This window comes from Haemaphysalis longicornis, unplaced genomic scaffold (genome assembly GCF_048455015.1).
Source record: "Haemaphysalis longicornis isolate Haplotype H1 unplaced genomic scaffold, Haemaphysalis longicornis Haplotype H1 scaffold_4, whole genome shotgun sequence".
Classification (NCBI taxonomy): domain Eukaryota; kingdom Metazoa; phylum Arthropoda; class Arachnida; order Ixodida; family Ixodidae; genus Haemaphysalis; species Haemaphysalis longicornis.
This window is the reverse complement of record NW_027526361.1, coordinates 171,245,541-171,317,629: the sequence shown is the minus strand read 5'-3', so window position 1 is coordinate 171,317,629 and position 72,089 is coordinate 171,245,541.

The window sequence follows — 72,089 nt, the reverse complement described above, 5'->3', positions numbered from 1 at the left end:
CCTCCACTCTATTTGCTCCCTCCACTCGGATTACGAGAGGATTACGGCAATTCCTATGCATGGGGAAATCGATTTCAATGCTCTCAGTATACCAGGCTAAGTGTGGAACCGTTACTAGTGTCGACCATGCACTCAGTAACTGCTGCTTGTTTGATACTAAGATTCGCTGACAGAAACCAAATTCTAAGAATTATTGAACGTAATAACTTCAGCACGTTTCCCTCTCCAACTCACGAATTAAAGTTTTTGCAAATCCGCATGCTGACTTGTAAGCGCTCGCATTAAATGAATAATTCTAAAATTACCGCTAAAATATTTGATTTTTGCGGCAAGCCCACGAAATCAATCAAATGACTTTCCGCTGCTGGCTATAAAAGCTAGAAGCGCAGATGTATTTCTAAGGTAACTAAGTTGTACTCACTCTCCTCATACGTCCCATTGTTTTTCTTGCTCAATTCATTTGTTGGTTATCTACGTGTGATATGTGCCTGATCAATGTGTCTATGTAAGATGTTACAACAAGCTGGACACTCAGTCGATACAAATTGTCGCGCGTAGCTTTTTACTGGGTTATGCATGGCCAGTTAGTAAAATCCCCTAAGTACCTCATTTATACCGCCACAAGTAACTGGTTTGTGTTCTGTTAGTAAGTGCCACGACGTTTTTTTAAAGAGTGCGATGGCACATTTGCGGCCTGAAGCGCGAGACACATGCACGAATACAGCATGCGCATCACATGCGAATGATCCCTGCGACGGTCACCGAGACTAGTCGTACGCGTGAATTTGAGACACATGCTCGAAAGTGCGCTTCGGTGCGTCGGTGGCATCGCTCCGCACTTTGTTTTCGCTCCAGTGTTGCGTCCTTGCTTTGGCGCACTCCGGCCTATGTCGTAATGTGCAAGGGACATCCGAGCAGGAAAAGAAAACATTTATCAACTTCAAGTAAACATGAATAGTGCTATTAAGTCATACATTGTATTTTATATGTTCAACAAAGCGATGTGAGCACGTTAAGCGCCTATGAATCTGCTCCTTCTTGCTGTTAGTACTGCTGGAAACATGTGTCTACCAGGTGTGTGGATCTTCGGCAGAAAACGCGCGGGTACCCGGAGGCCTTGCGAGCGCGCAGCGCTCCGCTCCCTTCAAAATACTACCCGCCACGGTGGCTCAGTGGCTAAAGCATCGGGATGCTGAGTCGAAGGAGGTGGGTTTGATCCCCGGCCGAAGCGGTCGCTGTTCTGATTGAGGCGTACAGTAAAAACGCCAGTGTGTACGAGACTTCAGTGCACGTAAAAATCCCCAGGTGGTGAAAATGAAACCGGAGCCCTCCACTGCGGCGCGCCTCATCGCCTGCGTTGCGTCGGCGCGTTCAATTCTACAATCGATCAACGAGTCAATGAATTAACCGTTCCTAATACTCGGAACTGCCACTATAGCCTGATCGAAGCTTTGACAGAACTTTTTCAGTGGCGTCATTGTGATGACACCTTCGAGCTCTCTTTGGCTGCGGCGTCAGAATGGTCGCAACGACTGTACGATTGCGTCTGGCTCGCCAGTCGCACGTCGTGAGCTTCCCACGACGAGCGTGCAACTCCAACACCGTTCCTAATTATCATCCGTTACCATCAGTAGCATGCCCATCGCATGCACTAGTGGTGCATGTGTCTCGCCCTTAATGGGACGATTGCACCATCGTTGGCGCACGTTCTTCTCGCTTCCTGATGAACACTTACGCGGACTGTTTTGTTTGGTATTTTTCGGCTTTGTGCTTATCGTTTATACACGATGAGACTAGCTGCTTGCGAACGGCGTCACCCAATGAAGCGAGTACGAAACAATGACGGGGGGCCGCGCTATCGACAACGAAAAATGCCAGCGAGATGAATCGGCAGCCATTATTCATCTTGTTTATTTTGCATTCTACTTTACCACTAAACTTATCTTTCACCTCCCTTTCCACATTCGATAAAGTAGGCGATTTACAAGTTTTGTAAAAAAATTATCTCGTGTTTTGCTGTCTACGTCCTTTTTTAAAAATGGTGGAAAGGTATAGTCATAAATTGTCCCCTCTGCGCGTCCGCATTCGTCAAAATGGCACCTCGAGTTCGCATCGAAGAACGCTGTAAAATAATTCCCTATTTTTAGAAGGCATTTCTTTAGCGGAAAGCAGCCGGATTAGTAATAGGTCGAGAGATGCCGTTAGCAGAGCCATGCCAGCCTACGTGGATGAAGAAAGCCGCCTTGCGGATGCCCAGCAGTGCGGAAGGACAATGTCCGCAACGGAAGAGGAAAATAAACTGATTGTTGCTGGAGTGGTTGAAGACCCATTCCATAATGCCAAGAAAATTTGGGCAGCCCTTCAGCTCAACGTCTCCGCAAAGCCCACACAAAGAAGACTTCAGAAAGCAGGTGTTCGGAGCCGGATGCCGGCACAGAAGCCGCACCTCACAGACAGACAGCGCAAAATAAAGTTGCACTTCGCCCAGCTGTCCATCTGTGGTCGGTGCAAGACTTGAGTGAGGTCATCTTTACCGATGAGTCCACCTTCAGCACCCGCTGGGATCAGCAGCGACGTGTCTGGTGTCCTGTGACTTGCCGGTACGAAGGCCTGTTTTCACCGCCACTACGCAGAACCCGCTTCGGTGAATAATTGTTTTTATTTATTTATTTATTTATTTATTTATTTACAGATACTGCCAATCCCATTTGGGATTTTAGCAGGAAAGGCATTTCATAGAAGGTGAACAATAATATTAAAAAAAACAAATCACTTGGGCTTTCAAGTTATAACACATACATTCACGAGGGGAATACATGTTGAGAGCTAGTCACTTTTAAGCACAGGGTAATTGTTTGAAAAAGGAGTGAACAGTAAAGGAGTAACATAATTTGCACCGCACCTAGTATGACGTAGCATGACAAAGAAGTCCCGCAGTAAATAGAATAAAACAACAATTAATGTTCGTACTTGTACCCATGACAACCTGACAACAACTACCTTCTTTTATTGAATTAACAAAAGCACAAAATTCGTACAGAACACGAGTAATTCAGAGAATCTGTAATGTATTCGGGTTATTCGTTGTCGCCTTGTAAATGCTCTTTTACTGCCGCGGTAAAATTATCCAGTGAAGTACAGTGTATTATAGAAGGGCTCAGCCGGTTCCATTCCCTTGTTGCCAATGGGAAGAATGAATATTTAAATGAATCTGTGTGAAATGAGCACTCGTTAAGCATTTCGGAATGTGTGTGACGTGTCAGTCTTGTTTGTGCAATAGAAATGTATATGGATTTATTAATCTTTATCTCTCCATGTATCAGTTGGTACATGAACCGTAGTCGTGCTAGTTTGCCTCTGTTTTGAAGAGTTAGGATTCCAACTTTTTTAATAAGTTCAGTGTCGGGTTGTTCTAACTTGTTAATTTTAGTGACAGAAAATGGGAACCAAACAATATTGGAATACTCTAACACAGGTCTGACGAAAGTTTTGTACGCAATTAGTTTTGTTTCTGCAGGAGCTAACCGAAGGCGTCGTCTAAGGAACATCAAGCGCCGTAACGCAGCTGAGGTTACTATGGATATGTGGGAGTCCCACCTGAGATCCTGGGTTATTGTTAGGCCGAGGTATTTATGTTCATAAACTCGTGGCAGGGGAATATTATTATTGGTGTAGGGGAAATTAAACCTGTTTTTTTTTCTAGTTATTGTCAGGAGAGCGGATTTTTTGGCGTTAATTGTCATTTGCCAATCAGCGCACCATTTTGACACGGTTTCTAGGGCATTGTTTAGCGCTATATGATCTTCGTGGGAGTTAATTTCATTGTACAGTATGCAATCGTCGGCGAAAAGCTTTACGGTAACAGGAATATTCAGGGGTAAGTCATTAATAAATATAAGAAACAGCAAAGGTGCTAGGACGCTGCCTTGAGGTACTCCGGAAGTTACTGTTGCTATAGAGGAAGTTTCATTATTTATCTCGACGTACTGTGTCCTATCAGATAGGTAATTTTTAATCCAGCGAACAACCGAGCAATTTCCTGTAGCTGACTGAAGTTTCTTAATTAATTTTTCGTGTGAGACACGATCGAAAGCTTTTGAAAACTCTAGTAGGATGAGGTCTACTTGTTTTTGGTTATCAATACTCGAAGACAAGTCATGTATCATTTCAGCTAGCTGAGTTACTGTCGATAGCCCTCGACGAAACCCATGTTGGGAAGGTGACAAAAAGCGTTTTTGCTCGAGGTAAGAGGTCAAATGTTTGAGAATTATGTGTTCCGAAATTTTGCATACTGTGCATGTTAAAGAAATTAGTCTGTAGTTTGATTCATCATTTGTGTTATCGCATTTAGGTATAGGGATTATTTTTGCCTTCCATTCTTTTGGAACAGTACCTGTCAGGAGGGATTTGTTGAAGATGACATATAAATACTTTGCTATCCATTGGGCATACCTTCTTAGGAATTAGTTTTTAATCTTGTCAGGGCAAGGGCTTTTTTTTATGTCAAGACTTAGCAAAAGGTTGAGTACGCCTGCTTCAATTACAGAGACTGGTTCGAGGTGATTTTCGTCACATGAGTCAATATGCGGTAGTTTACCATCATCGATAGTGAAAACAGATGTAAAGTACGTGTTTAAGGACTCTGGTGTTGTGCGGTTTGTTCCCGGGGTCGGTTTGTCAGTACGTTTTTTAGGGTTAAGATAATCCCAGAATTTTTTGGCGCGTTTTGAATAAAGCTCGGTAGAACGTTTTTAAAATAGTGACATTTTGCCATCTTAATTTTAGATTTCATTTCAACTATGGCAGTGCAAAGTGAATTCCTAGAAGGATTAGGTTTATGCTTCAGCGATTTCCTAAGTCTTTTAACCCTGCGTTTGGCATGAATAACGTCTCACGTTATCCATGGGTTATGCTTATTAGTTCTTTTTATTTTTACTGGTATGTAATTGTGAAGGCAGTGTAGTACAATGTTTTTAAATAATTGCCACACTGTATCTATACCGGCGGAGGGATGATCTGAAGCATTTACGAATGACTCTAACTGGAAGGAAAGATAATCAATTATAGTTGTATCGTCAGCGTTTTCGAAGTCCGCAAATGTGGTCCGTGATACTGAATCAGTTTTACTTCTTTGAATGTGGGAGGTACATAGAACTAGTTTGTGGTCTGATATACCGGTCATTATTTCAATTTTAGAGTCATGTGTTGGGAAATGGTTGCTTGTAAAAATCAGGTTAAGTATGTTTGATTTCGTTCTTCGAATAGTATTAAAGGTGGCTCATGCCACCTTTAATACTATTCATAACTGGGATATGTTTTCCATCTTACGTTGCACTTTCTTCTGAAGGAAGAGGGGGTGCTTCAACTGGACCCTTCAACTGACCTATCTACGAAGCAGTGTCAAGGTAAAACCGCATGCAGCAAAGCAACAAATCCATACCCTGGAACCATTGGACTTACCACCCGATGTTACTCGTGTGCTTTCCTTAGGGCCTAAGTTGGCTGTTCAACCAAAGCGCTCACCACCTGAGCTTCTCACGTTTGTGCACGATATTTCGCGGAATGCTCCAATCACTGAGCAAGAACTTTGTATTTCCGGAGGTGTCGACGTCCTGTCCCGCACTAAGCCTGCCCCATCCAATCTACCGATCAAGCCTCTCCGGACCTTCCTTGAAGAGCGTGACCTCACCGTGCTTCCTCCGGATAAAGAAGGTTGTTTTGCTATTCTGTCATCCAAGTTCTATAAATGTAAATCTGATCATGCTATCTCTTCCGTGTTTGCATGCCATGATGATGTAAACACAGCAAAAGTTAAGAGGCATGCGATGAAGTTATGTAAACAGAGTAACCTCAGTAATCTTTCTAAGGACATTTCTGATGCTAAAAAAGACTTTCTTCATGTTTTTTTCAGTGCGAAAACACACAAACCGGATAAACCTTTTATACCTATTGTGTCTGAACGTGGCACTTGGCAACGACAGGTTTCTCAGTTTCTGCAGAGTAAGCTTAGTATTCATAAGTTTGGGGACACTTAGTTGAAAACTCTAACGAGATGCTCGAGTTTGTACAATCTGGCAACAGTGATAACCTTCTTGCTTTCTCAGTAGATATAAAAGATCATTATTTTTCTCTGCCGCATGACATTTTACTGAAATCTGTAGAAGATTGCATTGACATGTTTGGTTGCGTGGCCTTTCAGAATTCTGTGGGTATGGCTGCTGATAGTTTTTTAGAACTTTTATCCTTTTATCTGAGGTCTACCTTTGTCTTGTGGAACGATAAACCCCATCTTCAAAAAGAGGGCATTTGTATCGGTTCGTGCGTTGCGCCAATCCTAAGTCACATTTTTTAAGCCAAACTGGACACGTCCGTTAAGGATACCCTAGATAAAATGGGGGTTGTGAGAGCGTTTAGATACGTCGATGACTTTTTGTTTTTTATTGATTGTGACCAGGCTTCCTTCGAATCCCAGACTTCTAGCATACTCAGTGTGCTCAGACAAAGGTTCAACCCGCTTGTTCTAACGCAAGAAATGCCTACTAACAATAAGTTAGATTTTTGAATATCACCCTCATCTTTCACCCAATGCACACTTGTTGGGTGTATGAACCTCGCAGCAATAAACCGCTTGTTTCCTTCAGTTCCGCCCACTCTAAGTTAGTCAAAAGAGCCATTGCCAACCTATGCTTTCTTAATGCCCTTCGTAAATGTTGTCCGCACTTGATGTGTGATAGTCTTCTACAACAGTGCAAAGGGCTTTCGCTCGTAGGATATCCCGGCCATCTTCAAGTCTCTGTTGCTGAAGCCTTGATAAGGAACCTAAAATCTGTAGACCATCCCTGGGTCGCTGATCCTGGTCAAAATAAGAAAAAAATGGTAGTGATGCCCTACCTACACACTGTGTCCCACAATTTAAAACGTATGCGGAAACGAATAGAAGTACCAGTTGTTTTTTCAGCCCCTGAGAAGTTGGATAGGCTTTGTAAGATAAATAAGGGTGATAGGCAAATATGTAATAATTGTAAAAGGAAACACCAAACTCCGTTCGTTGAATGTGTCGATAGTGTTGTCTACCAGATTCCCCTCTTTTGTTGTAAACAGTATGTTGGTCAAACCGGTCGTTGTCTAAATGATCGCCTTCGTGAGCACAATCGCAATGTAAACAACAAAAATGAACAAGATGGACTACTAGTTATGCACTGTAACGCATGTACAGATTGTAGACCATTGCTTGATAAATATTTTATTATTGGTAAGAGTAAGGACAAGTGCACACGTGAAATCATTGAGGCGGAAAAGATAACCAGGTTAGGAAGCTCTTGTGTAAGTTCAACTTCTCTCAAATTATCAGAGAAAGAGATTGCCTACTTGCGTTCGCGCTGATGTACGCATGTCTGTGACGTCACGGAATTCTTGCCTATGTATGTGTGATATCGTTTTCAATAAAGGAGTTGGAAGTTAGCGGCGTGTGTGTCTACTTGTCTGTGTCTCTCGTCTTTTGCCATATATGGTTGAAAGTTATGTACCATCAAGCCCAAGTTTCTACGCTACTTCGCAAAGCGTTTGACACAGTCCCTCACGAAGCCATCATTCAAGCACTGGAAGAAGCTCGTCCCGGCACACGAATCGTCAACATGGTAAAAGCGTTCTTGCATGACCGCACATTCGAAATATGTAGCGGGCGTAGCCAACCACGTCACTACACAAATAGGGTAGGAGTGCCCCAAGGGGCAATCCTCTCACCAACCCTATTGAACCTAGTGATGAGAGGGCTTACAAATTGCCTTCACGACCACGCTACGGGCATTGGTTTCACTATGTATGCCGATGATGTCACTATCTGGACTAAGCCAGGGCAGCATGACACAACAGAAAAAGCAGGAACTGCCGTTCACACTGCCCTGGATGCTTTATTCGCTTACCTTCCACAGAGTGGCATGCACCAATAGGCTGAGAAAACTCGGTACATTCTCCTAGGAGTGTCGCAGGAAGAAAGAGACAAAGTGAGTCTGAAGCTCGGGAATGAACTAATCTTCAGATCACCTACTCGCCAGGTTCGCATCTTGGGCGTACTGTTTCACGAGAACGGGGGTGCCTATGCATGCCTTAAAGAGCTAGCGCTTACATGAATGAAGATTCTGCACCTCATTAAGAGGATTTCCCATCGCAGTGGGGGTGCGGGCACGAAGGTCGCCCGCATGTTAGTAGTAGCACTAACGTGCCGCGCCTGCTACGGAGCCTCGTGTTTTGAGGTAACTCAGGCTCAAACCAAACAACTAGAGGTGTTGCACCGAGCATCCATGCGTGTGTTATTACGGGCCTTCCTCGGCACGTGCGGGTAGAAGAGCTCCATCGTTTCTCTCGTCTTCCTGCAATAGCTGCGACTATCGAAGAGTGGAGGCGTAATCTCTCAAGGCGCCGCACATGGACTCTTTCTGGTCAACGTTTACTATTGCTGGACTACCCCGTGCACTATACCAACTTGCCAAACATTCCTCCAAAGATTCCATCATGGGAGGATGAAAATGTCAGCCGGCTCAATCCTACTACTCGAAAGATTACCAAAGCGTCCCACACTTTCCAGCGATCCGCTCAGGCTGCTCGTGCCGATGCCGATCCTGGAGCCATTTTCACAGATGGCTCCTAGGATTCTACTACCCACCGCGCAGGCATTGCTTTCTACCACCCTCAATATGACGTGCACCGTGGCCAGGTGCTCCAGTAAAAGATCAGGAGTGCCCTACGTCTTGTGAAGGGGAGTTGCGCGCTATTCGCATGGCCCTGGACTTTTTATCGCAACAAGAGTCTCAAGGCGTCTTTCCCCCAGGAACGCGCCTCACCATTTACACAGATTCCCTTCAGGCCATCAAAAAACTACAGCAGATTCCAAGGCGCGGCTGCCTAACTGATCAAATTAGGAGCCGTTGCCGTGCACTTTCCGTACAAAACAATGTGAACGTACATGGGACCTGGTTTCCCGGACACGCGGGCGGCTTCGGAATTGAGGCCGCTCGCGCTTTGGCGAGCGCGCTTCTCAACTCCCGCTCGCCGTCGCTGGAACACGGGTTCACCACCGCCCGTCCACTCCAGGACCCCGACGACCAGCGTGACTTCCTGAAGCAACGCGGACGGCAAGTGCTCGTCGCATCGGCAAGTGCTCCTCTTGACCCCCATCCATTGCCGAGCGGACTGCCGCGTGCTGCCGAGGTTTTTATCCATAAGGCTCGAGCTGGAGCGGCACTCACCGATGACGTCATTGCTAAATGGCGAGCCTACATCCCTCGTCGTGGACGCCAGCAACCTGAAGACGCTGAGCCTTCCCATCCCGACGTCACCCGTCGAAAATGCGACCTGGGGTCCGCCCGACTATGCAGCATCTTGTATGGGGGTGTCCCGGACTTGAGGCTATTCGCGCGCGCCATCGCCACCAAGTTCCGACGTACCATTACTGGATCTCGCCACCACAGCACACGCACGCAGCCCGAGTCCTGCGTTCCCTCTGGGACTTCGTATGCGAGGCTGCCAATCTGAGCCGGAATTAATTTTACCCCCTCCTTTTCCGCCCTCCCATTCTTATAGGCGTCTGAGCCAGCCCTTTCCCTAATAAAGTTACATCTATCTGTCTATCTATTGACATAAGGATGGCGACTCGGCCTATGTGGGGAGCGGGTGGGGAGGGTGGTGTCAATTCGAGAAAACTTTACTATCTCAGATGGACGCCAGTGGCGAGAGCGTAGTACCACAAGGAGGCAAACAGCTGCCTGGCTGCGGCTGCGGGTGCGTAGAGCCAGTCCGTCAAACACGTCACGCTGCTGTGTTTGCAAGAGGTGCGCCATGCGTGCAGTCCTGGACACGTCCAAAAGAGATGTTCAATTGTCGGTGTGGCTCCTAAAGAGCACGTCACGTACGTGGGTGGTGTCTTGTCCGGTGGAGGTGAATTGCTTGCGGTAGTGCCTGGGAGAACGGGCGTCCACCATTTCTTTGGTATGTAAAACGCCACTTGAAAGGGCTGTCCTCTGTAACCGCCGGCCTAGCACGGGCGTTGTGGATCAGAACCTGAAGGCCACGTGGCAGTCCTGTAGGAAACGGGTAGTCATTGGCAGGTATGTGGCTGCAGAGTCGAGCTCTAGCACATGGCTGGTAGGTGGCACGGGCTATATTCAGCTCGAATAGACAAATAAATAAATAAATAAACAAATAAATAAATAAATAAATAAATAAATAAATAAATAAATAAATAAATAAATAAATAAATAAATAAATAAATAAATAAATATGTTGCTCAGATCAGAAATAACAGGCCAGAGGAAGGAATCGAGATTCAAGATGGAGCCGGTTTACTTTCGTGCATTGTTCGCTGACGATGCTGCAGGCTGACGCTCGCGTCCTCGTCGTAAACGCGGTTAGTTCACCTGGCAGTAGCGATGCCGCTTGTATAGCCACTGCTCATGGCGCACAGCCGTTCTGCTCTGACTACACTTTGTACACTGTTCGTCCTCATTTGAGTTGCCCAGGTTCGAATAGGCGCCATCCTGGTGACTCATGGGCACGACACAACGACGGATTCGTAGTAATGCTTCAGACGTTCTACGTTCTCTCGGCCACGGCGACGGTTGTCATAGGGAGGAGTCAGAGACTCTACCACATAATTCACGGATGAAGTGCGTTCGATAACGTGATAAGGGCCCTGGTACTTTGATCGTAGCTCGCTTGATAATTCCGGCGGTGTGGTTGGAACACAGATCCAAACGAGATCGTTCGGAAGGTTTTGATGCGTCGTGACGGAAATTGTGGCGTCCTTGTTCGAGGGACGTGAATGAGTGAGACAGTTGCCGACACTCTTCAGGACGTCGTGCGACGTCGGAAACCGAGGTGCATTCTGACGCGTCGGGAGTGTAAGGGAGGATCGTGTCCACTAGGCATGATGGTTCGCGTCCGTCATAGAGACGTAGAGAGGTCATAGGTCATAGAGACGTGTGGTAGCATGCATGGCGGTATTGTATGCATAGGACACGACAGGAAGGGCGGTTTCCCAATTGGAATGGTGGTATGTCACATACATGGCCAGCATGTCCCCTAATGTACGATTAAAACGTTCAGTAATTCATTTATCTGCAGTAGTCGTGCGGTGAATGATTCAGCATGCCTTGAGGATTTGTTCTATTACGTCAGAGAGAAATACACGCTTCCTCTCACTGAGCAGCTCACGTGGGGCTCCCTGACGGAGGATGACGCTATTAAGGGGAAACATTGCTACTATGTCAATAGTGCAGTAAAAAAAGGCAGCGGTTTCTGCGTACTGCGTCATACAGTCGACGGCTACAATGTTCCACTGATTTCCTGCCGCAGTGTAATTCCCGATTCCCGTAACAATCGATTCCCACGCGATCGAAAGGTCGAATCGCGCATGGCAAGGGCGGACTTTGACAAAAGCACGGTGAGGAGGCCGCTTGTGGCGTTGACAGTCCCAGCACAAGCGAACGTATCGCCGAACGAAGCCGTACATGCCTCTCCAGTAAAAGCGCAGTCGACGGCGTTGGTGCGTCTTTAGTACGCCGGCGAGAGCACACTGCGGTTCACGATGAAAATGGGCGCGCCTTTCGAAGTGCAGATGAAGGGGAATGATCAGCTGCCATTTGCGACCATCTGGCTGGTAATTGCGCCTACAAAGAAGGCCATAACAAATAACGAAGTGGCACGCCTGCGACCGCAGTGCCCGAGGGGCTGAAGTGTTCGATGCGTCTAATAGTTAGTCGGACAGGGACACAATACTCGGGACTTTTCGCTGCTCAGACGGCATCCTGTCGATGTCAAACGGCCATACAGATCAGCAGTCCAAGTTATATTTACTGTCCTCGTCAGACGACACCGGACACCGGGAGAAAACATCAACGTCATGATGCTCGCGGCCCGAGAGATACACGACGCAAATGTCTTAGTCATGAAGACGGAGCGCCTAGCGCGCCAGTCGGCCAGATTGGTGTCGCAAGGATGACAGGCAATAAAGCGGAAGGTGATCGGTGACAATGTCAGAAGGCTGGCCAAACAGGTAAGGACAAAACTTCGTAAGGAATCACACAATTGCTAATAATTTCCGTTCAGTGACAGAGTAATTAGTCTCCGCGGTCGTGAGTGTTCGGGTTGCATTTGCCACCACGCACTTGTCGTATCCGGGCCTTGTTTCAGCAAGAACGGCACGGAGGTTCACCCCGCTTGCATCGGTGTGGATTTCGGTCGGGCCGACGGATCGAAATGCGAAGCACAGGCGGGGACGGGAGCAGGTGGGGTAGCGTTGTAAATGCCTGGTCGAAATCATGCTGACCATGCCGAAATATCCGTATTGTTGCTAAGAAGCTGCGTCAGTGGAGCGATGACAGAGGCGAAGTTACGAACCAAGCGACGGAAATAGGAGCAGAGTCCAATAAAGCAACGAAGCCCTTTGATCGTTGTCGGCTTCTGGAATTCCGCTACAGCACGAAGCCTGGCTGGATCGGTGAGAACCCCTTCTTTGGACATGACGTGGCCGAGGAATGTCAGCTGGCGTGCTGCAAATCGGCATTTCTTTAAATTTAGTTGCAGCCCTGCGACCGTCAGGCAAGTTATAACTTGCTCAAGTCGGGGAAGATCTGTCAAAAATTCAGGTAAAAACCCGACGACGTCATCCCGGTAGCATCGGCAAAACTTCCACTTGAGACTCCGAAGAATGCCGTCCATCCTACGTTTGAACGTTGCAGGCGCGTTACACAGGCCGAATTCCAGGACATTAAATTCATACAAGCCGCCCGGAGTGACGAAAGCCATTGTCGGGCGATCTGCATCGTCTATCGGAACCTGCCAGTATCCCGACGCAGGTCTAGAGATGAAAAATATTCTGCTTCTTGAAGACAATTCCGCGCATAATGGATGCCGAGCGACGGATCGACATCCTTGCGGGTTATTTTGTTTAGGCGGCGGTAGTACACGAAAAAATTATTTTAACCGTCTTTTTTTTTGAACAAGTACAACCGTAGACGCCCAGGGACTGCTCGTGTGCCGAATGATGCCGCGCTGGAGAATGCCGTCCACTTGGTCGTAAATTACGCGCCTTTCGGAGGGCCGACGCGGTAAGGCCGCTGACTATAGGCGCATGAGAGCCGGTTTTGATTGGGTGGCTGAATGTCGAAGTAGGGCCAAGCGATGTCTCCGCACAGTCGAAGGACGCATAGAATCGATTAGGCAGTCGGAGAAGCTGGTCTCATTGGTTAGGCGGAAGGTCAGCGTCGATAGCATGACTAAAATTTCGGAAGACAGCGGAGATGGAGTGGCACGATGTGGGCAGAGTCCGTTCACTTAAAGTTGGGTACAATACTCTGAAACGTCGGCGGAAACAGTGAACTCTACGGACTCGACGTGTCCAAGGCATTCGCAGCAGAGCACGGAGCATGGCCCTGCCCCAAAATTACAAATAAACTTGGCAGCGTGACTATCGCGGATAGTAAGGGTGGCGTAGGGCAGAAATAGGCATCGACGTTCGCAAAACAAATGCGAAGGGGAGAAAACTGCATTGGCGCCAGAAGGGAAATGGAAGGATAAATAAATAAATAAATAAATAAATAAATAAATAAATAAATAAATAAATAAATAAATACAACGGAACGGAAGTGGAGCCCGCACTACAATCGCCCAGTGGCGCTTCTTGCTTAGGTCAGCGCCCACGAATCAAAGATACGAGGTTGCGTGACTTCATAGAGAAATCGCCCTAGAGTGACCCTGGAGTCGCCAGTGCTGCGCCCGCTTTTCTTAATATCTTCGTTATTTCTTTGAAATTTTAGTTAAATTCTTGTCGTCGTTATCGGGACAAAGCATTCCTTTGAATGAACTAAACTTGTATTTGGATTTCATTGTACCTTTAACGGCTCACCGCTGCGAAGCACATCTCGTTCAGGACACCGTATTACCCTCCCCCCTCCGCGTTCCTCCTCAATATCACCGTCCTTTGTTCTGCAGCACGCCCCCGTTCTATGAGGTATATGCTGACTCAATACACGAAGGGGCTCTTAATAGCCACGTTCCGTTCCTTAAGTGTCGCGCCACACAGGCTGTGTCGTTCATAGTCACCTGGTAGCGGGCTTCTCTATTACGGAGCTGCTTCATAACCCTTTGCCGCATATGCTAAGTGTGTGACGCATCCTCGCCGTTGCTAAATACGGGGGTAGGCGCGACGTTACAGTAATGCTTGATATCACTAGGTGGCAGAAGATGGCGGCGGTTTAGGTACGGCCCAGCTTTGAAGGATTGGAGTAAACAACTACAATTTTTCGAGAGGCACCGCAACTTTGCACTGCAGGGAACAGCTGACCATCTTGTTTAGGCGGTGGGTACAGGTGAGAAAGAATTTCACGTGTTCTGGTGTGGGGTCCCTTTTCTGTTGGCCGTGTTGAACTTAGATGGTCCCCAACAAACAAAGTAAAACACTTCGGTTATGTCGCTCGCTCTTCGCAGAAACTACGCGCTTTACAGGCACACTTCAACGCCAGTGTATCTTAATAACAAACTGTAAGCATGGCTGCATGTTTACGAAAGAGCTTTTTCTCCACTAGGGCACTGAGATTTATTTAGAATTATGAAAGCTACTCTGGACAGAGATAGAGCACCTCCTGTGCTGACGAATAAGCAAGGTAGGGGAATCTCTAAAGAATAAAAACGGTGGATATGTGACTAAACCCAAAAAATGAAAAAAGAAATGGCAAAATCGCAGTGAAGGGAACACGCGAATCAGGGAAGGGTTGACGTCAGGCATCGTGTCCTCCTCTGATGTGGCGGGGGGGGGGCACGTGCTCGGACGTGACGGGTTCGGACGTGGCTTGCTTTTGCCTGCTTTTACGGGCGAAGCTCCTTAGGGCGTGGGTCTGTCCATCCTCGACGTATGTATGTAGCCACCTCTAGTTTAGTTCTTGGATTGTTTACTAGATGGCGTGGCTACCTCTAGTTGAGTTCTTGGATTGTTTACTAGATGGCGGTACTTGTATATGATGAAAAGATGCGCTTGGATTGTTTACTAGATGGCGTGGCTACCTCTAGTTTAGTTCTTGGATTGTTTACTAGATGGCGGGGAGCGGTGTAATAAACTCCGTTCGCTGTTGGCGCGCGCTCGGAGTCGCCCGATGGATAAGGCTGCAGATGTGCGAGCCCGCGAGGCAGAAGCGCTCCGTGAAGCTGCGCGACGCCGCCGCCAAGATCCTGCCGTACGAGAGAGGGAGGCCGAAGCGTGTCGTCTGGCTGCGCCACGACGCCGCCAAGATCCCAGCGTTCGAGAACGAGAGGCCCAAGCATCACGGCAACGGCGCGAGGACCCTGCCGTACGCGAAGCGGCACGGCTGCGGCGCGAAGAGGATCTCCAAAACGTCATAGAACGGGAAGGGGTGAGAAAGCGCGCGTATCGGCAGGCAGACCCCGATGCAGTGAGAGCTCGTGAGGCGTCTGCAAAACGCATCAGGCGAGCTCAGCCCCAAGGTGCCGACGCGCGGTTTAAGCGAGACTTTCTAGACGTTACGTTCGGACACAGATGTAGTGGGCGAACTTTCACTGAAGAGTCACGGTTTTACCGATGATTTCCCCTCAGGAGCTCCGCCCACTCATCATCATTCACCCCGTGGATATGCTGTGATTTTTTTTTGACAGGTTTCCGGAGATTTTTCGATAGTTTTCCCCTGAACTTTCTGCATTTTGGGATTCATCAAGTCAAGGGGAACACGCCGGTACCTGACTTTTATGTATGAGTGGAGTTTTGTGACTTTTATGGCCGCTTTTCTAGCGACCACGCCGTGACTGTGTGCAAACGCTAACCGCGCTTGTGCGGCGAGGCATCGCTCGCCTCGCTTTTCTCGCCGGGAGCTTTGTTTCAGGAATTTGTGATGGAGTGCGGAGTGGAAGGGGAGTCCTTAGCCCCTGAGAACTTTACTAAGGACTTCGGGTGGCAGCACGCTGTCTCTCGACGTTCTTCCGTGAGAAACGCGGCCATCAACCAGATTGGCGGCAATGCGAACGACCTTAAGCATAACGCCGATTCGAACGCTCTGGGCCGCGCCGACCGCGCCGACCTTAAAAGCAAGATCATTCGAGGGGGCAGGATGACTCCGCTGCCCAAAGAAGAAGCGAAGATCGTCGTGCCGCCCCGGGAAGGCCCGTGTATCTGCAAAGTTGGACCTACCGGCGTTGCAGACGCCATATGGCAAGCTTCCGGGCTCGCTCTGGCGACGCGCGACACCGACACGATGTGTCCCAACCTTCAACAAAATATCATGGTGATAAGCACACCGAACGGGGACAACGCTGCATGTTACGTCGGCATCGAGGGCATCTCCATCGCCGGTAAACGCTTCGAGGTGAGCGCTTATGAGGCAGCACCCCACTCCACGTGCAAGGGCGTCATTCGAGGCGTTCCTCTCAGCGACGGACCCGCGGAGATCGCAAAAAGGATGTCAATTCAAGAAACCCCGTGGCGCTCAGCGCGAAAAAAATCAAGAAAACTGGCACCATAGTGGAACTGTTCGACGGCTACAGGGTACCTAATTTCGTATCCTACGGCGGCACCATGATCAGGTGCACTTTATTTCGCAAGCAAATGGACGTGTGCTACAGCTGCGGCCGCCTAGGGCTCCGCTCCGATATCTGCCCTTCTCCTGACGATACTATCTGCAGGGGATGCGGAGAAGCAAACCCCGATGGTCAGCACCGATGCGACCCCAAATGCATGCGGTGCGGAGGCGGTCACTTAACGTCCGCCAAGGAGTGCAAGCGAAGATTCGAGACGCCGTACCTCGTCAGGCGCAGACGGGGGGAACGCTCCTGCGCCGCGGAGAGTTCGCGACCGCCCGTCACCTTCAACGATGACGATTTTCCGTCCATGGAGACCTCGAATCAAGCCCAGCAATCACCGTCTCAACGCCGATCTGCCCGCAGCCACTCCCGGTCCAAGGGCAGATTCAGATTTCGTAGCCGCTCCCGGGGCCGTAGCAGGAGCCGTTTCATTTCCAGTATCCGGTCCAGGTCGAGATCCCGAGTCTGATCCAGTCCCAGGTCCACATCCGGTTCCACGGGCCGTTCGGTTTCCAGAACGCAGCCAGCATCCGGACATCAGCCCGCCTCTACACGTTGCGGGAGGCAACCGTTCGTCGCGTCGGCCGATTTGGTGCGTCCCAACCCCAGCGCCAATACTGGGGCCGCTCCGGGCGGTCGTAACAACCCGCTGCCAGTGCAAGCTAGAGACGCTGAAGTCATTCGGTTACGCAAAGAGAACGACGGCATTAAGAAAATGATCAACAGGCTAGTTAACGAGATGGCAGAAATCAGAAAACTCGTTTCGAATACGTCGGGTAACGTTGAGGCATTCAGGGCCACCGAGACTCCAGTCCCGGCTCCGGTAGACGGTACTGCAACATTCTCCAAACGCAGGGCAGTGGTCGGTCACACACGTGAGTCGGGAGTGCTGTCCGCAGAAGTCAGCGAGATTCTGCAAACGCCCACTACGCTGGGAGGTGGCCTCAAACAGGTCAGCGCTAGCGTCAGCCTTCTCACCGACAGCGTTCGGGAAATTCAGGTTGCGCTCGAGGATCCTAACAGGCTACTCGGAGCTCTCGCAGATCGCATTGGCGCCATTGAGGCGCGAATGGCTTCATCTGCCGCTGTCGTATATCATCTAACCGTTCCCACCATACTGAGGGAAGCTACGCTTAAATATCCCACCAACGTGGTGACAATGTCCCATTCTTAGAGCAACCATAACTGCCCCGCTATGCGGTAGTCAGTTCGGTCAGCCCCATAATGAATAGATACAAAGAAAGTTGTCGCATCTCTCAATGGGACTGCAGGGGGTACTCTGCCAAGAAAGCCGCTCTGCAGCCGTTTTGCAGGTCTTTGGCGGTTAAACCTCAGGTTATCGACCTCCAAGAAACATTAGTCTCCGCCGCATCGCTTCAAGGCTACAGGGCCGTATGGGACCAGCCTGGTGGCCGTGGAATTTGTACTTTGATCGATAAAACGCTTACTCATCTCACCCACGACCTCGAGCTGGCGAGCGGTAGACTCGAATACGTCATGGTTGAGGTACTGCTCGACGCGCCTCAGCGGAACAAGCGCAAAAATAGCGTCTTCGTCCTCAATATATATAGTAACCCTAGGGACTCGCGCGGACAGTTCAAGACCATCCTCAAGAAAGCGGCCGACTTGGACGGCCCTCGACCCTTAGTCGTCGTAATTTCAACGCCACGTACGGCCTCTGGGGTTATGTCTATGACACTACCAAGGGGCGCAACTTGTGGCAAGACGCCAACGAGATGGACCTCACATTGGTAACCTTCAGGGATTTTCCCACGCGCATCGGCAACTCTGCAACCCGAGACTCCACTACCGACCACGCCTTCGTCAAGAACGTGGAGGGCGTAGGATGGGAGAACACCGCCATGGAGTTCGGCAGCGACCGCTACATTCTCGAGACGCATTTCAAGGTCGCTCGGAGTAGGGCCAGGGAATTCATGTTCGTCGATTGGGACCATTTTCGCAAGATTCGGGAAGAACCCGGGATAGCGAGTGCACCTGCCAGCCTCGAGGAAAGGTGTGAAAGAATCCGCAACGACGGTCCGCGGCCACCAAGAAAGTGGTAACTAATCTCGACGTCGAGCAAATGGATAGCAGGCTCGCTCACCTGATCGATGCCAAAAACGCCCTGCTCCGCCAATGGAAAGGTCACAGACTCAATCGCCGACTTCGAAAGAAGATTTCGGAGCTCAGCAAGGTTATCGATGACCACTGCAAAGTGCTGTGCAAGCAGCAGTGGGACGAGCTCTGCGAATCCATCGACGTACAGACACGCAACGGCAAGTCCTGGGGCATGCTGAAGCACCTTCTCGACGTAAGCGGCCCCAAGTCAAACCAGAAGCACACATTGGTCCAGGCACTTCTTAAGGCCACACGGATTCACACGGTCGACGAACTCGTCTAAAAACTTCTTCACAAGTACCTGCCGTCCGACACGACGGGGAGGTGGCGACACAACTCCCGGACAGCGAGGCCCTCCTCGCCTTTTACTGGACGAAGACTCCTCCGTTGCCGAGGTCAGACAGGCCATCTTCGCGCTAAATCGCAAGTCTGCGCCGGGTTCCGATGGGGTCATTATTTGAATGATGCGAAACCTTTCTGACCGACAAGATCAACGAGGTCTATAAGAATGGCGTTGTTCTTGCAGAATGGAAAATGGCCTGCACGGTGCTCATCGCCAAACCCGGCAAGGCCCCGAACATCGAGAACCTCAGGCCGATTTCTCTAACATCTTGCGTCGGCAAGGTAATGGAGCACGTCGTCCTTAACAGGATTAACAGGTACCTCGAAGACGACGGGTTTTACCCGTTCAACATGATTGGCTTCCGAGTAGGACTCTCGACGTAGGATGCCCTGAAACTAATCAAGCATCATATCCTGGACGGCCGTTCCAGGGACGTAAAGGCTCTGCTCAGCCTGGACCTCGAGAAGGCTTTTGATGACGTGCTCCCCACCTTCACCGTCAAAACAATTTCGGACCTGGGTCTCGGTTCCAGATTGCACAGGTACGTTATCTCTTTTCTAACGGACCGGAAGCCCAAACTTCGCATTGGAGACTTCTGCTCCCACGATGTGCCCCTCGGAGGACGGGGACCTCCTCAGGGCGCCGTAATCTCCCCCATGCTGTTTAACATCTGTATGATTGGCCTTTCGGAGACGTTGGCACGAGTCGAGGGCGTCAAGGATACCAACTACGCCAACGACGTCACGATCTGGTGCTCCGGCGGCTGCGAGGAAAGAGTTGAAGAAGCTATGCAGAAGGCGATCGATGTGACCGAGCAGTACCTCCACCCCACCGGACTCCGGTGCTCCTACGCGAAGTCGGAGATTCTGCTTTACAGAAAAGAGGAGGTAGGCAGACCCAAAGACTGGAAGCCAGTCACCGAAAGCAACATGTCTCTTCGCACCATGACGGGGGGGCTGATACCCAGGTTAGACGTCATTCGGGCCGTGGGCATGTTTGTCGAATTCAATGGCGGGAATTTAATGGCTCTCCGCAAAATCATCGCAAAGACGGAAAACGCTTTCCAGCGCGTTCGCAGAATTGCAAACCGACACCGAGGCATGAAGGAGGACAATCTCCTCGGGCTGATCAATGCCTTCGTACTGTGCCACTTCACGTACACAGTTTCTATGCACAACTGACTTAGAGCATAACGACACAACCTCAACGCTCTCATCCGTAAACTAGTCAAAAGGGCTCTCGGATTACCCATCAGGAACCATACAGAGGATCTCCTCAAGCTGGGGGTACACAACACCGCCGAGGAGAGTGCCGAAGCCCAAGAACGCGCGCAACTCGCTCGCCTGAACACCACATCAGCAGGCAAACGCATCCTCGAAGATGCGAAGATCAGCTGGCAAACGCATCTAGGTTACCCTTCAGCAGGACCCTCGAGGAGCAACACCCCATTCCCTAGGTGCATTCGAGAGAAATTCCTAGTGGCCCATGTGCCCCGCAACGTACCTCCTGTCAACAACGAGGGCAGACGCAAAGCGAGAGCAGTAGCGAACCTCAAACAGATGAAGCAAAAAAAAACATTAGAGCAAGCTTCATTGACGCCGCGGAGTAGAGCAATGGGAAGACCTTTGCCGTCGTGGTGGTGGACTCCAGCGGCAATATTTCTAACAGCGTTTTCATTCGCACTTCAGACCCCCAAGTCGCCCAGCTAGTCGCCATCGCCCTCGCCCTGCTAGACGGTCGTGGGACTGAGATTTTCAGTGATTCCAAAACGTCGGTCAGGGCTTGTCAGAATGGCCGCATAGCTGAGCCAGCTCCTCGCCTTCTTAGCGTTTGGAGTCCAGATTTTCTCACGCATCATTCAATTCACTGGCTTCCCGCTCATGTAGGATCTGTCGCGGGTGCTCCCCTGAACCTCAATGAGTCTGCTCACGAGGCTGCACGACCTCACTGACCGCACTTCCTCTGTAAGGAGACCTGACTCCCCTCCCTCTTATGGCCACAGGGACGCTCCCGCTACTTATAACGAGGTCACAAAATTCTTCTACATGTCTAGAAGGGTCTTTCCACCCCCTCACCCCAAGTTCAATAGGGCGCAAGCCGTTTCCCTTAGACTATGGCAGACCGGCACATATCCGTGTCTGGCAGTTCTACATAAAGTTGACCCCGACGTATATCGTGACGACGCCTGCCCGTCCTGCGGACAGACCTCTACTCTAGCTCCCATGCTTTGGGAGTGCGGGTCCGCTTACCCAAAGTTCAGCAAGGAGGATTATAACTCTCTTCTGCGTAGCCCCACTCTAGACAAGCAAATCCTGGCAGTCCGGCATGCCCGCGACCGGACCGGTGGGCTAGACCTGCTGGCCCCGACGCGGGACTAGCCGGGTGCGCGACGACCTCGCGTCATTGCCGGACCCACAATAAAGTTCACTCACTCACTCACTCACTCACTCACTCACTCACTCACTCACTCACTCACTCACTCACTCACTCACTCACTCACTCACTCACTCACTCACTCACTCACTCACTCACTCACTCACTCGCACGTGACGTGATTCATGGTGACAGCTATGCAATCACAGGTAGAACACACACCCAGTTTTTCGTAAATGGACCAGCGCAGGGGAAAAAGTGAAAGAAGCAATGCCATACAGAGTCAGCAACAACAAAGAAAGGAAGAGTCGGCCGTGGTCCCGAGCTGAATATCCCGGCAAGTTAAAGACGGGGCCCCTGCTAAGTGGGGAGCTCGTCGTGCCGGTTTGGTTCTTCTGTTGTTGTCGAGGGCGTTGTCCCCGATTATGTAGTTGTCACCTCGGGGTGTGAGCCGAGTAAAACGTGAAATGTAGTCTTGCCGTTTATAGGTATTTCCGCAAGTTCGGTTAAAGGAGGTATAAGGGGGATTATAGCTGGGTACCAGCAAGACGCTTGGATAGAGACAGGGACCAGAGACGGTCAAGGCAGCGGAGACCGATGTCTCGACCTTGTGCCTGCCATCATCATGCGGCGCATAGTAGTCCTTCCACTGGCACATACCCGTCGGCTCACAGGAGAAATTGGCACACACTAACCGCAAGGTATGTCGTCGTGTCGGGTACTACTATCTCCAGTACAGAGGATACAATAACCAAACAATAGTTCTCCAACCAGCTAGTAGTAGTTGGCGGTGCCAAGTTCGGCGACACTTGGTCAAACTGACCCCCTTTTGGCGCTTTTTGCAAGCAACAATCAACGATGTCTACTCAGGTCCTTCCTCATCCTTTTTTACTTTCTTCTTTTGCTGGCATTGGCCGAAAGTAAAGATTAGCTGTAATTCTGCGCTATAGGAGCCCGGGAACTAATTTTTTAGAACGCCGGGTCTGTGAACACACTTATAAACGTGCGCTTCGCCCTTCGCCTTGAAGGGTCTCTTACCTGCAAAAGGCGTACGGAACAGAAAGGAAAATCTTTCCGTTGCCGCTATTCAGGGAACTAAGTTTGCTTCCTTCCTAAACTATGAATAGCAACGAGCACTCCAGATGTTGCGAAAAACTGTAGCTCAATTTTCAAATTTTCAAAATTTGGGGTTAAATGATGTGATTGCTTTGGATAGGGGCGTCTAATCTTTTCGTCTTAAGGCCTGGTTTCTAGTTTTACGAAACTTCGAGGGCCTCAAAATGAATAACCTTATAATTGCTTACACAGTTTGATGAGTGAATGGTTTAGAAATAAAGAATAAAGGAATATTAAAAATGAAGAACTCCTACCGTATGTCAAATGAATTCCCCAGGAATCGCATCTTAGTCACTGACACAGCTATCAATGCTCGTAGCACCTAGATGACACTCGTTTGTACAAAGCAGCCTGGAGCCCTCGCCAACGTGAAAGCCGTGTGCGGAAGGCGAATCATTTTGAGCACGGGATTGCGGGCACGATTCCACGCCCTAGGGATATCGAGGGTGAAGGCGAGCCTTCAAAAACAGGGAAAAAGAAACCCGCTAGAGAACCCAGCGGTAAATTATGGTGTGGGTGTTTGGAACGGATCTATCGCAATAACGGCGCGACCCTTACTCTGGCATGAGTGTTCAGCGATCGCCAATTTTGCACCCTCCCTGCGTGCTTCAGTGGTGCGACTAAGACGTAAGGTTTGGTACCCCGACTGCATATGGCGAATAAAGTGCGTGTCCACTGCACGGGCTTCCGTATCCCTACAGCTTTTCCATATAACAATATAGGTATAAGATGATTTGGTGTTGGTTCCTTGTCTTGCGCACAGAAGCTATCGTTAGGTGTAGCGCCACCTGAAAAGTGGCAATTAACGCATACAGGGGATTCCGATAATTATCAGCACAGTTAGCAACAGAGGCATGGTACTTAGACAATACCAATGCACTGGGAGTCTTTGTTCATGTTGTATATCAATGGCTGCTTCAAGGGTGCGCATGTCAGCAAAGTTTCAGGCCGAAATATTTACCAAAGTCTCGTGTCAAGTTCTCTTATCATCTGCACCCTTCAAGGTCTTCTTATATTAATCAGACTTCGAAGAATTCTGATATCACAAGGTATTCGAAATGTGGAAGCGCTTCATCCTTTGAGCTCATTAATATTTGAAGGTCTTTAAAATTTCTTCCCTACGCAAACCGCTGCTATGTTCGGTCCCAGACATTATGGGAAGCTCGCATTTTGGGATTTATTTGGTTTGACACCAGAAACTACGACGGCACTTAGCCGATTATTAAGATAGGCAATAGAAACTACGGGAAACTACGAGCCTACGGAAAAATCACGATCACTTTGAATTTCATTCTATGATCATGATGATTTCTATTGGTTTCCCCTTTGTATCGGAGTGATGACATGTGATCTTACCAAAAAGGAATAATATACCTATGTTTCACACTCTTGATTAAATACTAACGCTGCTTAGGGCAGGCACAAAAAGCTTATTAGGCACAAAATACTTTTTTTTCTGTTACAGGTGGTAACTCTCTTAGGCAATATTCCCCTCTCTGCTTTTCGTCCACCAGCATTCTAATCTTCTTTTCGTCCCCTAGACAGCCTTGAAGTTAACGTCCTCTGTGATACCCTTAAATCCTAGCGCTTCTGGAAGCCGATTATTTCCCTCGTGTAGATTTGGATGGATACCCTCACATTCTAACACTATGTGCCGCATAGCTTCTGTTTCTTTTCCGCAGACGACGCATACCCCGTCATTTTGTGAATACTTCCACACAAAGGTTTTAGTTCGCAGGCAACCTGCTCTAGCCTCAAAAAGCAAAGCGCTGCCCTGTGCATTATCGTAGAAATTTTCCTTTCTGATGTTCAATTTCTCGGCCCTGTACATCTCCAACGACGTTTTAGCTTCCATTTTTTCCCTAAACTTGGAACCATGGCGGCACCTGGCGTATGCAGGACGAAACGCGCCGCGCGGTTCACGGTAGGCACAAGCTAAATGACACGGCAGACGATCATAAAACCTCTTTCGCCTATGGCTGATGATAGTCACAAATATTTACATTAGAGTTCATACTAATCACAATAAAATACTCCCATTGTTCATTTTTACCAATACCAATTAACGTATTTTTCACCTGTTTTTGGATCGTTTGTCGTCTGCTGAGCAAGGTTAGAGTGTACGAGAAAATAGATATGTGCCTTGCATGGAACTAACCGATAGAGAACGCGCGTCCTTTTTGCGATGAAAAAATTGTATGGAGAGCCGGCGTTCCTCGGAAAGCTCCTGTTCCAGCGAGTGCCACTTAAGCATTTTTCTATCCTAACACAACAATTATTTAAGAAATTCTATAGAATTTTATGCCATGAAATGGAGAAATAAGACTATTTAAAGCAATAAATAGCCATGTATTTAACAAACAAAACTTGTGATGAGAACAGGAGCTCCCCGGCATACATTTTCTTTGAACCATGGGCCCTCCCGACCAGCACCCGACGACACACAGCTGTCTTCTGCGGCAGCATAGCCAGGTTATACCCAGCTTTACGCACCCAGGCTCCCGGCGCCTTCTGCGTAGTTCGTTCTCGTTCAACTACTATTGTGTACGCCCGTGTCTGCGCTTGACGTGCTGTTATAAGATTGTTCACTGCAGACAATACGGCACACCGTTCGTCTGCAGTGAATGACGCCGTAACGGCATGTCACAAGCACAGACAAGAACGCAGAGATTTATAAAAGTAAAACAAGAACAAAGCAACAACTATCATCCAGAAATGGGTAATCTGGCGCTGAAAACATCGCAACAATCGAAAGCTGATAAGACTATGTTCAAACATTGACTTTATGGGCAACGATGAACCGTGGGAATAGTTTATTATGGTTCGTATGAACTCTCATGTATCTGTGTCAATCATTAACGGTAGACTACAAATGTTTCTAATCGCGTGCGCATCATTTTGCTCCTTCTTACCGTCAAGCGCAAATCGCACGTTTCTTTCTGCATACCCCAGGTTTCGCCGCCATTGCAAAGTGTAAAAAATAGAATAGAGTTGTTTACTCCGCTTCACAGGGGCGTTATACTGGAGGCCTGCAGCAAAAGATGAGGAAAACAGCTTGACGTAGCCGCAGGCGCACACGTTTGTAGGTTTACAGCGAATTTAAAACAGGTGAAAGCAACTTCGTTACAATAACATAATCTCAGTGGGCATGAAAGTCAAAATCGGCCGATATTTTCCAGTAGGGGAAATTGTTTGTATATATTTTCTACATAATCAGGTGAGTACCGTCATTGCTGCTAGTGTTAAAGAAAATAGAGCACTAAATAGGACCTTTGTGTAAAGTTAGGGCTTAAACCGAGCAGAGGTTTCGCCAGAATAAAGTCTAGATGCGCTGATTTGGTGATGCAACACCCACAATTTATCCGGCATACGTAAAATTTAAGTGTTGTCCATTAACGTGCATTTCAATGTGTTGTAAAGAGTAGTGGTATTAGTAAGTATTGTTGAATAAGGCGGAATTAGCCTTGCAGAGCTGCCGGTCATTGCGCCGCCTGATCGTCCCCAATACCATATCAGAGACACTCAAAGTCATCACATTTAACTTAGTCTTAAAATGACAGACAGACACACAATGTCAGCACACCTGACTTACTCCAGTGGACTGCAAGAATCCGAGTAGGAGATGAGACACCTCTCTTCGCACAATCCAGTTTACCCTAGGAAAAATAAAGTCCTCCGAGGTAGCATGGGGCACTCCGAACTTCAGGAGATCACGAAAAAAGTTCGTCCGCTCAGGGTTGGTTTTAGAGCAGTTCAAAATGAAGTGATCAATGTCAGCAGTCACACTGCAAGAGTAGAACAAAGGGGATGAAACAATCTTGACTTTAGGTAGCCAGTCTGGTGTACGGGCTGAGACTTTTCTTATTCGGTGGAGCAGGCAGGCTTCGGATCTATTCAGGCCTTTCGTCACGACTGGTTGATGTAGTGGTGGCCACACCTGCCTAAAGTACTCGCGAACAATCTGTTTCTGTACGCGTTGGAAATCGCACCGCGTTTGCACCGTCCTTGTAGAAGATATGGCGTCCTTGGCTAAGCTGTCAGCATGTTCGTTTCTTGCTAAACCGGCGTGCAAAGGGATCCACTGGAATTGCACGGTGAAGCCTTCATGCTTGAGCCGCTTTATTAGGACTAGGGATCGCTGACAGTTCTTTTCAACGGGTATACCACGCTGCAACTGGTGAAGGGCTGACTTTGAATGGCTGAATATTGTGACTCTTTGCCTTTCAAACAATGACAGCTGGCGCAATGCAGCTTCCATGGCAGCACACAAACTCGCTGTAGATGAAACCAAAGGCGTTACCCTGGCACCCCACGAAATATTCAAACTGGGTATGAAAAAAGCCGCTGCACACACCCCACTTTTTGCGTCAACAGATGTATCAGTGTATATGTGCAGAGAGGCCCTCTATTCTCGTTCCAAATGCTCCAGCCCTAGTGATCGTGCTTCAGCAATAGGTGTACAACTGTCCGAGCGCGAATAAGGGATGGTCAATGCACAATCCACACTCTTGTGGGACCAAGGCGGGTCCAAAGTAGTCCTTTTCCAGGCCATTTGGACACAGCACTCCAAGATTCCAAAGTAGTCCTTTTCCAGGCCATTTGGACACAGCACTCCAAGATTGTTTAGGGTTTCATGAGAACGAGACTCTACCCTTAATTTTAGATGCCGCAGTAATGCTAAGCCAGCACTTGTTTCTCCGAGGCGCACCATTTGTATAAGAAACCGTTTAGACGCTTGAAGACGAAGCGGTGTTGACTGCGCCTCATGGAGGATCTTGTTGTTTCCAGCTGCTTAGGGGACGCCAAGAGACAGCCTAAGCCCTTTCATGTGTAAGGATTTCATCCACTCGTATTGTGTCTCTGATGGCGTTATGAGAGGCATCTGATAAAGCATCCGGTTCAAGATCAAGGCTTCGTGCAACTTGACCATAGAGGCTGGGGGAATTCCCCACGTCACACCGGCAGTTCTCCGAAGTACATTAAGTCGGTGCGCCACAGAGGAAACCATAGAGTCGACGGCCTTTCGCCACTTCAACCTGTGGTCTGGAACAATTCCTAGAAATCGAACATGAATAGCTTGGCGGATGGGGATGCCATTCAGTTCTATCCTGAGACACGCAGACCTGTGTCGTACACCAGGAAATAGAACAAAACACGATTTCTCCTCTGACATTGTCCGCCCTAGTGCTGAAAGATACGCTTGAGCAGACAAAACAACGTGATTTCCTATTACACTCAATCGCTTTGTCTGGTATCCGGTGAGCCAGATGCAGATGTCATCCGCATATATTAACATACGAGCTTTTGACCGATGACTCTTCAGCGTAGAAGGCAGGGCACACACGGCTACATTAAAGGAAATGGGCGACAGAACACTGCCCTGTGGTACGCCTCGTATTACAGTTCTTTATGAACTAAAAAGATTCTCTCTCGGCACCTGCCTGAAGCGGTCGGTCAAAAAGACTCAAATGAAGCGGACTAGGTGTCCTGTAACCTCCATTTCTTGCAGATGACTCAAAATAGCACTTGTCAAGACAGAGTCGTATGCCTTAGCCACATCGAGAAACACCGCAACGGAGGCCAAACCATAGGCTCTATTATGTTCCAAGTGGCTGACCAAATCTAGTACACTGTCTTGGGCGCTCAGGCGCTGGCGGAAGCCGGTCAAGCAGGCAGGAAGCTTTTTCAGATGCTCTAGCCACCACATCAGTCTGGCACAGGCTAGCTTTTCTATGAGCTTTGAGACACAAGTAAGCGACACCGGCGTGTATGATGAGAGAACTGCTGTATCCTTGTTAGGTTTAGGCACCGGTACCACCCAGGCCAGCTTCCACGGTGACGGAATCTCGCCTGTCGCCCAAATATAGTTAAAAAATTCCAGGAGACTATGCTGGGACTCCAATGGCAAGTTAAGTAGCATTTGGTTCGTGATACCGTCAGGGCCAGCTGCACACCGTTTCCGTAAGCTAGCGAGGGCTGTTTGAAGCTCCCTCAGCGTGAACGGGGTATCCAGTGCTGAAACTGAGGAGTAAGCGCAAGCCATTGATGCACCACTGCGTAATTGCAGTGACATGTCTGTTACGCATGGTGATGTCGAAGATACGTGCACGTCAGCGAACTCCTCAGCCAGAGATGGTAACGTCTTGCGTTTGTTTAGAGTTTGTGGCAGTCAACCGTATGTTCTGTGACTATGCAGCTGTTGGGACGGACTGGGAACACAAGATGACAACTGTGCTGGCAACGTGTAGAGCAGGCGTCGAGCAGAAAACGGCAGCCTTGGGGCGCATTTAAAATATGGTAATGTTTTCTCGAAAAAAAAATAATAGAAGCCCTGGTTAGTGAGGGTCAGACCACAAGGAAACACTGGTAACGTGAAGCCTCAGCGGGCACGCAGGCAAATTGTCTTGTGACGAAACAAAGAAGTACAAAGGAAGAATCCAGGCGCAAATCTAGGAACTTGATTTTAAGCGCTTTTCATATGGGGCAGTTCCCAATGCCCACGCGTTTGCTCCCACTTATTCCACGACCAGTTTAAATCAAGGAATGTATGGCAATTAGCTGCGATGATATATTTTTGAATGCAAATTTGCTAATGGCTATAAGTGCCCTCAGCTGGAGTGTTGTTTCCGAAAAACATAAAGGAGCTTCTCTTTCTTGAGCATAAATTATTACCAAAGAGCCTACGTGATATTCTGTCCAGTTTTCTAGACCATCGTATTTCGGAAATTTTTGCAATTTTTCAAAGGCAGGTGAAAGGTCGAAGGCCATTGTAAACTCGCAAGCACATATGTGCTACATATCATTTTACGCTTGCTTTTCAAAACGCTCACTCCGGAACTCCGGTCTTCAATTGTTTCTGCATATATTGCGATGAATTGCGCTACCGGATAGATCAAATATGAGCATAGAAGCTCGGTTGCGAAGAACACGAGGAATGGCAGGTATGTAATTCAGCATTATTCACTTGCATAGCCGCATCGTCCCCTTCGTAACTGCCTGTGCTGTTTTTGCACTTCGAATAAACTGTGGTCACTACCTCCTCTTCGCAGAAATGCGTATTCTGTTCCAGTATGGTGCTTTTACACTTTTTCTAGGCTTATCCCATCATGTTAATGCCAAAAATGTGAAAAATATTGGCACCAAATACCTTAAAGGCATATGTTTCCGCCCTAATCATTTGTATGAAGTATCATCTGCTGTAAAAATAGCGCGGTGCACTAGCGCGTAAAGAGGGCAGAGAAGCAAGGCATTCTGCGTGTATACTTCTCTTTAGTGCTTGAATATTTGCGCGATCGAAGGTAAATCTTCCACCATCGTATTCACGCCGGCTATGTGGATATCTGTGCCTTTCGTAGTACATTTTCATGACGCGTATAACAACTGCAAGAACAGGAGTCGTTGGGCTTCGAACGTGATTGCCACGCAGAGCGAAAAAAATGAAATGAGGGGAATAAACGCAGCGAGGCACACGATAAGGACGCTTTTCCGGCGGCTTGTCCTTGGAAGCGTGCTTGGACGCTTCCTCACTCGGCGCTCCCTGGGGCGACGCAGGCAGAACAAGGTAATCAGTCGTGTCCAGCGGCTGCGTGGGCAGAGCCAAACGCATGACGTGCCTAATATGCGGCGGCGTGCCCCCGATACCCCAAAAAGCCGCTCCCGAGGAGCGCTTCTTCGTGTGTTCGCGGGAGGACATGCACCGCTTCCGGGAGAATGGAAAGAGACGGCGATGCGTGGTCGGAGGAGACAAGTGTGCTGCGTGCCTGCCCATCCTGCAGCTGTATCTGGCTTTACTGCGTCATGCCTATTTTTATTGCGAGTGGAAACGTCCTCCTCTATATTTGCGGCAATGGTGTGATTCCCTGATATATACGTGAGTTTGACGATTGCGGAACGTCCTGACGGTGGCGGTGGCAGGATGAAACCACAGCTACGCACAACGGCCAAGATGGCTTCCCTCACTTCACGTCCACACCACATAATGATTTCTCTAACCAATGAGGTTGTCGAGTGGCTGCTGGAGTTGTCAAGCATATTAGAACAGCGTGTTATGGACGAGACATGAGGAAGATAACTCACAGGAGTAGCGATGGTCCTGATAAGGGGAATTGCGTACGGTGTAATAAAAGCCTTTCGTCTCTATTCAACACCCAGGTTACAACAGGACTGATTTAAGAGTAACGTAGCCTCGCTATATATGACGTGTATATATGCTACTGCTCAAATATAACTGAGTGGGTTCAAATAGAGCAGAAGCTTCATTGTAATTGGTCAGTCAACAAAGGATGCTACTGCTATTCGCAAACATGAGTTATAGCGGACATAGTCCTGCTACTCACTCTGATGCCTACGCTTGTATGAAGCGTCGCTGTCAGCTCTACCGTCCATAGCGTGCAGCGGAATCTGTCGCCTCCTTCCTCCCCTGCGTGCAGCGGAAGGATACTCCGTTGTACCTCATAGCTGTGTCGCAATTTGATCTCGTAATTGGCGCCGTCGCTATAGTAACCAGGAAAGCGCGAACTGCTAGAGCGGCACCAGGGAGCGTCGTTGCTACGGTAAGCCGGAGCAAATCACCTGTGTCGTTATTATAATGTGTCGTTTAACGACTGCATGAATGATACGAAAAAATTTTGGAAAAAGCTTAGCTCAATTTTGAATCCTAAAACTAAAGTACCACATACTGTGCAAATCCGCAAAGATGGACTTGAAATTGCCGAACAATTAGTCCCTGATACTTTTAACGAGAATTTCACCAACATAGGCAGCAGTAACGGCGATCTCAATGCTTGCCGTTTTATCACGAACAACTCTGTCGACACCATCTTTCTTTATCTTAGCAGTGAATCAGAGGTAATTGGTATTTTCCAGGAGATTAACAATAGCACTACCTGTGATGCTGACGGCCTGCAAATTGAACCAGCCAAGTTTTTCATTAATGTTATTGCTCCAGTATTAGTTTATGTTTATAATCTATGCCTGTCATCACGAATCTTTCCTCAAAAAATGCAAGTGGCGAAGGTTCTTGCATTGTTCAAAAAAGGAAATAGAGCATCGGTATCTAACTACAGGCCGATTTCAATACTTCCTATCTTTTCTAAAGCTTTGGAAAAAATTATCTTTAATCGCCTATCCAACTTTCTCGAAAACTCAATGTTATCAAATTGTCAGTATACTTTCAGAAAACGAAGGTCGACACATCTAGCGCTACTTGAGCAAAACAGAATTCATTCTGAAAAACATTGAAAAACGACAACTTACATTAGGTGTTTTAATTGACTACAGCAGAGCCTTGGATAGTACAAATCGCAAACTACTGCTCGAAAAAATGCGTTACTATGGTATCCGCGGCATAGCTCTAGAACTTATAACGTCATAATTAGGTCACAGAAGCCAATTTGTTCAGGTAAATAATCTCCGTGCTAAAATCAGACAACTGCACTCAGGCGTACCAGAAGGCAGTACTTTAGGGCCCCTTCTCTTCAAAATCTACATTAATGACATCGTGAACATTGACGCTAATACAAAATACATAATTTACGCTGACGATGTTACTCTCCTTGTTTCATCTTGTGATGTCACGCAGTTGGTACAAACCGCTAATGAAGTGCTTGAAAAAATACACAGATGGTCAGCGGACAACGGATTAAAAATTAACGTAGATAAAACGAAAGCGACGCTTTTTCAACCCAAAACCAGAAATATCCTTTTACCGGCTGATATTCTGTTAAACCACTCCAAAATTGAAGTGGTGATGTCTGCAAAAACGCTAGGTGTGTTTTTCGACCAAGACATGTCTTGGAATACGCACATTAATTTTCTCGCAGGGCAACTTTCGCGCATGGTTTGAGTGGTATATTCTGTACGTGAGCTTCCGTATAAAGTCAAGTTACTGTTGTACAATTCACTATTTTTAAGTAATTTTAACTATTGCTTTCTCGTGTGGGGCACAACTTCTGCAACTAATATAAATAGGTTATTTTTGCTACAAAAAAAATGATTCGGCTTATATGTAATGCACGTTACGATGCTCCTACTGCCCCTTTCTTTAGAAAACTTTGTCTACCTAACTTAAGTACCGCTTAGCCTGCACGTATACTCTAGAACGCAAAAACAATGCTAAGAACAGTTCGTTGATTGCTAATCTTCAAATTAATCATACGCGCTATCTGACTAGACTGTCTGAGCGTTGGAAAGTTCCTCGCCCACGTACAAACTACACTTTGCAGATGATTGGGTATACCCTTCCGAAGTTGTTGAATGGACTTGCAATTATTGGCTTTGATATTGACTCATGTACAAAATCTACGCTGTTTACCTTGTTTGTTCGGAAAGACTATGACGTTTGGGAATAGTTCCTTGCTGTTTTTGTGCGGTTTGGTGCGTACATTTTTTTATCACTATTGCCTTCACGCCCTTATATCCATTAATTCATGCGCTATCTATTGTAGTTTTGAACATATTGTATTTTCCGTGCTAGTTTTGTTTGTCACCCACAAGTGGTGTCTATGTATCGCTTTTTCTTGTTTGTTTTCCCCGCCGCTGTTGTTTCTGTTGACCATGAAGGATATAGGGCTCCGTCAAGCTGCTCAGTGCAACTTTTTACACTATTTTCCGCCATAAAGGTGTACGTTTATGGAAATAAACTTCAACTTCAACTTCATCAAGGCAGGTGCGCCGCCGCAAGGAATGCGTAGTCAACATGCTAGCGCTTGAGTGCTATTGGGTAGTTGCGACTGCTCCTGAAACACATTCACCAGTGACGATATGCCTCCGGCAAGATCTCCGCAAGCATGATCGTTGTAAAACAAACATCGTTTTATAAAACGCATTGTATGTTTGGGCGATGCCTGTGGTGAAGAGCTCCATAATAGCGTTGGGATGTATTTCCGCCGGTGTTCGGTAATCGAAATTCCTGCAGCGTCGAAGCAGTCACAGTAAAGTAATATCATCGAAACAAGGAAGGGTTGTCCTCGTTATAATCACAAGATATTTTAAAATAACCAAAGCACCCAAACTATTACCGCAACAGGAAAGCTCCAGACATAGCACTGACCGCCTAATGTCCTTAAAACATTACATACTGTCGGAAAAACACCACCAGGAGGTGTCCATTTCTTTGATGTGCTGTCGGATATTTTGCAGCGACGTAAATTTTTCGAATTCTTGGACCCAATATTTCTCGTTAATTTTTTTTAAATTTATTAAGAAATGTCTGATTTTCTCTAAGGGAGCTCGCTTTGTTTCTTATGCGTCACCACCGATGTTTTTAACCGTTGCTTCTCTAACAACCGTTTTAAAGGCACCGGCGCAGTAATGGGCAGTTTTAATTGTACAGTTAGTGATAATACCCCGATACCGCTTAATATTCTTCTGTGATACGTTCAGGGTTCGCTACTGAAATTGTGTTCTGTTTTAAAGCAAAGCCTTTTACCTCTCCCACCCAACGCTACCATTCTGGCGTGCGCGATAAGAAACTGTCAACACCGCTGTGGAGAAGGGGGGGGGGGGATTTTCCCTCATGGCGCACAGTGTAGACGACGCGGCGAATGTGCGCTATTACCAAGCGTTCCCCGCGCGCAGGTGCCTGCTCACACCGGTGGGCACGTCGGCGGGACGGCTTTGTCGCCTGCTTCGACGCAGCTTCGCGTCCTTTGCGCGCTTCCTTCGCACAGCTTGATTACCGTGTTCGAGAGCCCCTCCTGGGTAACCCGAATCCGACGGAACAAAGTGGTCGTACGGCAAATATGCGTTAAGGATTGGTTTGCAGGGCGGGAATACAAAATGTAGACACAACATACAGACACCTGGCCGCAAGAGAAACGCTACTTTTTGCCATGAATAGGACTCCGTTTTCAAGATTAGTGAATACCGATTTCGTCGTGTTTTTATAGGTATCACAAAAGGAGAAAGGAGCAACTGGTTACTGCGATGGGCCTCCGTGCACGTAATGCATGTTTGGAGCCACATGCTATCGCGTTGAGTTGCCGTCCTGGCTAGCTTGGTGTCCGGGTCGTGGCTTTCCAGAAAAGGGCTCTAGCGCGGTAAGAAAGGATTGGTGCGACGGGGGTAGGGAGGTTGTGGATGGGAGCTAGACGGTGGCATCTAGACCCGACGCCAAACGTTCCCGGGCCGCGAGTTCAAAATTCGTAATCAGTTTTGCTGCTGTCTCACGGATCAGCACATGCTCTGCCTTCCCTAGCGAAGCGTCATACTTTGAAGCGTCATTACCACAAACATAGGTAGAGTTCCGCCACCAAGGTGTGCAGCGATTGACTGCTATTTTAGGAACCGGTTCCCGGACACCTATGATGCCGGGTGTACAAAAAAGGCGATATTCAGATGCGCGATTGTTTTTTTTTATGTTATCCAGCATGTCTACTTAGAATAGTTGCATGCTCATGAGACACAAGTGTGCCGTTTTGAATATTCAAAGCTTCAGGTAGCTAGCTCCTTTTTTGGAGGCGGCCTCTTTTTCGCCAAGATAAATCTGCGGAAAATTGCGGAGGTAAATGACTTTAGCGTTACGGAGAACAAATGTTGAAATTCAGACTGCTGCCTTTATTAAATAAATTTTGATAACGTTCTACTATTACATTGCTTGATACACAGAGTTATTTAATCGAAATCTTCTTACAATTTACTCTCTTTCTCATTCGCTTTTTGGAAAGATTTATCTTCAAAGTATTCCTACAATGGTCATACAGTATCACACTATACATTATATAAACCTTGCGTGTTTTTTAAGTGCGAATGCACTTCATAAGCGACCCCGAACCTTCCGCCGTCCGCATAGCAACAGCTGCGGGTGCGCGCGCTTTTCGTCTTCCTTAGCAACGGGGGGAGATGGGCGCGCGCTGCCTGGCCGCTGACATGGCACATACCCACGTGGGAGATTGGCCAGGAATAAGTGCGAATGCACTTCTTAAGCGAGCCTGAATCGTCGCGCTCGCATAGCGCCTCCTCTCAAAGCCCCTTTACTACTCTCCAGCTCGCAACACCCTCTCTCGGCGCGCCAGCCAGGCCACTACACTATATGAAAAAAAAACAGCATCCGGCGCCAGGTTTCGATCTGCGGACTTTGCGGCCGCAGCGCGACGCTCTACCGACTAAGCCACGGACGCGACGTAGATATCAGTGTTAGTAACGCGCCTTATATCTTTAACGCATTCAAACTACGTCGTCAGCGGCGTGCGTTGGCGATTCAGCGGCGTTATAGCGGCTTGATAACTGCGTGGTGTACACGTGATACTACAAACCCGCTAGTTCTGCATTCTCTCACGTGACTGCGCCTCCTCTCCCTTCACTCCGGTCGGCGCTTCGCAGCTGCGGTGCGCTGCGGTGCGGTGCGCTCCTCCTCTAGAACATACACGTTAATTCACCAAGATTTCCGCAGAGGGACAAACGAGGCGTGTTAAGCCGAACGTGATCACGAGGGGGTGTTAATGTAACTAACGGGAAAAATGCCACCAAACTTCAACAAACTCCCCCTCATAGCATCACCCCGTGCTTCGCACTTCCTCATACTCCCCTTCGGGGAAATGCGGGGGAATTTTTATTTCGTAATTTTTGTGCTGACGCAGCCGCTTATTTTGGCCAATGCCGCCTATTATTGGTCGCACTAGGGAACCGGGGCGTGTTAAGCTATTCTTCAGCGTTTCGTCGAGTTTGCCATGTGTGATGTATCGACTTTATTCAAGAATGAAGTTCTATTCTTGTTGTTGTTGTTCTTCTTCTTCTTCTTCTTCTTTCTCTTCTTCTTCTTCTTCTTATTCTTGTTCTCCACTTTCCTTGTTTTCTCTTCCTTTATCGTCATGTTCTATATCTCTCTCTCTGTCTGCCGCTCTCTCTCTCGCGTGCCCTGTGCCTTGCGTGATATTTTCAATGCAAGAAAAGCAAGTGGTAGTATAATAAGGTACGGTGGTGGGATACATCTGCATGTTGAAGTCTTGCTGTTGGAATGCACGCGCAAGGTTCAGTATTCTGGGTGTTTCAAAAGAGCGTGTGACTTTGGTAGGGTCTACAATACTACACCTGAAAATGGGGGAGTGATTGTATCAGTGAAACATCAGCTGTCGTGTTCGAAAAACAGTTTCTTTATTTGGAGCGGTCGTTGGCATAAGGTGTTCCAGTGTTAAGAAGGTTGCGTTGTCAACAGTGCAGTGGTGTGGTCGTGTTAGTATGTCATTGGCTGGTGTGGGCACGTGGCGTGGGGGAGGAGGATTCTGTGTATGTATAAGTAGTTACGACGTCTTTTGAATTAAATCGAGTTTAAAGTCAGAGGTTGTCCTGTTCACTTATTTCTTTTTGTGTCCCTGTTCACGCTGTTCCCCAAGATGCAAATTCACCAACTAGCCAAACTCGTCACCCTACTACAGTGTCAACTGCAAAGCAGCGGTAAGATAGCCGGGCGGAAATAAATGTAGAAACACAACAATTCTACTAACCCACTTGTGATTCACATATACTCGAAGATAAAATTATTAACGTCCGGAAGCAGAAAAGGAAAAAAGAACAACTTAACGGTCGACCCAAGAGCTGCAGCAGAAGCATCGGTGGAGAAGAGGGAACTTTCTCAATTGCGGCTGCCCAGACGTTCAGCCCCCACGTAGAGTCGGGTGACTGCTGATTGCGGCGGGTGAACTGGGGGAGCGTCGGCTGTGCGCGCTAATTCTTCTGTGTCCGAGGCGTTCCGTTCACCGCTGTGGACGAGCCAGGAAAGCGCGCACAAGCGTCGGCTGCAGCCTGAGGGCTGACGCAAAGGCAACGCTTCCTTTTTGGGGTCTTCTTGCTCCTGCACTTGGCTGCTCTTGCTCGGACTTGCTTTTCCCTCTTTTTCTCGGAATCTGCGAGTTTGGTTACCAGCGATTTCCGTTCACCGCAAGGTGCGGGCTCTTCATCGACCATCCGAACTGGGGGTGAGAAACTCTACTGCCTTCTTAAACGTGGGCGCAGGGACACAAAAACGCCAATCTGAAGGGGTAAAATCCTGGCGGACGCGAATTCTGTAATACACTGTTACGGTGCTGCACCTAATTAGTAACGTGTTGTTTAAAGGGGACCTTAACAGGCTTTCGAAAGTCGAGGTTTAAAGCGCGCAATTGCTAGATTACGTGGTCATGACAACAGATACACCTCTTAATCCACACCATATTACACCTGTGAGTAGTGCAGAGGCCTCATAAACAGGAAAAGTAATCGTTCTTTTCTTTCTTACTTCTGAATCCTCATTGCCGTTCAAATGAGCATTGATGTAGATTTTTGGTTGCGACGCAACCTGTATGGCGGAGCCGGCGGTGATGAAATGGAGAGTTCCCTCAAATGCTGCAGCCAATCTGCATTTGCGACTTGGTTATAGTAGCCTCTGGTTTCGTCAGTTCGCGAGGCCGTCTAAGCGATTTACTCTACGGCGCGGCGTGTGTTTCTAAGAACGACTCTCTATTGTCTCTGTTTAGTTACCGCTTTACGAAGCCAGTTACCGCCTTACCAAGCTGCGGTGACGCGGCTTGGTAGCTCCTCACGCAACAGCGATAGCGCCGCACGCAACAAACTTCAAAACTTCAAATGTTGAAAAACTGTCGTGAGCGAGTGTGTTGTTTAGGGCCGTCTATCTGGCCCACGAAGACCCGTTATCGCAATTATAAAACTGATGTGCCTACTGTCACGGGCGACGCGGCAAGCATTGCGACGCGGCGGCCGGCGGCTCTCGCGCGCCGCCAGTACTACGCGGAGCCGGCGTTAGCTGCTAAAAAAATAAAGCGTGGTGCACCCCCGTCCGCAGCCAATGGCAGTGCGTAGCTTCGAGCGCAACGGCCTTGCCAAGAGTCTCTACGTTATTATTCTTGTTCTTGTTGTCATTTATAAATATTGCAATGCCTGTTCAGGGATTTTCACAGGAGTGGTTATTAGACAAAGAAGAATATGTCATACAAGGAACAAATAAAGCAAAGCAGTATTTAAAAACAAAAAAATATTCGCAACAACTCCAAGCAGAATGGAGCACTTGCATCCCACATCGCAAAATTAAAACATGTACGGGGATAGACAGCTTAGTCGACATCTATATTTATAAACTCTTGCCGAGACTAGAACAACATAGTGCTAAGGTTGGCTTAAAAACTGCGGTGGTGGTTAGTTTGTTCCACTAATTTACATTTCGCGGTAAGAATGAATATTTCAAGCGGTTGTTGCGGGTTACATAGGGAGTCATTGTGCGGCCTTGCCTGTGTCGAGTAACGTATCTGGACAAAAATTTGAGGAGGTCTGTAAGGTCCGTCGTGCACTGTCGCTTTATTATTTGGTATAAACTTTTAGTCTCTTTAAACGGTCCATTTATGTCAGTGTTTGTAGATGTTTCCCAGCAGTAAATTCTGTAACTGATGTGTGTCCGAAGCTGTTGCAAATTAAAAGGAAGGCTTCTTTGCGCAACTTCTATTTTCTTGATAAAATTTTTAATGGAAAGGTCCCAAATATTTCACGCATATTCCAAAGTCATTCTATTGAATATATATAATATATATATTATATGCGAGAGGAGGGGCTGAAGAGGTGGAAAGACATGGTTATTGGGAAACAGCGCGTTAAAACAGGACCACGAAGAAAAGAACCACAGCGGCGAGCGCTGTCTGTCAACTGAGATTTATTCAAAGCAAAGAAACAGTAATACATAAATGAATCTGCGCATGCGATACGGTGAGAATCGTAGTTCGTATAAAAAATGAGCCAGATCCTACTGTTTCACGGATCAAAATGAACCAAATCAATTTGCCCAATAGGAGTTTGATTTTGGCTTGAATGTTCAGACTGTGTCGTGGGTGTTTTCAGAAGTTTTGTTTTTGCTTTTCGTAGATGATTTTTAATGAACTCGGACGGCACTAGGAGATAGGCGAAATATCTGTCCCTAGTTGTCAACGACGCAGTAAACAGAAGAATGGAACAAAATAAAACTGAGAGATGTGAAACAATGATTTCATTTTGGCTCCGCAGTCCCTGCGAAGTACCTCTGGCTAAATTTTTTCTACTCCCATATTTACCTTTTTAGTACCGCAGCAGCAACGAAGTCCACAGCTACCCGCCGGTAACTGCAAAGTCGTCTACAGGCCCACGGCAGTCGTGTATCCATGGTAGCCACCCATGAACTGTCTGTAGCACTCGCTGGGAGTTGCGAAATTGCACTTGCCAGGTTCTACAATTTCGTCACACTGGTATAATCTATATAATCTATATCTGATCCTAAAATAGCTATAATCCTAAAACAGCTCTTGGCCTACCAGTCTTCACATCAACTCACCGCCTCCCCCAGCTGGGCTTGCATAGCACGCTGGCTGAACTAATTGAAGCCCACACCAACAGTCAGCATTAAGGGCTTCGACTAACTGCTACAGGGCGATATGTGAAAAACACTTTGGGCTACTCCCTTCCACCAACAATCGACACCTTGCAGTGAATGACAGCGGTTCAACGAGCCGCCATACGGGTGCTTCCAGTTCCAAAGCACATGCACCCGACTTACAATGCTTGTCGCAGGAGACACCGCGCACGGCTTCTTACAGCGACATATGCCACGGAACCCGACGCATGCTACACGGACGCCGCGAGCTACCGCTTCTGACATGCATATGCGGCTGCGGTAGTGAGGGCGGATGGTATCACACTGGCAACAGCAACATTTCATACCGGCTCTGCAAGTACAGCTGAAGAAGTGACCATTGCATTATCGGTGGTGCACGCCCCGACGTCCAACATGACCGTGCTCGCCGACTCACAAACAGCCTGCCGATGGTTCGCAACGGGGAACATCACCGGCCTTGCAGCTGCCATCCTCAGACAACGACGACAACTGCCAGAGACCCGCATTGTATGGATTCCAGCCCATACGTCCCTCACTGGGAATGAGGTGGCGCATGCCACTGCCCGCGACCTTACCCACCGCGCATTCCCAGCAGGGGAAGAAGACGACCCACTTAGCGGCCCTCGGGTCCTGCAACAACTCTCACAGAACTATTCCGACATCCTTAATCACTACAGAGCTTCCCGGAGGGCTCTACCGCCCCCTCATCCATCCCTAGGTGTGACCGACGCACACATTTTGCGACGACTCCATAGCGAGACATACCACAACCACCATTGGATTTCCCCATCCGCATCCCCCCCCCCAGCTGTCCATACTGCCCTGGCACCCCAAATACAACAACTCATTTGTTTTGGATATGCCCTGCTAATCCCCCACAACCACACACCCTTGAGCAGTGGGAGAGCTTGCTGGGCAGTGGCCAGCTCGCGGATGAGGAGTTTATTGTGACGCGCACCCAGGCCGCCGCAGCACAGCGGCGACTAGCGGAATAGGATGTCCACCCACCACCTACGGCAGCCCTCAACGCGATAATAAAAAATCGTTTTCTACTCTACAGTACATAACTAACTAGCCGCCGCTTACAAGCCCTGGCCAATCTCCCCACCACCTGTGAGAATACCAACCACTTCATGAAGGAATAGAAGTTATCAGCAGCCTTCTTGTGAAGTGTTTTGGAAATTTATGACAAAGCAATGGAGAGGTTGCTTGCTGCGTAAGTGCCTCCAGGCGTGCCCAAGAACCTTATCCTTGGGAAGCATTCGAAAAGAGCTGCTAATGGTGTCAAGAGGAACCACCTGTTCTCCATGTATGGTTCTACGGTTCTTAAAGACCTGTTGCATATTTGTAATGCGTTTCTCACCAAAACCTAATCTCATCATGCTTGTAAGTCAATTCAAATAAGTTTTCGAAGTATTCAGCATCACCTTCAGTGTTTCAGTTCAATACTAGCCAAATCCGAACTTATATCCCCGATATTGGTGAAGTTTAGGGATTAATTAAAATTACTTGTGGCCATAAACTTCCTCTAGCTGACATGTTAAATATATCATACAATAACTTGGTCGGGGTTTAGTTAGGTCCAGTAACAAATTTCCGCCTGGTGCTCAAACTCGCAGTAGGTAGATCTGGCTCATTTCGTAAAAAAACGCCTGTAATCCATTAGAAACTCCTGAACCACTGGCGCTTGTCATACATATACACGGTTTTGAGCGCAAAGAATACTGCAAGTACATTTGAAACAAAATCTGTGCCTACAACCGACAGTCCCCGCTTCCATTTAGTTGGCAACGTCCGTTGGGTTGGTTTTTGCGATAGTAAGCGGAAAATGTGGCCGTCAAATACGACACTTTGCAATCTGCGCAGCAAGGCGCCGGCACGTGCGGGATGAAAGTGAGCACACAAAGAACAGAACTTCAGGGGCCCTATTCTCGACTGCACAAATTGCCGGAAATCTGGGAATTTGCCGGAAGTCTTTCTGATTGGCTTTCAATTTTGTTTACGTGCTTCCGGTTGACAATGCGGTCGTGTGTGCTGTCGTCATTTTGACGTTTCATGACGTTTACGGGCACCAGTTATATAGTTTGCCTTATTTCTCTTCACTGAAAGCGCATAATTCTTGGCCGGCAAGGAAAAACTAGACTAAATGCACCCGACATGACAACGTAAGGCTGTCGTTGCTTTTCAACAACAATACTACTTATAATACACACCCTCTCTGTGATCGGCTGAAAAGGCGTGACGTAATGTAAACAGTTGGCGCGAACGATTAGGTCAAACATCAGCAACTTCAGCCTGCGTAAAAGAGACGTAATGTTACGTAGCAGCTTAAAAATGGCGGCATTTTTTGCCGCAAAATACAAGCAACATAGGGCAAAAAATTCCCTGCCTTTCGGCGCCGCAAAACGTCCGCGAATTTGCACCAGGTGCAGTTTCGCATGACGTGCGGTTTAAAGCATGTTTTCTGCCTAAAGAATAATTAGTTTAGACTGTTCCCAAGTCAGCGATCAGGGAGCATGCAAATAACGTGCCGTAGTTTGCTTTTATGTTTGGCAGTAGGATAAACATTGTTTGCTCGGCGTAACCGCAACATAAGAGAGCAGTACAAGTCTCCCCATGACAAAGAGAACCCAATGCATGGTATTTGTCCACGCACCTCCTAGTAAGCTGCTGGGTTACATGATCGAACTCAAGAGAAAAATAGCAAAACAAAAATGACTCGTTTGTTCAATACAGCGTCGGTTGAACTCGAGCTTGACGAATGAGTGAATCGGCGACATCGGTGCGCTCCGCGGTTATCAGGCGTAGCGCTTTGCTGCTCTTATGTGTCACACAAGCGATGGTCGCCGCAGTCTTTTTCTGTGATCACGCCATAAACATGTAACATAGCAGCTGACGATAGCCTGGCGCCGTGGTAAGATGATAACGCAACAAAGCTTACATTCAAACAGAGAGCCCAACCATGTTACTAAAAACGAATGAAAGAAATAAATAGATCCGGTAAAAAAATTCTGTGATAATCTTAAGCTCGACATCCGCCTTTCGCTCGCTTTTGGATCAAAGTTACTCGATCGCCTTGTGGTGTTGACTGCAATTTTGACCTGCAGAAATGTGTCTTTCTTGTCAGCATCAGCTACCCTCTTAATTTTTATAGTACATGCTTAGTGTTTTTATTTCAATATTTGATACCTTGATTGCGATCTTTATGAGTGAATCGTCAAATTACACTGCACGTCGTCATAGCATCATAGCTATAGGTGCACCATGTCACTGATTGCTTACGCCGTGCTAGCGCAAAAAAAAAACAACACGGCGAATTGCCGGCAATTTCTGCAGTCGAGAATAGGGCCCCAGCTACCGCAGTTTCAAGCAGGGGCCGCGCGAACACTGCGAAGGCGGGAAATTTGAATTGCGTTGGACAAACTTCCATTGTATTTATCAACAGTGGAGTGAGAGAGAGACGCGAAGAGCGTAACTAGTGGTAGCAGTGAGCGAATAACGGCACCACAGCCAAATATGGCGTATAACTGCTGTCCCATTCCAACAGCTTTCACGTTGAGTGGAACGGTTTTAATTTTTTGAGTGGGATTCGCCAAAGCTTCCACTCATAGTGACAAGAGAGCAGAAAATAAGTGCGTTTCTAGAACTCGCCATTTGGTGAGTAAGGCTTTCGCGTTCACTGTATTGCAAGAAATGGTTAGGTGTGCTCGAAATGTTTGATGATTTCAAGCGCAACAGAATAAAACACTTGTGGAAAAGTGGAAGTTGAAAATTGTCACCTTTCTTCATAACCTCGTGAGTCAGCACTTGGCTGCAGGAATGATGTGTCAGGCAAATATTGACGCGCTGAACGCGTCGGTTACCCCACGGTGCTGACTGCGACTGCGAAAAGAAAAAAATTGTAATCCAAACGTGAGTCACAGGCTATGCAGCGCAGATCCCTTTAAAAATATTCGAGGTAAAACGTGTTGGCCGGACAGTGTGCTGGGTTCACAAGTGCTCGCCACAGCTCAGGGTGAGTGTATCCTGCTGCGATAAAAGTCCATTTGATTTTTCTTTTGTTGATAATCTCACTTGGGCTCAAAAGTGTGGCTTTGGGCAGCGCCGCTGCCGCCACCGCCGATTCTGTTGATAGGGCGAACGCCCGGCGTGCTCGTGCCACGGCAGTCACGGTGGCCGATCTGCCGCCGCGGCAATTTGGTGGGCGTGCTTCGCTTCGGGAAACTAATGATCACTCGGGTCTGTCGGTCAGCGCTTCTGTCGGAGCGCGATGATTTGGCAGCAGGCTGCAGCTGCAACACGGCACGCACCGTTCGCACTGCAGCATGACTTCTAAGCTGAGAGACCAGGTGCGGAGCACGTCGACGCGCACGAAGGAATACATGCAAAGTGGCACAAAGACGTTTCCAGCAGTAGTTGTCAGTACACTCATTCTTCTTAGAAAGCTCCAAATAGTGCTTCATAAATTAGTAAAACTCCCCGCTGGCCTTAAGGTAGAGAGTAATTTCCATGTGCTCACCATCCGTGCTTTTTGTTGCACTTCAAACCATGAGAAGTACCTTATACATAATTGTTTTTGAACTGGGGTTCTAAAACTTTTGATTGTGGCGCTGAATTTAGTTTTTTTGCAATAAAAGCAGCGTCAATCGGGTACAAATGAAAAGAAATGAGGAAATGCCGTCTCTACGAGGGTAATTCCAAGCCAGGTCTGAATTTAAGCCTACTGCATTATATGGAGAACACCGTCCACGAAAAACGAATAATGGCCGTATACCTTCGGCGTATTGCTAAGAATCGATTTGCAAGCGTCCTGCAGTACAATGTTTAATACTGCCAATATTGGATTCTACGTTCTGACCTCAGGCCGAATTATGGGCTCTTTACGTTTTTGTAGGAAGTTGCCTTTGAAATAGCATGGTTTAATAATATAGGTAGATTTATTTGCGAATCGGATACATACTTAGAGCGCCGTTTAAAATACACAAAGTACCCACCGATTCATGCACAGCTAAATACTTTCGGCGTAGAGCTGTCGCAGCAGTTCCGGAAAGCAGGAAACCGTCTGTCATTGACCTTGGGACTGCACATGATTTAGCACTTTAAATGAATCGGTTTTCACAAGACTATAACACATTTGTGGCTAAACCAATCCACTTGCGCTACCCTTTGTTCTGAAAGTTTTATAAGCACTATAAATAATATATAACCGGCCGATATAACCGGCCGATATACCGGCGACTTAGCAATGGTTGCAAGCCTAATGATGCAGGTGTTGGGGGGGAACCTGAAGTGGGCTTTAGGAGATATTTTCGTTGTTCTCTGCAGAATCGATCGACTGCAATCTTTAAACAATTTCGAATAAATAGAAAGGTTTCAATTTAGAATAAATAGAAAGTAAACATTAAACGCTCCAAAGTATCCTAGATTAGGCTTTCAATTACATACAATAGATATCACATACAAATTAATGCCCCATTCACTAATGTTACAATACAACAAAACGTCGATGGGGCAGCGCAGAAGGGAAGTACACGGGACAGGAAGGGGACGGATCAGCGCTGTACGGTGGGGTATTTGTGTTTCGCAGTTCACCACCCAGATGTTCCACCAGGTCCAGTAATCACTTGCTCAGATGTCGAATCCCCTACGATGAGAAAAACAACTGTTTTTCGCGTCTTTTACGTTTTCCACATTTGACTAAATTCCGTATTATTGATTTTTTGCGGCTTTAGGTAATAATTGCTAAGAAAATCAGAATGAAGCCCCTAATTTTACCAGCATGGTTGTTTAGCTCACATTTTTCGAGCAAGCACACTGTTTGGCTTTATGTGTTTTGTGTGCAACTTAAGTAATCACTACTGGGTACATTAGATATGTAGAATATAATATCGTTGATACGATTCTGTATAATACTTTTATCGGTGCTGTAATACGTTTTAATTCTCATTTCCGGACAACGTCGCCTAGATACAGTGCATTTTCCTGCCTTTTACACGATCACATATTTGCAGAATGTTGAAAAATACGACCGCGAAAGTAGATCTTGACCGACAGTACGTGAATTCTTACGTTTTTCCTACAGCATCCTAGCTCAAACCGCAGTTCCAACAAGCCACGTGCCGCAAGTTGTAGAGACGCTGAGGCCGTCGCAGCGCCAGTTTTGCGGCAAAAACATCGCTGTCCAGCGTGTGCACTCTGCGGTGATGATGACACGTCAGGCGACGCACCGCGCCATCTAGCGAAACGTATCATGATCGAGGAAGAAATGCGCAATGCTCTCGGCACTAGTGCAGTGCATTGGCCGGGCCGGCCCTAAAGCCCGAGCCCTGGCCGGCCCGCGGGCCGTGCTCGGGGGGGTAGCACGCATTTTCTCGGGCCGGGGCTGGGCTCGGGCTTGAACCAAAATTGTGTTGGGCCGTGCCGGTCCGATCCTGCCCGAGCAGTTCCTGAGGACCGGCTATCCTGTGCCGCAAATTCTAAACTGTTGGAAAGATAAAGTTTTTTTGTTGATATTTTAGGTAGAGTGAAAACAAAAAAAAGAAGTGTAATTCACCGCCGTGCCGTTAAAAGTTATGATAAAAAGGCGATTTCACTTAGAAAGACTTGACATTAATAAAACAAAAGTCTGGGTCCCATCAGCTTAGTGGAAGAGAGCGGGCAAGAAAACGAGGGCACTCCAGCCACAGACCACTCCAGCATGATTGTATTTTCTCTTTCCTTTTCAAACTAAAACAAACACAGAAAACGTGACCTGTATTTGACAGTTTGTGCAGAGTTTGAAGGACCAATTTTCTAAGCAGAGCCCGTGATATTTTCGCGCAATAATTTTTTAGATCCATGACTAAAGGCAAGAAACAACAGAAGCGCAGATAAAATCATGCTGCCAACGTAACCAGAAAGAAAGACAAAAATCAAATGGTGAAACCGGAGGCATTTGTCTGATCAAATTTCAGCAAGGAATGGAAGAACAAAAGGTGCAATATCTATTGAAGAATTGCCAGAATAAAAAAATCCACTTACTCGGAATCATTTAAGGTATCTTCGGGTCTGCCCTCATTTCGAAGACTGGCAAATGAAGTGGCAATTGAAGTTACACGACTACCGGAAATACAGCTTCTAAGTGAGGATAAGTTGTACAAAGTTCGGTGCAAGGTTAAAGTAAATTTAAATTTTAAGTAGTCGTATTCGCTTCGTGCTTACACTTTTTAGGTTAACAGCAAAATTCTTGAAGTTCATGTTAATATCCTGCCGGAGTAGGGATGATATTTAACAACACTCTGGCGGTCTCGGGCCGGGCTCGGGCTCAAATTTTGGAAGTTTGTCAAGCTCGGGCCGGGTTCGGGCTCAGATTTTACAAATTCGTCGGGCTTCGGCCGGGCTCGGGCTCAATTTTTTAAATTTCTGGGTCCCGGGCCGGGCCTGGGCCGTGTCTTTATCGGGCCGGGTCGGGTCGGGCCTAGAAATTGCGGTCCGTGCACTGGTCTACTCGGCAGACGCGACCTCCGTTCTCGACTCTCCGCCATGCACCATGCTTGCCCCGCTGTTCTTTGTTCTCTTTCTGCCTTATTGCCATGTCTGGTGCAAAGCATTAGGCACGAGCAAATGGAAAACACCCTGCTTACATAGTCCAAATGAGTTATAGCGGCAGGAGTGACCGTCGATGAGTCAGTCCTGCGCGAAAAAAGGGGACAACATCGCGCCCTCCTTGCACAGTGAATACTTTCAAGTGTCCCGCGGCTAGTTTTACCAATTTAAGGCTCGACACGGATTGTCGTACAAAGGACTGTGCCCCGAAAACTGAAAAATACCGGCAACTTCTGTTTTTACATTTCAGAAGAATTTACTCCTGGAAGTTAAAATAAAGGAAGTGCAGCGCAAACTGACCGGATACTTCAATGTTACTTAATGAGATTAAATGCTGACGGAGTAAGCATATTTGCTTCGTTTATTTAACCCCTTGTGATAATATAATTTTCGAGTAATACATTTTCCTTTCCGGTTCAAGGGAACAAATTATCAACGACATTTCACTGTAAAACATTTGCAACGGTGCTCCAATGCTAGCCACAGTCATTGCACGACGAAAAGAATTCGCTACGGAACGATGCACAGGGAAATGCTACGGTCACCCCAATACGTCATCAGGAAACACAGGAGCTTATCGAAACAGCAGTGAAGGCAATGGCCCACCTACGCAAAACAACGCAATTGGCGACACTACGTGTCGGCCAACAATATTGAGCAGGATCCAACACGTCCGCGGCAGCAATCCCCACAGTGCTTCAATTCTGGCGCTCCTACTAAACAGCGTTCACGTTGCTAGCGTGCCCGCAGGCCTGCGTGCCGGATGCCCAGTGCCGAGAGCTTGGAGTGGTTATCTGCTTTTACACACAGACACACAGAACCAATACCCAAGTAAAGCTTGACGCCGCGCCCGAAATCGAACAGTGCACTCCAGCTGAGATGACCTAGGCGCTGTAAAGTTATTTCGCTCACTTGGGTTTGCGGATCTTTCGCAGGCGTGGAACGGGTTGAACCGAAATTCCAGTAAATGGATCTTGTGATAAAAAAGCCATAAGCTGTAGTTTTGAAGTTTTTTGCAAAGCGCATGATTAGCTCCTTCAAAGGAAGTCTCCACTTTATCTGTCTTTGCACTGGCTTGTCTTTTAGGTACGCGAATATTTAAGATGCGTGACAAACTGTTCTTCTCCTGGTACAATAAATGTTTTGTAAATAGGCCGGCTACCCATAGGCGTTGCGTTTGAGTAATACTTGTGAACCTAGGAAACGCCGACCGGCTTGGGCTCAAACGAGAGACATAGGTATTTTTATTAGGGTGAAGGCCTTAGGTATCTTTCATGAAACGCGAAAAGCAACCGTAGTCGTAATCGTCCTAGTCGCTGGCTTTGGCGTCAACATGAATGGTACCAAAATGGCCGTTGCTATGGAGACAGCGAGAGGGAGAGAGAGAGAGAAACAAAAGCGTTTAATAAAGAAAACGGTGGTTGTACAGCCGTCATAAGACGGAGTGGTTTTGCTTTGGTCTAACTACCCTTCCACACTGGCTGCAGTCCTGACACGGGTGACCAGAAAGGTCTGGTCAGCATGACGGGAGCTGGTCAGCAGGCCCTCCCACAGGTCTGGGAAAGGAAGGGATTAGAGGTGAGTGCTTTGGCGCTTTCACAGGCCCACCCTATGTGGTAGGTACTACGTAGAGAGGGGCAGAAGTGACAGTTGATGTGGTGCTGGGTGGGAGAAATGGAGTGTAGGACGGGTGCGTTGTAATAGGTGTTTGTAATCGGCGCTAGATTGCTTCCTCCTCGGTTAGTTGAGAATGAGGTTGAGGCAAGGTGAAGCGAAGCTTGCCATAATGCCGGAGGATATCGTGGCAGCGTCATGAAACAGCAGGAGGTGGAGGGGGCTTGGCCGTGGGTTCTGATCCTGAGGGCAATCCCCATTGTGGAAGGGCAGCGGCGACAGCCTCCTTATGTCTCTCGAGAGACGAGTGGCCAGGGGTCCAGATGACCTAGATGTCAGGCAGGGTAGTGACTGATGCGAGTATGCGTAAAACGGAAATGAGATCTGTCCACGTTGCCTTTTACGGGAGGCTGGCTGTGCATCTGTGATAATTGTGATGTGTTCCGAGCCAGTTGAAGCATTGATGGCTATGGCATATTGCCATATGGATGGCTCGCTACGGCATATTGTTAGGAATTTGGGACACAGCCATGTAAGACCGGATTTCAGACGGAATGCTTTCAAGGGCTTGTGAAGTAGGTGGGGCCGGGAAGCCAGGGGGTGGAAGGACGTGTCGGGGGTAGTCGTAAGGAGCAATCGCTGAGTTAGAGGTTTCGTTGAGCTTCCAGGAGTTCTTCGATGGTGTTATGAATTCCGAGTAGAAGGAACCAAGAAGTATAGGTTTGCGTGGGAGGTCAAGTCCTGTTTCGTACGATTTTTCAATTAGTATTTCAAGTTTCTCTGGTTCTTTGTATTGAGGCCGATATATGGGGTGTAATGTGTGATGCGACTAATTAAAAGTGCTTGAATAAGGCATATTGTATCACCTTCTTTGCGGCCTTGCGGTTCATTTGTGCTGCGCGTGATGAGCTGGTTGAGTTAGGTGGGCTTGTAGCTCAGGAAGAACTCCAGCGCCAGAGCCATCATGATGGAATTGGGATCCCAGTATACGAAGGGTGTGTACTTTAGGAATGTGTGTAAATGTTTGATTTCTTTGAGGGAAGCGGAGGAAAAAGTTGAGCAGTGGAAGCATTGCGAATGGCCTGTGACCAATTTACCTGTTTGGTAGTTTGGGCCTGGTTTGCAGTGGTGGCCAGAAGCTTGCTATTGCAAGTTGCGTTGGGGGGTGCACTGGATGTTTTCGCTTGAACACGGTGGTGAGCGAAATAAGGTGTGGGGGGCAGTTCTTGGAAGCGGTGATGTGGGGAGGTGACACAGCTTGCAATGTGGTTGAGCTTTGATGGTCGTCGGTGTTGTTGGAAGTTCCGCAGCCGGGTTCGGAAGAGACCTGAACTCGGTCGCTACAGCAGCGTCCAGGTGCGCTAACCACAGTGCTAACGCTGCACTCTGCGTGCAAGCAAGAACGATTCGCCTGTGATATTACAGGGGCATATGGCGGCACGTGCACAGAACGGGTGCACGTGGAGAACACCTGTGACTGTTGGGAAGCTTCCGTATGGATTATGGTCAGTCTTACTGTCGGAGTGATTCGCGTCAAAATACGAATACACAAAAGTGAAGAAACCCACACACGATGTGGCAGTCAAGAAGACTGTGATAACCGCTGAGTTTCGCCTTTGAAGTACATAAGAAGGTTTTAAGTTTCCGAGGTACTTTTCACGTGAATCTGCGTTGCGCGACTGCTGAAACGCAAGAGCATCTTCATAAGCGGCAGCGCATATGCGTGTTTTCTTTTGCAATATTTATAAGCTAGAAAACAGTATTTCGGTGAAATTAGTGAGAGAAGTCGCAGGCTCCAGTGAAAGGGGAGGCCTGGAGGAGTTTGCGAGGCGTGAATGTGTGCCGAGCGTGTAGCCTTGCCCCGCACCACGGCTCCAGGCTGCCCACCCGACAAGTGCGCGGTGGGAGGGAGGTGGGCCGTATACAACCTCCGGTGCTGCAGTCGTGAAGCACGGCCGCAGTTCGGCGTGACCACAAGGCGCTCACTGGGAGTCGCCTGCCAATTTCTCCGGGGCCTCCAGTATTTTCTTCTTTCGCTTCTTGGCACGTGCTGGTTCATATGGGTGCCCTATGATACCGCTGTTGGCAGCGAGGTCCTCCTGCGAAGAGTTGTGGGCGTCCCTCACAGTGACTATCGGTCGTTTTAATGTTACATGCGCTGGACATACATGGGCATCAAAATAACTGGACAGGCTTCTTAAAAAATTACGCGCTTAGATGTTTGTGAAGACCATATCTTCCATGAGGGTATGCGCCCGAGGGACACAGAATGAGGTGGTAACTATTTTTGTCGGTGGCCTAATTACTACGACCGAATAATTAACTTTTTTATGGCTGCAGTAAGCAGGCATGTAAGTAAGCAGGCATGGTACAGTAAGCAGGCATAAAAAGTTTGACGCAGTCGTGTTTCTAATCAGTTTCATTTGATAGATTTCTTCCAGTGGACCTGTACTGTGAAATATGGAACTGCGAAGTTTATTTGGAAATCGTATGAGTACGCATGCAGGAGAGTGAGGACCGGCGCAAAGCTCCTCCCGTTTGGGACGTGCCTGCCGTGTACGGTGTTTAATTTGACAGCGGGGTGGAGAGATTGGCAAAAGTGGTAACTGGCACCCTGTCAGTCTTGGCTGGCGTTATCACATTCTGCAGTGGGCGGAACCGCCATCAAAACAAAGAACAAAAGGGAGGAGCTTTGCGCCGGTCTTCACTGTCTAGCATGCGTAATCATACGAACGGCAATTGAAATTCGCAGTTCGATATCTCAGAGCACACATGCGCAGGAAGAATTCTGCCAGATGGAACTACGTCGAAACACGACTGCGACTAACTTTTCAATACGAACACGCCGGCCTACAGCTCCAGCTAGAAAGTTAATTAATGAATCTTAGTTAATTAGGCCCCCGACATAAATAGTTACCGCCTCATTCTGCACCCTCCTTTTCGCGTAACCTCACTGTAGACGTGGTTTTTACGTAAATCTAAGCGCATAAATAAAAGAAACCTCTCGACCTAATTTTGTTCACCCTTTATAGAGCACTGTTACTCGCAGATTTATCTGTCGAAGATGCAAATGGTTAGTGCCGAATTGCGGCTCTTTTGCTTGTTGATAGAGAGAGGGAGAGAGAGAGAGAACGCTCTTTATTAGAGGAGTGTGGTATTCTATCTCTTCAGCAGGTATACGTGCAGAATAAGCACATGACATCAAGAGAAATGACTCCCTCCCTCTTGCTTGTAAGGCATGCTTCCGAAGAGCTACGCAATGCAGAAAATTGTGGAGTTTGAACTGTTCTCAAGAAAGCAATTCAATAGTTAAAGGACTAAGCATCTGTGCCTTTAACAGGATGGGGTCAAGCAAAGCTACAAGGCACGTGAGCAGCATGTAATCAAAAGGGCAAACTGGTGGCGAATGCTCCCAAAGAAGAGCAGACGCAGGCGCAGAAGGATTACAGGGTATATGAATGGCTGGGAGACCTGCGGAGAGCGAACAAAAGTATAAAAAGAGGAAGAGTGCGTGTGAGGGCGTCAAAGGGAATGGGACGGAACTAAACGATGGAGTACCATGATACAAGGGAGTGTTTCTGTTTGGATGAGCCTCCATAGTGGCTCGTCGCCGATGGGAAGGGAAGGAAAAGATGGGAGATATCTACATACGGATAGACGGCTGTGGGCCGCAGTATCACGATGGCTTGCAGGTTATCTCGTATCACCTTGCTCCATGAACGCGTTTTTCGTTGCTATCCCAGGAGGTGGGCGCCGGGGGAGCGTTGTACTTTGTTTCGCTGTCTCCTTGCCCAGTATGAGCGCTCCTTGACCATTGTTGTCCCTGTCTGTAAAGTTTCTTTAATAAGGGAATCGCTGCCGTGAGGGGCCCAGGAGGTGATACCGACGGTATATAACCCTATAGCAGTTTTGGGATAGTGTTCCGAATAGTTGAATAGGGGTAGGGACACCACGGATCCTTGGCCATGCCACACAAACCCCACATTTTGATCCTCCCAGAAAGAATAGAGTACAGGCTGAAATGCGTAAATGGACCCGCCGCGGTGGCTCAGTGGCTAAGGCGTTGCGCTGCTGAGCACGAGGTCGCGGGTTCGATTCCCGGCCGCGGCGGCCGCTTTTCTGATGGAGGCGAAAAGCAAAAACGCCCGTGTGTACGAGATTTCGGCGCACGATAAAGATCCCCAGGTGGTCAAAATTAATCCGGAGCCCTCCACTACGGCGCGCCTCATCGCCTGCGTTGCGTCGGCGCGTTAAACCCCACAATCAGATCAGAAATGCGTAAACGAGAAATCCATGAAAATTGTCCCTAAAGTATTGCGCAATGAGGAGGTTAAATTTCGTTTTATTCCGAAACTTTGATGCTGATGATTTCACGGAAAGAAAGATACAACATTTGAAACATTAAACAACCGAAAGCGAGTGTTAAGAATAACTTACGGGTAAAAGAAAGCGTCGAGGGAAATTATTTTCTGGAATTTGAGAATAAAGGGCTGACTACCACCTAAACTGATGAACAAGGTTCTGGTACATGAGGAAGTTTATGTTAGTTGAACAATGGTAGAAATCAATGTATAGCCTCGTAGCACACCGCACGTCTTTACACATGTGTTAATAAAACGCGAGAAGACAATGAGAGGGCTAAACGTGCTCTACTTGCGACCTCACATAACCTTTTGACAACGTGTGTCACCTTCGCGCTGCATATTGCGGACACATCATGGATATTTCTGCGGTATTTAAGGCTGTCACAGAAATATTTTACGTAGCTCAAGCGCGGTTGCGAATAGAGGTAAAATATTCGGAGGAACTTTAAATGACACAATCTTTTCGTAACGCCTGAATGCATCACGGACAAGGACAAAGAACATAAACTTCGCAACAAAAGGGTAGACCGTTTCTTGCCTGCACTCCGCAAAAAACAATTCTCCGACGGTGCCGTCACGCCCAATCTGCGATTTTGGGATCACCTCCGCCTCACTGTGTCACGGAGTTGCAGTAACGGTTCTGCGCCATGGCTGCCCATACGTCGAGTACCAGCGTAGCGTGTACGTGCAAAGACGGAGCAAGGGAAGGAAAATAGAGCACAACGATCGATAGAAGTCAGGGATCCGGAAAAAAAACTCTCAGGACGCATCATGGCAACATCGCTTCATTGCTCGTAGTTCCTCCTCGCATTGTTCATCCTCGCACAGCCTCGCCTGTTCTGGGTAATAATTAGAGACCGGAAATTTAGGCAAAATGCCCATTTTTTCCTTCAGTCCGTATCAAGCCTATTTAACATACAAGCACAAACTAAGGGAAGGGGTGCGTTTTAAACAATAGTTTATTGTGCCTATAGTGCCTATTCTGACTAAACGGCTTTTAGTGCCTTTTGTTTTTATATAGACTTTTTGGCGCCTATGAATGCCTTTTTTTGGAATACATGTCTTTTCTGGATAGTTTGAGTCGGTGTCCTGCAGGGACTGTTCTTACTTCAGAAGCCCGCAATGGGGTGCTTGTTTGACGCCATTTGCACGAAAAATGCGCGTGTCATGCCAAACACGCCGAGAAGAGCAAACCGTGCCCTAACCGCAACCACCTCGAGCTTGCCACCTCGGCCGAGCCCCTAGAAAAAACCCGTGCGCAGCTACAGCGCAGCCAAGCTCACTGACGTCACATCTTTTCGCAGGAAATCTTTTGTTCTATGTGCTTTTGATGGGCTGTGCCCGCAGGCCAAATGCGAAAACTTCTGCCGTTCGCTCTATCTATTGCTAACGGAACGATAAAAACAGCAGCCAAAAAAACGAACACGACACAGCTACAGTCAAGGTGAAAGACGCCTCCTGGGGGAATCCACGTGCAAATCTCATATCCCAAAGATTTTAAGGTGACGCCACGAACACGTGCAATGTCAGGCGCCGACAACAGGTACATCACCGGCTGGCAAGGTGCAGTGCGTGTAGCACGAAGAATGAACAAGAAACGGAGCTTAGGAATGGGCATCTCAGCACTTTACAAGTAATCTAGTAGTGTCACCTGTCATCTTCCGTGCCGGGTAATTCTTATCCGCATTTGGAAACCTAGCAATAAAGGAATTAGTTCCAAAAAATCTTGCGTGCTGTCTACTGTTGATAATCGGCATATAGTGCACAGTCACTGAATGGCGTTATTCCCGCAGCTTCGCTAATGATCTGCATATGCAGGACAGAATGACCCAATAATGTTTTGAGAATTATTGCCCTTCAGTGTTCTATCCATGGTATTAGTCGGTGTTGTGAAGAGCTGGGGAGGTCGTTCTGCTCCGTCAATAAATAACCAGTTGTAGTCAAGATCTTTCTTCGAAGCGCAGTTATGTCTCCAAGCGGCCGTTACCGATTTTGCACCTTTTACCACCACCCGTTGTTCCACTTTCAGCAACTCGGCTGAGTGCTCAAATATTACACAAAACTCTCCGGTTCTACCAACAGCTTTGCAATCGCCAAAAGCGTCACCGCCCAAAGTATTTGCGCCACGCTACACTTCAACGTGACAGGGCACATTCGTGTGCTTATTTCAAATTCTTTGCAGAAGGCATTTCAGCAGCTGAGAGCTTTCGCGCCATTCTGTCTGCCGAGCTGATTTGGGATGTCCAGGACAGATCCGCCACCATCTCCAGATGACCATTTGATTAAATCGCTCTTGCATAACATTTCTGGAATCCGTGCGGTAAAATATCTGCCGGATATTCTCATCAGCAAACGTTGTAATATTAAAGATTGAATGAGGCCATGGAGCGTCCAGAAGTACAAGAACGCTTCCCCAACTTCCGGAGACGTTGAGCGTTTTTTTCGGACGCAATTATCGACTGGAGGGGGGTACAAATTCAAGCACAAATCATTGACATTGGCGTTGTTTTAAAGACGATAGTATTTCTTGGGCTACTTAAACCCAGAAATTTTGGTCTGTCTGTATGTCTGTCTGTCTGTCTGTCTGTCTGTCCGTCTGTCTGTCTGTGACTCGATTCAGCGACCAGGCCAAAGTAAAACAATGACTGCGCAATAGTCTTATATAGGCACAGCTAAATCTAACCATCTAAGTCTGGTGTAATGTTCATACTGGTCAACATTGTTGAAGGAGAACTAGACATTACCCAAATATAAGACAACAGATTAATACAGAAATGATATTCGCAGTGTTCCTTTACAAACAATCATACATGCTTGACTTCTGCGAAATTAAATACTTCATCAACTGCAGAAAAAAAATTCACTTCGCCGTCGCCTGCTGTCACCCGCGCCACTATAGCTTCTGGCGCCATTTTAAGAAATCAACCGGCAACAGTTACGAAAGGTTTCACTAGATAGGTTCCACGTTCTGCTTGCATCGCACGTGGAGTAGGGAAACGCGGTTCTATAAACGTTGAAGTAGGGCGCCTCGATTCCCGCGCGTCTTCGCCGTACGGCAGCGTTGGCATCGAGGCACCTGGTTCGGAGCAGTGGAACGCGGGAAATTTAAAAAGATTTAAGCAAACCTTTCGCGTCTTTACCTCGGGAGGAGCGCGACGCAAGAGAAAACATCATGAGAGGTGAGCGGGAAAGTGAAGGGAGGCATTTACTTGGCAAAATACGATAAAGAGTGTCGTCTTTTGACGACATTTTCAACGAAAGGAGCAGATACGCGGTCAATTTTTTTGATGGCTTTCAGTACTTACTTTTGGTGGTGAGTGCCACTGAATTTCACGTAAATTTTTACACGGCAACTCTTGTGCGGCCTGTTTTACCGAATAAATGAAATCGCTTTGCCCCAGCACACGATTTGTCCGCGGTATCACCGCAAGTAAACAAAAAATGCGCTAAAATATGCTTCGGAAGTAATTCCGAACTGAGCCTATATATGCCTAAATTAGAGTATTTAGTGCCGAGATATGCCTTAACGGCTATTTTGAGTGCCTATTATAGGCGCCTGAAACCTGGATTTTTCATGCCTCAAGTTCCGGTCTCTAGTAATATTACAGCTCAACGTTGCACTTAGGCAAGATCGTGCCGACTCCCTCCGCTGAGCTCACTACAGCAGAGCGCAGCCTGCAGCGGGTGGCACTGCTGGGAATACCGGAACCACGAAGTAGCGGAGGAAGCCTTATCGCGGACAAAGCGTGCCTGGAGGCGAGAATCAGCACGCTGTCAACTCAAGGTTACTGGCGGAGAACCCGCCTTGTGAACACAGCGGTCCCAAGAAGATTTTAATCACGCGTCTCTCAGTGCCAGCGCTTCCTCTTTTGTTTCCGCAGCGGTTGCTATTTGGGGAATCTGCCCTGCGCAAACACGGGCTTCGCTTAGTCTGGTAGGGTGGCTTTGCACCCACGTATACCAAACTTTCACCGGTTAGCAGCTCCACATTTCCCCGGCTGCTGTCTGAGTGATAAGGAGCGCACCATGTGATAGAAAAATCCCGAGGTAAACTCCCACGCATGTTTGGTTTACGAATTTGTTGCTTTAGAAACGCCATCTAAAAGCTGAAGGTGTAGCGAGGTCTGGAGTGGTTCTGATTCCAACGGCAGCTTTTTTTTTTCTTTTTGCTGCTTCCTCAAAAAAAAGTGGAATCAGGAATGATTGATTGCACTTTGTAGAAGGCACGGCAGGCACGAAGCGATGTGACTGCGATGGGAGCCGAAAACTGCTGGGCTATATTCCATAAACACCGACTGTGACGCCTCGCATTCTTTTCAACTAAGCGCTGCAAATTCCGCACATAGCCATTTGGGAAGTTTACATAACCAAAAGTTCTCATAAATTTCAGAATTTTGAACAATTTCTGCTTGGTGTGAAATTGTTTGTGTCTCGAGCTAAAGAAACATTTTTGGTAATATGAAAAAAAATATATTCCTCACATATATAAAGTATTATCGATAAAAAGCAGCGCTTGGGGCATATGGAAATATGATTCTTGTTTTGAGGTTATGGTCTCGAAACGCTGCGTCTAAGACAACCTTACACTGTTCGTCCCATAGCTTTTGATAGCATGTTGTTAACTTCTGTTTACTCCGTGAGAACCACTACGCGGACAACAGATGGGTCATGTCGGCAGCATTTTCGCTGTCTATCCGTTCCAAGAGTGACACAACAGGGAACGGAAGATCGCGTTGCAGCTTTGGAGCTGCCTTCACTCAGCGGCCGACGATGCCCAGCAACGCCAAGTTCAAGCGCGGCTCGCCATCTGGCTCTGCTTACGCTCAAATGTCACGCCATCTCGAAGGGTCCCGTGGCTCGCATTGACGCGTGTAGACGTTGGAAACTTGAGTGTGCAGCCAGTGCCGGAAGGAAAAAGAGGATGAAATAAAAGTTACATCCAGAAAATGCCGATGCCGGTGGACGCCGAAAGACGCGAACGGCATGCAATGCCGCTGCTAAAGCGACTGAACGTGACCATTCGGGGGTTAGAACAAAAACACGGTTGTCACGGTGCACGAGGTGAGTGCGAGAAACGCCGTGTTTCGGACTTGCAAAGCCGGAGCAAGACGTTCGCAACGGGACGATCCTCAGGTTACAGAGGCAGAGGGCCCAGATTCTAAAGCATGCTGAATGATCCGCGAGTGAACCAGCAGTTATTTCTTTTGCGGCATATTGTGTGGCGGCGCACGCGCGCGCACGAACACACACACACACACACACACACACACACGCGCACGCACGCACTCACGCACGCACGCACTCACGCACGCACGCGCACGCACGCGCCCCCCCCACACACGCACGCACACACGCACACCCCCCCCACACAAACACGCGCGCACGCGCACGCACACACGCACACACACACGCGCACACGTGCACGCGCACACGCACACGCACACGCACACGCACACGGACACGAACGCACACGCACACCAACACACGCCCGCACACACACGCACGCGCACACACACGCGCACGCGCACGCGCGCACATGCACACACACACACACACACACACACACACACACACACACACAAGCACGCGCACGCGCACACGCACACGCGCACACATGCACACGCACACCAACACACGCCCGCACGCATGCACGTGCGCATACATGCGACATACATAGAGAGATACATACATACATACAGACATACATTGCTACATACGTTATTACGTACGTACTACGTCTGTACACCCTCCCGGTGTTACCTATATGGCTCAACTGACGCTGATTGTGGCTACTCGGACGTTTCAGCAATGGAATTTTCTAAAGCTGTTCCACCTTTTTGAGTCTGTTCAATACCGGGGATGATATTTAAAAAAACACATTGTGTTATTAAGGGGACTTAGCTATCACAACATTTCTGGGTACAACCCTTACAAACAATCGTCACAGGTGGAAATATAAGTTCGTATCGACACGAAATTTGTCGAAGGGTGCGGCCACATGCCATACGACTACGTTTACAATAAATAATGCAATGGCCTTCGTTGTCCGTTTTTCCTTAGCCCCTGGGGGTGACAATGTGTACGTTTTGTCAAGGAATGGGGTTAGGCTTTTATAGTCATTGGTCAGCTGTAAGAAAAAGAGTTGCTATAATGGGTGGTCTACGCCTGCTAACATGTATTTTTTTTGCCTACAAGTCTTGGAAACTGAAGTTTGGGCAACTTTTCATAAATACAGATGGGCGGCAAAGAAAATGGTCGCGATGATTAAAATATACAGAGCATCGCGCTGTGAACGCCCGCACCCGATCAAAAACCAGTCAAAAACTCACTGGTTTTTATTGTAGCTAAAAAAGGTGGCCGGTCATCTGGTTGCTTCACTGCAAATGACGTCGAAAGATGTCAGTATTGTTATTCCTCTTCTTCACGTCAAGCTTTCTACTCTGTTCGCGTTTCCCTCACAATATTTCTTCCCCTCTAGGTCAACCCATGATCAAGGTAATGGTCGCATGTTTAATTCTATTCCATTTACGCGCGCTCCAAATGTTCGCGCCCCCTCTGTTAGAACATTCCACGTTGATCTCGCCTCTTTTAGAAACAGTTTTAAGGCATAGTGGTTGTAATATATTTCATATCAAAAACTTAAATCAAACTAAATAACTGTGGGGCTTTGGTGCGTAGACATTCTTTTGCATCAGACATGCGTGGCGTTTTCTCTGCGCTGAATATTCTGAACGTGTTTGAACCCTGGCTGCACTTAATTTGCAGGGAAGCAAACAGCTACCCCCGAAGTTTTTCGGTTGGGCGGCCCTTGATTTAATTGATTGAGAGACAGACGGACAGTCAGTCAGACAGACAGACAGACAGACAGACAGACAGACAGACAGACAGACAGACAGACAGACAGACAGACAGACAGACAGACCCAGGGATAGATGGACGCAGGATGGATGGACGGACGGACAGATGGACGGACAGACTGCCGAATACATCTGCATTTAGGCACCCCGCGACATACGCGCCAGTAAAAAGCCAAGCCTATTTTGCTAGTACATTCATGCCTTCTCCGTTCGAGTTCAACCTTGCATATTAGGCCCTCAGGGGCACTTTGCATTATTTTCTGCTGTGTGGCCCGGCGTTTCGTCGACAGTGCAATATTGAGTAAGGAGTTACTGCTCCGGCGTGCCCGTCTGACGCCTAACAATGCAGCAGCCGCAAGCGATATGAACACTGGGAAGCCGGCCTCTCAATATCGTGGAACGTGTGTTGTGCTGTCCTCACAAGGTAGCCGTGCGATTCAGCGAAGAGTCAGAATAAATCTTGTCACGAAGACAAGGACGATGCAGTTGTCTTGAATTAGAAACACGTTAATTGGAGCGAACTTGTGCTCCCCTAACAACTTAAAAGAATACAGAGGCGGCGAAGCAGCGGTCAACAAAGTGACTTGCACAGGCGAGTGTCGTCGAATCGAATGCCCCGGCGTCCGCACTGAAGGCTTTTTATCTTTCGGCGCGCGTGGTTCTCGAAACGTCGATTCGCATCGAGAACATAGTAGATCCAAGAAGATTATTCTGGGCTGTTCACGTTAGATCGGAATGCTCTCCCTATCACGACAGATAACACATGCGGCACAGAAAGAAAGAATGGAACACGCGCTTCCCTTGGCGCAGAGATAACACAGACCGGCGCAGCCGGGCGGTAAAAGCAAAACACAAATAAACAAACCCAATGTATGGTCCGCAGCATTACCCCCCCTCTAAGAGTGCATCGACCCGATGCTAACATAAGCGACAGTCCGAAAATAAAAATACAATTCGTTATCGTCCGTAGAAAGGTTTTAAGCGAACCACGTGGACGACTTCAGGCCGCGTGCGTTGTCGTGATGTGCCGGAGTCACCATCGGGGATCACTTCGTAGGTAAGTTGGCCAACACGTCGTAGAATCTGGTAGGGTCCGAAATGCCGTCGCAGGAGCTTCTCACTGAGTCCGCGTCGTCCAAACCCACACACGATCCCCTGGTTTGTACTCGGCGTCTCGGCATCGGAGGTTGTAGCGGCCCGCATCCACCAGCTGCTGGTCTGTTATACGAACTCGAGCGAGCTGGCGGGCGTCCTCCGCACGTTGAAGATATCCGTGGACGTCGGCGTTGAGGTCGTCGTCTTCTACGTGCGGAAGCATGGCATCGAGCATCGTAGACGGCCTTCTACCGTAGACAAGCTCGAACGGCGTCGGCTGCGTCGTCTCCTGGATAGCCGTGTTGTACGCAAACCGGACATACGGGAGCACTTCGCCCCAAGTGTTATGTTCAACTTCAACGTAGATTGACAGCATATCTGCGATTGTCTTGTTCAGGCGTTCTGTTAGTCCGTTCGTTTGGGGGTGGTACGCCGTCGTTCTTCGGTGATCCGTGTTGCTGTAGCGTAATACTCCTTGCATCAACTCCGCAGTAAATGCCGTTCCACGGTCTGTGATTAGGACTTCCGGGGCCCCATGTCGCAGCACCACTTGGCTTATAAAGAACTTTGCCACTTCTTGTTCAGTCCCCCTCGGAAGAGCGGCGGTCTCTGCGTAGCGCATCATGTAGTCTGTCGCTACGACAATCCACTTGTTCTCGGATCGGGATGTAGGAAACGGGCCCAGAAGGTCAATTCCAATCTGTTGGAAGGGCCTCGACGGGACGGCGATCGGCTGCAGAAGTCCGGCGGGTCTCGCCGGTGGCGTTTTTCGTCGCTGGCAGTCACGGCAGCTCCGGACGAAGTGGGTGACGTCGGATGTAAGGCAAGGCCAGTAGTACCTCGCCTTGATTTTTCCAATAGTGCGGGCTGTGCCGAGATTTCAGGAAGACGGGTCGTCGTGGCACGCTTCCAAAATTTCGTCACGAAGGTCCGCGGGGATGACAAGAAGGTAATTCGCTCTTGTTCCGGGGCTGAAATTCTTCTTCACGAGGATGGAGTTTCTCAGGCTGAATGCTGGTAAGCTGCCTTTGAAGGTCCTAGGAACGGCAACGTTGCATCCCTCGAGGTACTCGATTATGATGCGTAAGTCGAGGTCGGCACGCTGCTGGGCGGCTAGGTCGCTCTCCGTCACGATCCCGAAGAACGCGCTGTCTTCATCAGAGTCTCCTGGTGGTGGGTGGACGGGGGCGCGGGACAGGCAGTCGGCGTCGGAGTGTTTCCTGCCGGATTTATAAACGACTGTAACGTCGAACTCCTGCCAGGTGCAAGCTCCACCGCCCAAGACGGCCAGAGGGGTCCTTCAAATTGGCGAGCCAACACAGCGCATGGTGGTCTGTTACAACCTTGAATGGCCTTCCATACACGTATGGGCGAAATTTTGAAATCGCCCACATAATAGCCAGACACTCTTTCTAAGAGGCAGAATAGTGTTTCTCCTCCTTCGACAGACCACGGCTGGCATAGGCGATTACCCTTTCGCAGCCGCTTTGCTTCTGGACAAGGACGGCACCCAAGCCTATATCACTGGCGTCCGTGTGCATTTCCGTTTCGGCATTTTCGTCGAAATGAGCGAGCACGGGCGGGCTTTGCAGGCGTTTTTGCAGCTCGCAGAATGCTTTTTCTTGGTCGTTTTCCCAGCTGAAAGGGGTGCTATCTTTCGTCAAGCGCGTGAGTGGCTCTGAAATGCGTGCGAAGTTTGCGACGAAGCGCCGGTAGTATGCGCACAGCCCAAGAAATCTTCGCACGCCCTTCTTGTCTTTCGGCCTTGGGAAGTTCCCAATGGCTGAAGTTTTTGCCGGGTCAGGTAGGACTCCCGCCGCGTTGACGACGTGGCCCAAGAACTTGAGTTCCCCGTATTCGAAACGGCACTTTTCAGGCTTCAGCGTCAGTCCCGACGTACGAATGGCCTCGAGTACAGACTCCAACCTTGCAAGGTGTTCGTCGAACGTCCGGGCGAATACCACTACGTCGTCGAGGTATACGAGGCCGGTGTGCCATCTAAGGCCAGCTAGCACAGTGTCCATGACTCTTTTGAAACGTCGCTGGTGCTGTGCACAGCCCAAACGGCATCACCTTGAACTCGTATAGGCCGTCTGGGGTTATAAATGCAGTCTTCTCTCGGTCTCTCTCGTCCACTTCAATTTGCCAGTAGCCAGTCTTCAGGTCCATCGATGAGAAGTACTTTGCGTAGCAGAGGTGGTCGAGAGCGTCGTCGGTTCGTGGCAGGGGGTACACGTCCTTTTTTGTGATCTTGTTCAGTCGCCGGTAGTCAACACAGAACTTAATCTGTCATCTTTTTTCTTCACAAGTACGACCGGCGCAGCCCAGGGGCTTTTCGATGGCTGTATAATGTCGTCGCTGAGCAAGTCGTCAACTTGAGTCCGGATGGCTTCCCGTTCGTGTGAAGAGACGCGGTACGGTGACTGTGGGGTATGTCGGGTTCCATCTTCGGTTATTATTCGGTGCTTCGCTAGAGGGGTCTGACGTAGTTTTGCGCTCGACGAAAAACATTCGCTATAGCGGCGCAGCAAAGCCAATAATTTGTTCCGTTGTTCTTGCGGTAGCGCCGGATTCACGTCGAAGGGCTGCGGGAGCTTGAAGGTTTCTACGGGTGTGCGTTCAAAGTCGGCGACCGCGATCACGTCACTTGCTTCTTGCGTTTCTGGGAGGAATGCAATTGCCGCGCCCTTGTTTCAATTCTGGTACTCCTCGGTGAAATTAGTAACCAAAATGTGAAATTGGTGTTCCTTGAAGCGCGCAATGCCTCTTGCGACCGACACACCACGGTCGAGAAGCACCCTTTGATCAGTGTCTACGATAGCGTCGACGTCAGGAGCAGCATCTTCACAGTAGACTGCGACCATCAAGCTTGCGCGGGGTGGCAGGGTGACATGATCATCGGCAATCCTTACAGCGGCACGTCGTTCGGGGTTCGGTTCCGGCGTCATGGAGTGATTGGGGGAAAAAGTTATTGACTTGGTCTGCAGATCGATTATTGCACCGTTGTCCATCAAAAAAATTCCCCCGCATTTCCCCGAGGGGGAGAATATGAAAGTGCGAATGCACGGTTGTCGGCCCGCTTGCGGCGCTTGCGCTCGGCCCCCGCAGCCCACCGCCTCGCCGCCTTCTCTTCCATCTCTTCCATCGGGTTTGTAGTATCACGTGTACACCACGCAGTTATCAAGCCGCTATAACGCCGCTGAGTCGCCAACGCACGCCGCTGACGACGTAGTTTGAATGCGTTAAAGATATAAGGCGCGTCACTAACACTGATATCAGCGTCGTGTCCAAAATATCTAGGGGTGCCTCTGGAGCATTATAGGGATAGCCGAGAATACTGGACTAACGAGACCGAAAAGTTGAGAGAGAAAACCAGAAACTGGCAAGGGCGCAATTTTTCTATGTTTGCCCGTGCCACTATCTGCAACCTTTTTTTGTTAGCCAAAGTGTGGTACGTGCTGCAAGTGTTGTGTATGTCACGGGCTAATGTCCAAAAAATCCACAAAGTATTTGCGGTCTTTATTTGGACTTCCAGCTGGGAAAGAACCAGTCGCTCTAACATTTTTCGCCCGGTCAAAAAGGGGGGTCTTGGTCTTTGTCATTTATTTTTACGACAAGTTGTCGCAAGGTTTTGTTTTGTGCGGGATCAAAAAGTGCGGTTGAAAAATGTGCTGCCTGACTTTGTTGTGTCTTCAAGTGATATTGTGTGCAGGGGGGTGAAAGGATATTTGCGAGAAGTTGCTCTGTCTGTTGAATTTTTGAAGGTACGTTTTTCTTTCGACTACCTGTGTAGTGTTTCCAGGAAGCGCCTGTACAAAGATTTAGTGGATGTTTGTTTACCTGTGCCACTTTATAGGTCGTTATACGGTGCGGGCACAGGGCTTGATGTTTTAAGGAGGGTTAAAAGTATGCCTGTGAAGCCTGCAATGAAGTCCGTTTTTTTTAAACTACACAGTGAAACCCTTCCCGTAGATACTTGGTTAGCAGAAAGAGGTATTTTTGTGCCGTGGACAACCGACTGCAGACTGTGCAAAAAGCCGGAAACTATTAATCACGTCTTCATTGACTGTTGGGACCCAGTGTTCCACTGGGACGTCCTCCAACGTACGTTAAAGAAAGACTTACCCATAACGCCGCGTGGAATTCGGTTCCTACCTGAAAAAAATGAGGGCGGTGTGCCGTACAATTTGATTATGCTCCTCAGCCTTCATAGTATATGGAGAACGAGAATGGCGGTGAGGAATGCGGATATAAATGCCCGGCCTGTCAGGGAAAATTTCATTGAAAGCGTACAGTATATACGGGAAGTGTTTCGTGCTGAGGATGATCCCCCTGAGTGGTTGCCTGTGCTTGATGATTTAGTGTGTCTTAGAAAGTTTTAGAGCCCCGTAGTCAGCCAAGTAGGGTTGACAGATCATTACATGACATGATGTGTGATGTGCTGTATAAATGTCAAAGCAGGCAATAAAAAAAAAAGTGTCCGTGGCTTGGTCGTTAGAGCGTCGCGCTGCGGCCGCAAAGTCCTCGGATCGAAACCTGGCGCCGGATGCTGTTTCTTTTTTAAATATACAGGAGCACAGCGGACGCCGACGCCGCCGACGCCGCCGCCGCCGCCGCCGCCGCCGGCGGTGGATGGTTTGGGGTCGCTTATAAAGTGCATTCGCAGTTAAAAGTCCATTCCAAGAATTACGTCGCGGGAGCAGTTAGGCAGAATGACGAACGCCGCAGGGTACGTTGTGCCGTCTATGGTGACGCGCGATGTGCACGTTCGACTTGGCGTCACGAGGTGGCCTCCTGCTGTGCGTATGTGCGGACCGTCCCATCTGGTCATAACTTTCTTCAGTTTAGACGCAAATGGTCCGCTCATTACCGAATAGTCAGCTCCCGGGTCAACGAGGGCGACTACGTCAAAGCCGTCGATGGACACCTTGACGTCAGATGCCGTCTTCCTCGAGTTCCGGGTTCGTCGGTGCGTCGTATCTCTGCTTGTACGTGTTGACGGTCGGGCACTGTGCATCGTCGTTGTCGTCGTCTTCTCAACGGACGTCTCGGTCAGGTCGGGTACGCGTCGCGCCGTGTAGCTGTCGTCGTGTTCAGGAGTCTCGTCAGGGCTAGGTCGGGTCGTCGGGATGAGGGCATGCCGTGAATCACTGTCTTCGGCGCGTCCTTGCGTCGTTGGAGGGTTTCCAGTTTTTCGCCGTAGAGCAACTTCACCTCCAGAAGTTGCTGCTTTTAGTTTCCCCCGCGTGGGCTGGGGGACCTTCCACGTGCGAAATCAGCATTGCTACGGTGGTTAGGCGACTGGTATAAGTAGGGCGACGGCGATCGGTGTGAGCGGGCTGGTCCTCGGTTGGTGTTGGACAGGTATTCGTCGATCTCAGTAGGGCGCTGGCCGGGTCGGGGGTGTGGGGCGTCGACGGAGAAACCACGCAGTCCGAGTCTCCTCTACGGGCAGCGACGATAGATGTGATCGGCCTCTCCGCAATGGTAGCACAGCAGACGATCATGTGGCGTTCGCCAAACGTCAGTCTTCCTCGGCGTCTAGATTTGGGCTGTGTATGGCGGTACGGTCGACGGCGGCGACAGTGGGGACGGCGGCGAGAGTGGACGGCGGTACGGTGGAGCTTCTTGTAGACGGGTTGGAGCAGGGCGGGGTCGACGAGCAGCCGCGGAGTAGGTCATCGCCTGTGGCTCGCGGGGTGCCTCGGGTGGCATAGAAGTGCCCAAAGCGTGTTGAACCTCTTCGCGGATGACGTCATTCAGAGAAGCCACCTGAGGTTGCGGCGTCGTCGGCAAAAACTTCCGAAGCTCCTCCCTGACCACTGCTCGGATGGTCTCACGCAGTGTGTCGGAGCTTGTAGCCCCGGCACCGTTCGTCTCGGAAACCAGCACGTTGACCGGGCGATCGTACTGCCTCGTTCGAACTTCCAGCGTCTTCTCCATCGCGGCCGCCTCAGACGCAAATTCGGCCACCGTCTTGGGAGGATTGCGGGCAAGGTAAGCAGAAAGCTCCGGCTTTACCCCTCGCATGAGAAACCTTAGTTTCTTTTCTTCTGGCATCTTCGGATCCGCACGTCGAAAGAACCTCTTCGTCTCCTCAACAAAGATCACTACCCCTTCGTTGGGGTGCGGCGTTCGAGTTTCAAGTAAAAGCGCTGCGCGTTCTTTTCCGACCACGGTAGTGAAGGTCTTAGTGAACTCGCTTTTGAACTGAACCCAGTTTTTCAAGGAGCTCTTGTGGTTCTCGAACCAAGTGCGAGCCGAATCTTCCAAGTAAACGAAAACGTGCCGGAACGTTTCTGCGTAGTCCCACCTGTTGAATTTCCGGACGCGCACCAGTTTCTCCAACCATTCTTCTGGGTCTTCTGCGGGGGCTCCTCGAAATGATGGCGGTTCCCGTGGCTGCTGCAGAACGACAGGAGGAGGATTGGCTTGGTTGAGCATGGTGCTGGTTGCGACGTCTTTCTTCTTCGTCTTCTCCAGTAGTAGACCGAACTCGGGTGGTAAATCTTGCAGGCGGAGGCTGGCTCTTGTTGGACTGGCTTGGCGGCTTCCAGAGGTTGTAGTGGGCACCAAAGGTGCGTACCCCGCAACTCTACCAGATGTCACGAAGACAAGGACGATGCAGTTGTCTTGAATTAGAAACGCGTTGTTTGGAGAGAACTTGTGCTCCCCTAACAACTCAAAAGAATACAGAGGCGGCGAAGCAGCGGTTAACAAAGTGACTTGCACAGGCGAGTGTCGTCGAATCGAATGCCCCGGCGTCCGCACTGAAGGCTTTTTATCTTTCGGCGCACGTGGTTCTCGAAACGTCGATTCACATCGAGAACATAGTAGATCTAAGAAGATTATTCTGGGCTGTTCACGTTAGATCGGAATGCTCTCGCTATCACAACAGATAACACATGCGGCACAGAAAGAAAGAATGGAACACGCGCTTCCCTTGGCGCAGAGATAACACAGACCGGCGCAGCCGGGCGGTAAAAGCAAAACACAAATAAACAAACCCAATGTATGGTTCGCGGCAATCTGGCCCTTCAGCAACACCAGCGCTACTATAGCATTGGGATTATTGATTCTCGTGGTTGTACTGCCTTCGGTGCTCATTCGGCTCGCGTATAGCTTTTGAACGCTCCCCTGCGATTTCTTCATGAAACACGCATTTTGGAATTCCACGCACATGGCACATTCCCATCTGAAAGCCGTTGCAGCATTAAAATGTATTAATGGCGTTAATGTTTCGTTTCACTAGTGAGTAGACGGAAGAGAGCTTGTAGTGGGGCCACCCCTCGACGTTCGGCGCCGATCAACCAGTTCTTGTGTTCGTGCTGGTACTGGTGGTTTATGCTGGTGGTACTGAGGCACTGATCACACGGCAGTTTGAACCAGCCGACGCACTTCAATTCACGGATGTGTTCAACAAAAGGAGCGGCGGCACTCCGCTTTCCACTTGCGCTTATTGAAAGACAGTCGTTCTTAACATCGCTCACTCCACTGCGAACGAACCTGCGTCGTGTACCTCGTATCTCAGTTAAAAAGTCCAATTTGCGTGGAGGAGGTAAACCTCTATTTCTCTTTCTCAGTGTCGGTCTTGTTCCTTTTCTCTCTCGCAGGATGACAGACAGTGCGATTCCTGGTAAACATTTCCTGCATGATCTGGGGAAAACAACATTGGCGAGGAAAGTCAAATGTCGCCTTCCCCCAACAAAAGAACTCAGCGTATTGAAGCAAAAGTAGAAGTATACACGCCGTCGTCCGCACGAAAAAACACAAAGGTTGTGGACATCTATTGTAAAGAAACAACAACCACAAAAAAACCCAAGATGGCTTGTGCACCACGAGCGGCGGCCGACACGCATCTTGAAGGCCTCTTTCCGTTATTTCTACCGCACAAAGAAACGGACGGGCATAATACGCGACGGGTGGTCGAGTAGAATTCCCGATGCCGTCCACGGCCTGTTCCAGGAGGGGGAATTGTCACAGCGGCGGCCGCGTGCCTGTCGTTTGCAGATGACTGAAGCACTCAGGGCACGGAAGCCGTATTTTTCCAGTGATCCCCGTAGTATTGCATTAAGTGTCGGGATGCCATGACAGGTCTCCACGTGCTCTCGTCAGGCTGCCGCCTTAAGCGGCATTGGGTATGCGGCCTCCGCAGTGTGGCCCGGGGACAGTCGCCGCTGCTGCGGATGCCGGAAACGATAGGCCTTTATGCAAATAGCCACTTTCGCGTATGGTGTAGAGAGTGCGAACGAATGCCATTTCGTCGATGCTGATTCTCCACAGTGTTGTTTACAACTATGGCGCGCACTGCGCTCCGGCCTCAAGCGGCACGCGTCCGTCCTGTGGTATCTTCCAGCTGAAGGGGGAGCTTCGGCAATGCCTTGTGTCAGCGACGGCTCCTCTCCCGTCGTCAGCGCGGTTCGTGATATGAGACAAGCTCTAAAACTTCAGCACAAAGCGGCGGCAGCTGAACCCACAAAGAAACGATTCACCGTAGGGCGGCTGCCCCGCTATATTTTACGAGCGTGCTGACAAAATATTTTCCTCGCAGCAACCAGCGGGACGGCTGGAAGCCATTTTGTAAGTTTGTAATTCTCCCAACCACCTCGCTCTTTCCATATCCGTTTTGTTTTGTTGTTATACCGTCGTGATAAGCTGGATGCATTATATTTATAAAAAACTCGTTCCGTACTACCAAGAATGTGTAATATTCATATGCATCGCTAGTTTTTTCCGCGAAATATGCATTCATTTCTGGGCTTTTATCTGTTTCCCTAGTTCTCTAAATTTGTGCGCTACGGCCGACCCCATAGACGTGCTGGGCGCAGCGAATTTTAGGGCTCATCAAAACAGGATAAGGACACCTTTATACGGCTAGCTGATTCACATACTTTGTTTCAGCTGTCTTTCGCATGTTTATTTATTTATCCATCTTTAGTAACGTGGGCACGATGGTTTACTACGAAGTACCGCGAAAAGCACTTGCTAAGACAGCTGGGATGCGAAAGACAAAATCTGAAGAGAGAAACAGTGAGCCGTAATAATTACGCTATGAAACGCAGCCCTAGAATGCCGGACATGAGTACCCCATGTAGTGGAATTTCCAGTTTTTAACCGTTTCGGAAGCGTTTCTTTTAAGAGCCAGAAGTTCATTCAGGGATAATTGGAAATGGACGCGACGAGCAGCACATTCGTCAAGCTGCTTCTATTTTACCGCCTCCTTAAAACGAACGCTTTTGACATGGTCAACACTCAGTCGCCCCTGGTTATTACCACGGGAATATAACAGCCGGGAATGCGCGCGCGCACACCCGGCGGCGAAGCAGCCGCAAACGGGTCGTTATTCCGGTTGGGACGAGCATCCTCCAACAAAACCGCTAGACCCTGTTGTGTGACGGCGGCGGGCCCATGTGCTGAGCGCGAAGCCCCCCGCGCGAAAGAAGGAAAAAGTGTAAAGAAGGAACAGTCATTCCCGCTCCCATTAGTGGCCGGAGTCGAATGCTGTTTTCTCTTGAACGAAACACAGACAGCGCGCGAAACAACAGGACGAAAGATGGAGGGATGTACAACACAAGCGCTGACTCTCAACTAGTTTTTGTGCGCATGTGTGCGTACAAAAGTGTGCGCATGTGCGCGCATGTGTGTATATATTCTTTGGGTTTCTAATAAAAACTAGTTGATAGTCAGCGCTTGTGTTGTACGTCCCTCCATCTTTCGTCCTGTTGTTTCGCGCGCTGTCTGTGTTTCGTTCAAGATGATTTACACACTCGCCCAACTTTCGGTGTTACTGCTGTTTTCTCCCCTGCTCAGCAAACCCCGTGGCCCCCATCATGAAACCTCGGCTCAAAGCAGGGCTCGCTTTCTCCAGTTTTCGCCGTGAGCCTCCCCATCGGGGCGCGCGGATCGAGAGCCATACAAATGAAGTTATCGGCGTTTGGCGTTGACCACCAGTCCTGTTCTCTCCCGCCGCTGCCGGTTTGTGATTCGCCTGTCCCTCTCTTCTTCCTTCGTCCCCTTTGACCCTTACTCATCCTTTTTCCCGAGAGCATAGGAAATGGGACGCTATGTTACCGAGCCGTACAGTAATGGGTATTTTCGGATCTTGCCGTCCTCGCGTGTGGCGTCTGAGTGTCTGCTGGTCGACATATCGATAACCAAGTCTGGTCTTTCGTTTGCATTAGTTCTTGCAGGGGAGAGCGGTTTCCGGACCTCTGGGCATGGTTCTTTCTGGCCGGGCGGAAAAAGCTTTGTGATGTCTATTTCCGCTTGTTTCCATACCGATTGCCTCATTTTTGTGCCCGAATTTATTGTTGCCACGTCAGAGGCGCAGCTCAGCGATGATGGAACACGCGGGATTGAGAGACAGCAGCGCTCCTACGGCTTACTTCCTCCACCCTCGCTTTTCTGCTTCTGGGTTGCTGGGGCGTGCAGCTCATGCGGGCGTTAATGGATTGGTATCGTCTTCTGTAATGGCGTTTCATCATGTATCGGCTATTCAATTTGTTAGGTTGGTGTCTAGAAAACATCGTTCTTTTCCCATTAAATCTGCCACTTTTTGAAAGCTTCGTAAACTTTTGCGGAAAAGACTCTGCACTTCCACGGGCCCCATTGCTGCGTATCACTGCGGTCTTTTTTTGCGCTGCAACTTTGAGGATCTGAAGGTGGCCAAAATTATTTCGGAGCTCTTCAATACAGCGCTTCTC